The 72,089-nt window shown below is 30.0% G+C and overlaps 6 protein-coding genes across 24 annotated transcripts; 3 read left to right on the top strand and 3 right to left on the bottom strand.

Moving 5' to 3' along the window:
* The first annotated feature begins 18,691 nt into the window (after positions 1-18,691).
* On the top strand, positions 18,692-22,319 carry LOC112697528 (hydroxyproline O-arabinosyltransferase 1). Of its 2 annotated transcripts, none has more exons than XM_025750751.3 (8): positions 18,692-19,233; positions 20,070-20,137; positions 20,251-20,452; positions 20,701-20,798; positions 20,885-20,954; positions 21,240-21,311; positions 21,415-21,528; positions 21,919-22,319. In XM_025750751.3, the coding sequence occupies exons 1-8, from the start codon at positions 18,817-18,819 to the stop codon at positions 21,976-21,978; spliced, it is 1,101 nt and encodes a 366-aa protein (XP_025606536.1). In that variant the 5' UTR covers positions 18,692-18,816; the 3' UTR covers positions 21,979-22,319. The 2 variants fall into 2 exon arrangements, with proteins under 2 accessions (XP_025606536.1, XP_025606537.1); XM_025750752.3 differs by having other exon boundaries at positions 18,696-19,227.
* On the bottom strand, positions 22,286-36,805 carry LOC112697527 (uncharacterized). Of its 6 annotated transcripts, none has more exons than XM_025750750.3 (19): positions 36,502-36,805; positions 34,785-35,405; positions 34,601-34,689; positions 34,363-34,461; positions 32,251-32,910; positions 31,092-32,099; positions 30,867-30,978; positions 27,958-29,510; positions 27,733-27,808; positions 27,497-27,617; positions 27,315-27,401; positions 26,541-26,993; positions 25,605-25,700; positions 24,503-24,664; positions 24,209-24,391; positions 23,644-23,757; positions 23,385-23,567; positions 23,019-23,063; positions 22,286-22,615 (listed from the first exon to the last, which is right to left on the bottom strand). In XM_025750750.3, exons 5-19 carry the CDS (start codon positions 32,801-32,803, stop codon positions 22,481-22,483), a joined length of 4,881 nt encoding a protein of 1,626 aa, XP_025606535.1. In that variant the 5' UTR covers positions 32,804-32,910; positions 34,363-34,461; positions 34,601-34,689; positions 34,785-35,405; positions 36,502-36,805; the 3' UTR covers positions 22,286-22,480. The 6 variants fall into 6 exon arrangements, with proteins under 6 accessions (XP_025606535.1, XP_025606530.1, XP_072077559.1 ...); XM_025750745.3 differs by having other exon boundaries at positions 32,251-32,869; XM_072221458.1 differs by having other exon boundaries at positions 32,251-32,869; positions 36,269-36,801.
* A 6,112-nt stretch (positions 36,806-42,917) lies between these two features.
* Positions 42,918-49,931, bottom strand: LOC112697526 (FAD-linked sulfhydryl oxidase ERV1). The gene is made up of 7 exons (XM_025750744.3): positions 49,411-49,931; positions 46,828-47,057; positions 46,531-46,608; positions 45,644-45,691; positions 44,891-44,955; positions 43,819-43,896; positions 42,918-43,198 (listed from the first exon to the last, which is right to left on the bottom strand). The coding sequence occupies exons 2-7, from the start codon at positions 47,044-47,046 to the stop codon at positions 43,090-43,092; spliced, it is 597 nt and encodes a 198-aa protein (XP_025606529.1). The 5' UTR covers positions 47,047-47,057; positions 49,411-49,931; the 3' UTR covers positions 42,918-43,089.
* Positions 49,932-49,987: 56 nt separating this feature from the next.
* Positions 49,988-54,130, top strand: LOC112697525 (calcium uptake protein, mitochondrial). 2 transcript variants are annotated; one of them, XM_025750741.3, is made up of 7 exons: positions 49,988-50,686; positions 50,890-50,957; positions 51,635-51,858; positions 52,117-52,200; positions 52,530-52,743; positions 52,888-53,184; positions 53,324-54,130. In XM_025750741.3, the coding sequence occupies exons 1-7, from the start codon at positions 50,260-50,262 to the stop codon at positions 53,534-53,536; spliced, it is 1,527 nt and encodes a 508-aa protein (XP_025606526.1). In that variant the 5' UTR covers positions 49,988-50,259; the 3' UTR covers positions 53,537-54,130. The 2 variants fall into 2 exon arrangements, with proteins under 2 accessions (XP_025606526.1, XP_025606527.1); XM_025750742.3 differs by lacking the exon at positions 52,117-52,200.
* Positions 54,131-54,453: 323 nt separating this feature from the next.
* On the top strand, positions 54,454-58,992 carry LOC112697524 (protein PHOX1). 2 transcript variants are annotated; one of them, XM_025750739.3, is made up of 4 exons: positions 54,454-54,979; positions 55,227-57,311; positions 57,394-57,628; positions 58,585-58,992. In XM_025750739.3, exons 2-3 carry the CDS (start codon positions 55,271-55,273, stop codon positions 57,528-57,530), a joined length of 2,178 nt encoding a protein of 725 aa, XP_025606524.1. In that variant the 5' UTR covers positions 54,454-54,979; positions 55,227-55,270; the 3' UTR covers positions 57,531-57,628; positions 58,585-58,992. The 2 variants fall into 2 exon arrangements, with proteins under 2 accessions (XP_025606524.1, XP_072077551.1); XM_072221450.1 differs by having other exon boundaries at positions 54,743-54,973.
* Positions 58,993-60,521: 1,529 nt separating this feature from the next.
* LOC112697522 (subtilisin-like protease SBT4.8) lies at positions 60,522-66,357 on the bottom strand. Of its 11 annotated transcripts, none has more exons than XM_025750735.3 (5): positions 66,007-66,357; positions 65,518-65,736; positions 64,607-64,747; positions 64,454-64,498; positions 60,522-62,456 (listed from the first exon to the last, which is right to left on the bottom strand). In XM_025750735.3, the coding sequence occupies exon 5, from the start codon at positions 62,435-62,437 to the stop codon at positions 60,629-60,631; it is 1,809 nt and encodes a 602-aa protein (XP_025606520.1). In that variant the 5' UTR covers positions 62,438-62,456; positions 64,454-64,498; positions 64,607-64,747; positions 65,518-65,736; positions 66,007-66,357; the 3' UTR covers positions 60,522-60,628. The 11 variants fall into 11 exon arrangements, with proteins under 11 accessions (XP_025606520.1, XP_025606521.1, XP_072077558.1 ...); XM_025750736.3 differs by having other exon boundaries at positions 64,665-64,747; XM_072221457.1 differs by having other exon boundaries at positions 64,665-64,747; positions 65,518-65,642; positions 66,007-66,339.
* Positions 66,358-72,089: the final 5,732 nt, after the last annotated feature.

Below are 72,089 nucleotides of genomic sequence, written 5' to 3'. Positions count from 1 at the left end.
ATAATTAAAAATATAAAATATATGAGTATTTTTTATTTATTAAAATTAATTATTATGCAAAATTTTTTATAATATTAAAAAATTATATTAAAATAATATTTTAAACTATAACATAAAAATATAAAATAATTAAAATTTTATTTTATATTAATTGACATATAATTAGATTATTATATTCAAAATTTATTAACTAACTACTTTTACTAAAGATATTATTATATAATATAATTTTTTATAAAAATATTTTAAAATTATAATTTATTTAAAATATTATATATAATACATAAAAATTTAAATTTTTTTTAATTTTTTTAGAAAAACAAAATAAATAATATAATTTTAAATACATACCTAAATAAAAAAGTTAATATTTTCATGTATTATATATAACCTTTTAAATAAATTTTACTTTTACAAATATTTTGATAAAAAAATTATATTATATAATAATATATTTAATAAAGTAATTAGTTAATAAATTTTAAATATAATAATCTAATTATTTGTCAAGTAATATAAAATAAATTTTAATTATTTTATATTTTTACGTTGTAGTTTAAAATATCATTTTAATATTATAAAAAATTTTTGCATAATAATTAATATTAATGAATAAAAAAATTTATATTTTTTATATTTATTTATTTTATATTTTTTAAAACAAAAAATTTTTACCTTTATATAATAAAATATGTGGTAATCTTCTTAAAATATATATATATTAGGGGTGGCAAAATGGGTCAAAGCCGTTGAGTCGATCCGCCAAACCCATTAAAAAAAGTGGGTCGGGCTAGGATTTGAAACCTGTCAAATTAAAAAAATTTGTCAAACTCGCAAAATTTTTAGGCAAACTTTTTTTTATAATATTAAAAAACTATATTAAAATGATATTTTAAATTATTTTACTGTAACAGATTTAATGTTTTCTGATTTTAATGTTACTATACGATTATAATTATTTAATATATAAAAAAATTAATAGATAGTATATATATTATGGGTGGCAAAGCGAGCCGGTCCGCCCAAACCTCCCCTCCCCGTCCCGCCTAGGCCCGCACCATAAACGGGATAGTCCGGTCCGCTCCGCCAACTAAAATGGGTTTAAAATGCTAGCCCGCTCCACTTTATGGCGGATTGACAGGCCGGCGGGCTAGCCGGTTTGACTTTTTTTTTGAAAAATAAAATTAATTACAATTAACTAAAAAATAATAATTAAAAAATTAAATACAAATAAAAAATAGTCAAATTATAATATAAATTTTTTTACTATCTTTTTTTTAATTTTTAACTTTAATAAAATTGTTCAAAATAATATTTGTCAATAGAACCATCTTTATTTTAAAAACTAAGTCACATAATTTAAACATATATACGAAATTATAAAATAAAATAAATAAAGTCACATAATTGAAATATATCTACATAATTTGGCGAATTTTTTTAATTTGACATGTTTCAAATCCTAATCCGACCCACCTTTTTTAGCGGGTTTGGCGGGTCGTCCCGACGAATTCAACCCATTTTGCCACTTCATATATATATATATATATATATATATATATATATATATATATATATATATATATATTAAAAAGATTACCACATATTTTACTATATAAAGGTAGAAATATTTTGTTCTAAAAAATATAAAATAAATAAATAAAAATATAAATTTTTTTATTCATTAATATTAATTATTATGCAAATTTTTTTTATAATATTAAAATAATATTTTAAACTACAACGTAAAAATATAAAATAATTAAAGTTTATTTTATATTACCTGACAAATAATTAGATTGTTATATTTAAAATTTATTAACTAATTACTTTGTTAAATATATTATTATATAATATAATTTTTTATCAAAATATTTGTAAAAGTAAAATTGATTTAAAAGGTTATATATAATACATGAAAATATTAACTTTTTTATTTAAGTATGTATTTAAAATTATATTATTTATTCTGTTTTTCTAAAAAAATTAAAAAACAATGAAAAAATTAATATTTTAATATATTATATATAATATATTAAATAAATTATATTTTTAAAATATTTTTATGAAAAATTATATTATATAATAATATCTTTAATAAAAATAATTAGTTAATAAATTTTGAATATAATAATCTAATTATTTGAAAATTAATATAAAATAAAATTTTAATTATTTTATATTTTTATGTTACAGTTTAGAACATTATTTTAATATATTTTTTAATATTATAAAAAAATTTGCATAATAGTTAATTTTAATAAATAAAAAATACTCATATATTTTATATTTAATTATTTAAGAATAAAAGATTTTGTTGCCGTTTAAAGTATTGTGTATTAAAATATTGTCATTTAAAGCATTTATTTATGTACTAGGATATTCTATATTTATTCTCTTCTTTTATATTAACCTTTAATTTTCATCTGATAAAATCTAATGATGTATAGAAGTGTGACTCATTCAATAAGCACATAATGATTGAACTCATTTTAGACATACTCTTATTTTTATACTATACTGTCACTAGCAAGCCTTGAGATTTTTCTTTACCTGTTAAATTTAGTATTTTGTCCTCTTAAATTTAGTTGCCATTTTTTCCAGGTTTTGCTATTATGCTTCACTTCAGATCGATTCTTAACTGTTTATAGTTTCATACACTGTCCCAACAAATAAAGTCAGGTCCAATAAAAATAAAAGATTTAATCAGTGGTCGAAACTTGAAACAAAATTTTGGAGCCAGATAAAGGATAATTGTCAAGATGCTTTTGATATGGACCCCATTTGATATTGCCAAATTTAAAGCCATTTTCTAGGGTCTCGTTCCAAAAAATTAAGGTCAAACTCATCAGATGTAACTTTTTGAACTTTTAAAGGTTGTATCTCACTTTCTTCGTAATTCATTAAAGTAGAAGAAATATCTACAAGTGTTGATATTGTAAAAGTTATATGTTCTCCTTCTTAAATATTAGCCTTCCTCTTAAAAAATGCATCAATTCTTTGATTTTTCATTATTATTTTATATGAAAATTTGAATATATATCTTGTAAAATATGTAAAGAAGAAGTTAGAAGGACAAATATTAAAAGTTATAATATTTATTGAATTTTTTTATTAATTTATACAAATACAATAATATTAATACTTATTGAATATTCTATTATTTTTTATCATATAAAAAATTAAATTAAATAAATAGTAAAATATAAAATATAAAATAATATTAAATTAAATAAATAAAAATATCTAATTTTTTATATTTGAACTTAAAAATAGAGGGAGTGTTGTTTATTGAACTTATTGGGTACTTTAAGTCATAATAAAATATTTAAGTCAATTAAACTATTTTTTATCTTTTAAAAAAGTACTACTAATTTTTTTATAAAAAGTTTGGGGACCATGACCCCCCTTATCTCAACTAAGCTCCGCCACTGGGTCCAATCCAAAGAGGCGGCTTCTATCGTGTACCCGACCTCTTTGAAGAGGTCGAACACTACCAAAAAGAGCTCAGTATTCTACTTGTCTAAGCAAGTAACTGCGTCTGTAAATCTCGTCAACTATTTCTATCTTCCTTAAAATTAAAGATAAATCTTAACAAACTTCCAAAATGAAGGTATCAGCTATTTATTAATAAAGATGGAATTACTCCAACAAATGTGGTTAATGACTTTACTATAAATACACTGATATCCCTCAGGTATATTCACGTTCTAATCTACTAAACCCTGCCTAAAATACTTGTTAACTTAAACATTGGAATTTCTTGCAGGTACCACCCCCACCTCTTCACGAGAAACTCGGATAGTGACACCTCGACGCAAGAACAAATTGAACGCTGTTCCAAAAGGGATCTAGACCTCACATTCAACCCCTAATCAACGTTTGAGGTAACACTCGAAACATTGGAAAAGAAATAAAATCAATAATTTGATGCAAACAATAAGTAATTAAATTATGTAATAAATTATTTAAATAATAATAATACTATTTATATTTTAAATAGTCTTAATATTTGTATATATAAAAATTGAATTATTATTAATTAATTATATATTTAAATTATATTTTAATCAACAAAATAAAAAAATACGTGTTATTTATTAAAAAAGTATTAATATCAAAATAATATTTTACTATAAATATAAAAGTGTACATGTAACGAAATTGTTTAAATAATATCTGATGTAACCTAAGCTTTTTTATGAATAAGAAGACTAATATTACTATGTTTTATCTTAATCTTTTGATGGTTATTGCTCCATTAACGTGACTAGCTACTTTTGGTATAGGAGATCAGATAGAACAAAAGGGGAGTTCTTTTGTTCTTAAACTATCCATGTCTGTGCGCTGTAGTTTCAAGACTTACATGAATGAAATTCACGTTTACAAAAGTTGACGTGTCTTTTCTTTGTTCCGAAAAAATTCATGAGTTGCGTTCACAAATACATTTTATTCTTGATCTATATATAATACTATATTATCAGTGTTCTAATTTTTAATTTAGATACAATAACATCTAACAAATTACGCTATAAGGTTAACATGATAATATTTCATAAAATAAACGATTTATCAACAAATATTCTATATATCATGAGTCAAACGTGATTCAGATTCAGACTTTCTTTGGTACAGATGGCTTAGCAAATATTTTTAATAGCTGTTTTTTAATGTATACAATATACATAGTATAATTGTATAATTTTTTAGATAATAAAATAATTATTTGTTACCTAAATTTTTTCATTTCAAAATTGTCTATTTCAATTTTTTTATCATTGTCCTTAGTTTATTCAATAAAATGTGCATTAGACTTTTTGACGTGAATAAAAAAGCATGTATTATTTTCAAAATAAAATTAAACAGTCCTGCTTTACATTTATTTAGAAATTTATTCTAGCATGTTTTATTTTTCTTGATTTAAAGTACAAAAGCAATTATTACTTTTTGTTGTAGCAGTTGCTAACCTTCAGTCTACTGAAAAAAGTACTAATCCTTCTAAACCAACTATTAAGAATGATGAAAAAAACTCTCAACAAGCTAAGTCAACAAGCTACGCGCCACGTGCCACGTGCAAGTTAAAAAAAAATCCAAAGTCCAAACCCTATGAGCAGCTTAGGCACACAAACAAGGCATCATAGAAACCCAAATACTAGAAGAATGATCATTCTAATATTACTATATTATAATAATTATAGTGGTTATAGTATTTTAAAAAATTATTATTAAAATATAAAAAAAATATAATTTTAATTTTAATAATATTTACATAATTATTATAATTACCATAATATAATCATATTACCAACCGCTTTAACAGTGGCAAAAAATTCTTACTATGGAAAAAATCTTCACTATCCCTTAATTAGTTAATTTCCAAGTCAAATCATATTATTATTTTATATTTGTTATTAGTTCAAACACACTTTATAATGAAAAAGCTATAACTTAAATGATATAATTTCTATATATTTATTTAAAAATCGTGACTTCAAATTTTTCTATTTAAAAAAAAAATAAAACACATTGTTGAAGTATTGCTGAGGTTCGAACTAGAATAAAAAAGTCCTTACAACCACCAAACTAAAATGTTCTTTGATAATATATGTGCATCTTTATAAATATATTATAACTTATTAGGCTATCCTAATTAATAATTTCATCTTATTAATTTTTTTTAGTCATATAAAATTTAAAATTTTTTTATTTTTTTTAATTCTAATGATTAGCTTTTATATTTAATTTAATTAAATTTTTTATTTTATATTTACTCACTTATGTTAATTATCTTTTTAATTTTATATTATTATTAAAAAAATATTAAATATTAAATATCTCTAAATTAAAAAATAAACAAAAATATTTTTATTAATCATATCATATTTTATTATTAATAATTATATAATATTTATTAATATTAACTTTTTTTCAATATGTATTTTATTAATATAATTAATTAATAAATTATTGAAATCTTAAAATAAATTAATTTAATATAAAAAATTTATTATAACAAAATTAAATTCTATATAATTATTTAATTATGACCGAATTAATTGGTTCGATCTGTACCCCAACGATTAAACCAATAACTTTGTACCTCATTAATTTGACTGGATTAATTATTGGTTTAGTTTCTGATAACTATTATTACAACTAATCGTCATTGTCATTTTGAGATAAATTCCTAATTCAAGGATCAATGATCTCATGAGTATCATGGAAATCGTGATCTAACATTCAAGAATCTAAACAGTGTAAGTTTGACTACATTTGACCAACCAACCCATGTTCTTACATATGCATACATAATTCTCCAACGAAAAGGCCTCCAACAACGTGCACAATTTTCCATTATGTATACGTATTCTTTCTTGGGGGATCCGGAGGGAATTCATGATGAATTAGGGTTCTTCAAAGTGTTATGTTGTGCATGCATTTATTTGAACCCCCATGATGATGATTTGGAACATCTGATCAATTCAACTTAATTTGCAACACCCCTGCAACAACCATAACACCACCATTTTTGTAATTTAAAACCTTACTTAGAAATATATAAACCTCATTCACTTGATTATATTCCTTTTATTATTATCATCATTATTATTATTATTATTATTATTATTATTATTATTATTATTATTATTATTATTATTATTACTAGAGTAGTTTATTAAATATATATAAGTGTAATTACCCGTGCCATGCACGTGATAAGATTGAAATTATAATTTTAAAAATTAATTTGAATTATAATAATTTGATTAATAAAAAAGTAACATGTTATGCATTATTTTTTTTATCTAGTGTTAATTAGATTAATTTTAAAATGGTTATTAATCGATTTTAATAATCTACTTTTTTCAATAAATCACACATATATATTGAATGTGATCATAAATAATATAGTAATAGTTAAATCCACCAACAAATATATTGACTATTATCACACTATAAAACAAATTAAATATAAAGGCTATTAGCACCTATAAATCTATAATTTGATATTTACTCTAATTAAATTAAATATTTGAAGTTATGACTAATGTAATTTAATGAATCAAATAAAATATTAAATGATGAAATATTTATCCTAATCAATCAAATTACATAATTTATTAGTTATAATTAATACAATTGAATAAAATAAATACATTAAATTAAAAAATAATTTAGTTAATCTATGTCTTAAGGACACATTTTTAAAATATTTATTTTTCAACATCTGTTATAAAATATTTTTTATAATATTTTTAATCTATGGTCTAAAGGCACAGTTATAATAACCTATTAAAAAGTGCTTAATTAGTTAATACAAATAATTAGTATAATTGATTTAGTTTAATAAATCAAAAGAACTAAATGTAAAAGAAAGAGATAAAGGAAAAGTGAAATTATAAAAACGTATAGCGAGCCATTAAAAAGCTAATTTTTTATTTATTATAATTAATTTCACAACATTTATTATACGTTATTCATCTTAATAATTAATAAAATCAATTAATTGATATCAATTATCGATAATTAATTATAATTGATATAACTCATTTCGCTATACTTTCTAAATAAATAATAAAAAATACACATCTCAATTTTTTGTTAAAGTAGAATAAAATAAAATACATAAATTGAGTAGATATAAATCTAAAAATTACAAAATTTTATTAACAACTCAAATAAATTAGTACCGTAAAACTAAATTTAATGTCTATTTTAAGAATAATTACTGACCTTTTATTCTTTTAATTATTAATAATTTAAATAAAGTAATACCCTATAACTTATTTTGTTATCTATTTTAAGTAATTACTAACATTATATTTTTCTAATTTATTTATGCTTGTATTATTTATCATTTATGCTTTCAATCAATTATATTAATAAACAAATAAACTAAATTAACTCTGGTTATACCTGGACTATTCAACAATTCAACATAATCTTTTTAATTTGGGATTAACTACTAACGATAGAAAATAAAATTTTTTTGAATAATTCAATATTATGAACATTAATTATTATTGTAAAATAACCTAAAATTATAATGCAATTTATTTTTAAAGAAATAATCAAGTATTATTGTTAGTTATGAAATAACCTAAAATTATAATACATTTATTTTTAAAGAAACAATCATCCATTAATATCTATAAATAGAAACTATCATCAAAATACTTTGATTAAAAATATGAGAGGTTAATTACTATTCATTATTAATAATATATCGATTATATCAAAAAGTAAAAATATAATTATCCGCATTTACACCATTAGAAGAATTATCATCATGAGTAAAATTTTGTCAAAAAAAAGAAGAATAAAATTAATACATAGTGAATTTAAAAAATAAATATCGTTAAATAATTATGCTTTTTTTTAATAAATAGTAAAAAATTAAATATCATAAACTATATTCTTTAAAAAGTAACCCTTTTAAGTTGTTATGTTTGGTATGATTTATTTATATATCATTTAAATTGACATTATTTTTAATTATAATAATCATTTATCCTTAATAATTATGGTTAGAATTTAATAATTTTTCATACCTTACAATAATTATCTATAAAGAAAAATATATCCTAACAAAATTATTAAATAAATTTATTCTTTTTGCCTTATTTTCACATTAAAAAAATTTTTGTTCTATCTTTTTTAATTTTTATTATGTTGTTAGAATTGTTAAATAATATTTAAAAAATTATTTAAAAATAGAAATAGTGATGGCACCTCGAATAATTAATTCAATAGAATTAAATTTAAACGAATAAGATGATTCAATCAATTATATAAATAATAGCATATTTATAAATATTAATAATAAAAATAGTCTCACTAATTTAAATGATCAATACAATAATTATATGAAAAAATAACTAATTACATAATTACATAATTTTCAAGATCCTATATAGTTGAATCTAATGGACAAATAAGAATATATCTATATGATAATGTATATCCTAATATTTTAGCATACTATAAATTATATTATTAATTTATATATCATATTATAATTTTAAATCAACTCTTTAAACACATTATAACATAAATTATCTAAAAAGATATACCAAATTAACGAATATCACATGAGTCACAACATATAGTCTAAATTGTTATGATATTTCAAATAAAAAGAGCATCAATACAGAAAAATCAATAAATATAATTAAAATAAAGAGCAACAAAGAGACACACAAAAAAATAATAATAAAGAGAATCAATAAAAACATTAACATATAAACCACATACACGAACAATGTATATATTAATTGTGAATCACAAAAAAAAAGACTATATATATATATAATAATAAGTAATTAAGATAAACAAAAAATTCAAAAAATATAAAAAAAATAAAATGTATAAATAAAGATAAAAAAACAAAAAATAAATAAATTACAAAAATTATACCCTAAAATTAATAACCGGTGCCATTATCATATAATTATTATTATTATTATTATTATTATTATTATTATTATTAAAATGATTAAAAATATTTTCGATTGATAATTGATTAGTAGTTTAATAATGCATTAAATATTGATTTTATATAACTATAATAAAAATATTTTCCTAAATTAGTATAATTATGCATTATTACTTAAATGTTAATTATAGTATAATTATAATTATAATAAAGATATTTTTATAAAATAAACTTAGAAGAGAAAATAGTGCATTCATTTTGGCGGGAAAATGGATTCATGAGGAATCGACATCTCACTTCCATTAGTTGGGGGAAAACCCAGTTTTAGTACATTAAGTAGATATATATAGAGAAAGTATAGGTAGTCAATGGAATATTTGTACAATGTGTTCAATGGAGGTTTATGGAGTATTAGAAATATAACCATTAGTGTTACATTTTTCCATCAGCTGAAACTTTTGGGATGAGTGGTATCATGACATGGTATTAGAACTTTAGATCCGAAAGGTCAAAAATTCGATCATTGGTGAATCACAAAATCAGCTTAAACCCTCTCTAAAATAACATATAATTTACCCTTTATGATGTGTCAATTTTTTATTAGTTGATATTTTAATTTAATTACTAATTATATTAGTAATTTAAATTACTTAAATTTAACTAAAATTAATATTTTAACTATAATAAAGACTATTTATGATTAAATTATTATTTAAAATAGATCATGATATAATTTTTAAAATATTAATAAAGAAACTCTTCCTAAAATTTTTTTCGCCGAAGAAAAAAACTGTTGGAATAATATTGATGAAAGAAATTATTGAAAAACTATTACAAATTTATTAACTTAAACATTAGTTTTAATTGACAATTAATTAGGCTCTATAGCTAGAACAAATTAAAGCATAGGGAACCTATCTCAGCATGAAGGTATTTAGGTATAGTTTTAGAGACTTTTCAAGGTTTCGATTTGATAAAAAAAATAGTGGCTACATAAAAAAGAAAGATCATTCTTAAGAAAAGAAATAATTCATCCTTCATATGTATAAAAAATTGTTATTATAATAACATTTGGTACAATATCATATTTAAAAGTATATCTCCTTTCAATTTGATAACTTTATAACAGTAAGTGTAAGCTCTAATTTTTGCAACAATAAGGATTATTACTGCAAAATAATGTTAAAATGGAGTGAAACTCATGAGAGAGATAAATTTTTATTTATTAGTATAATAAATTAAAATATCAACCAATAAAAAATTAGTATATTAGAGAGGATAAATTACATGTTATTCAACCCTCGCTAAAATAATATATATATATATATATATATATATATATATATATATATATATATATATATATATATATATATATATATATATATATATATATATATATATATATATATATATATGTATGTGGAATATAATTGAAATTCGAGATAGAAGATAATCTTTTATTGAAGCACTGATGTTTATTGTTTAGTTATGAGGAAAACATGCCTTTGAGGGGTTGAAACAAGACTATTTAATTATAAATGAGAAATGAAATGAAACCTTAAAATTAATATTAACAAACTTGGATAAAAAATTAAGCATTACCCAGACAAAATAGAAAACTGGGGATATATATATAAAAAACTAAAACAAAACTATTAATTAATGGACATTTTGTTGTGACATATATCATATATCTCAATAACATCAACATTGATAAGAAAAAGAGAGAGTTATGCAATTATCTTATGTTGGTTAATAAAAATTTCATTTGTGTTATTCAATAATAACAATATAATTGTGGTTTAACTATACCCAACAATTTCTTTTGGCGCCGCCGTGGACACAGCCAATTCATCAGGATACTTCAATGGTACGGACGGAGTTCTCGGCGAAACCGGCAACCGGGCACTAAAGTTCCTAAGCGGGAACTCTCCGGAATCCTCATTCTCAAAATTGAGAGCATAGCTGGAAGCATCGTAGCTAAAATCCGCAGATTGCGTTTGGCGATGGCCGTGGTGGTGGTAGTTGTTGTTGTTATTATTATTATGCCTACGTAAACGACTCCTTTGGCTATGTCCACGGACACGTGGCAGCAGCTCGGCCGTAACGTGGTCGCCGGCTGCCGTCCACGATTTTTTGAACCAGGATGCCGAGCTCGATGGGGTGGTGGGTGATGCCGAAGACTTTGGCGTCCTAGACGTGATAATATTCAACTTATCATAATTACATAAATCACCATGGTCTAATGATTCATGTGCCGTGCCCATGAAGCAACAGATTGAAGATTTGAATTTCTCTCTTAGGGTAGATTGATGATGCATCCCACCCTGCATTATTATCACTAATAATGATGATGATGATGATACTTTTATTGGCGAGATGAAGACAAAACAAGAATTCTGTGAGATTTTTGGGTGTGAGAAAGATAGAGAATTATTATTGTTGGTGGGGAGGTGTGAATTGTGTGAATTAATATTAATATATAGTAATATTATTTTAGGAGGTGAATGTGAGTTATTGAGTTGGAAAAGAACTAAATATAATGCGTGTAATAAGCGTGGTTGCGAATTTTGCGTGAAAAAACGTGTTGCTATGTGTAAATTTAAGCATTGACGCTTAAAATATCCAATCTACCACACGATTTAAATTGAATCTTTTGTTGTTGGGAAATAAGTCAATAACTAAAACGTAGTTTAGTTTAGTCCAATTAGTTTCTTAGCCCATGGCTATCTATTTTGTTTCTTTTCGTGGGTTAATCTATGGAGATGGTTCGGGTGGCTATTTTAGTGTCATTAATTCTAAACAAGATATATACGTTTTTTTTTTTTTAAATTTGTTCGTCTTCTTTCTCTCTCCCTCTTTTTCGTTTTTTTTTTATTTAATTTTTTATTTTTTTTCTTTTTTTATCATTATTATCGATATTATTTTTTTAAATTCTTTTATTTGTTTATATATTTTTAAAAATTTTATGAAAGAGAAGAATAAAAAAAATAAAACATAAAAAATGATGATAATGAAGATAATGATAGTTGTAGTAATAATGTCGATGAAAAAGAATGATACCAAAAATTTTTATATAACACAAAAATAAAAGAAAAATGATATCAAAATTTATTATATAAAATATAAAAATTTTATCATGATAAATATAGAATTTGAATTGATCTCCATGCCACATTGCAAGATAGTTTATTGTTTAGGACTTAAGAGTATATAATTCAACTTTAAAATAAATTTATTTAAATAAAATTCTCAAGCTATATGTTTGAAGTAAAACATAAGAAAATATATAAAAAATGTTGTATCAATAAAAATAATAAAAAAGAAGTATAATATGTTGAGAGAAAGAAAAAGAAGATAAAATATAAAGAAAAAGAAGTAGAAGAAAAAGACATGTTAAAAAAATTTGGTGTCAAAGTTGAGAAATTTTAGTGTTATTTTTTTTAATAATTTTTAATTAGTTAATAAATTTTTTATGGTACTGTTAAAAAATATCGATGTCAAAATTTAGAAATTTTATATGTCAAATTTAAAAAATATCGGTGCTATTTTTTTGATAAATTATACACCATTCAAAACTCCATTCTTTCTCCTCTTTACCATAGTCATCATCTTCTTTTTTTCTTTCTTATTTCACATTTTAATAATTTTTTTTGTTTTTATCATTTTAAAAAGAATAAAAATAAAAGAGTAAACTATCATTTGTACCTACGAAAGTTGAAAACGTTGACATGTCTACTCATAAAAAAGGAAATTACCATTTATACCCATAAAATATGGTTTTTACAAGCAAAATTATCCAAACACTAAAAAATTACCTAAAATCCCTACCTAAACTACCCTTATCTCTACCACTACCATTGTCATCTCTCTCTCTCTCTCTCTCTCTCTTTCTCTCTCTCTCTCAATGTTCTCATCTTTTTTCCATCACTGCCACCGCCACCACTAACCTATCCTCTCTCTCCTTCCATTTTCTGAGCTCGTCGCCACCGCCATAATCCGTCAACTTTGTCAACTTCTTCCTCTCTCTCTCTCTCTCTCTCTCTCTCTCTCTCTCTCTCTCTCTCTCTCTCTCTCTCTCTCTCTCTCTCTCTCTCTCGCTTTTCTTCTGTGTTTTGCTTTTCTCTCTCTCTTCTGCTTCTTCGAATTCTCAACCCAAAAAAAGGGTTTCACCATCATCAACAACAACAGAACCATCTTCAGATTCTTTGCCCCCACACTCTCTCTTACCTGCAAAATTCTTTATCTTCACCACCACACCACCTCCTTCACCCAATCACATTTTTAACCCTAACCCTCTTCACCCAGCCACCACCCCTCTTACCCTTTCTAATCTCAAATCCCACCACCACTCCCTTCACCCAGCCACCACTCCCTTTTCCTCCAAAACTCACACACGGAGACATTACACACACCCCCACCCGAGGAAGAAGAAGAGAAGAGGAGGGGGGCGAGACCGCACTGACAACGTGGAGACTCGCTGCCGCTATCGCATCATCGTCGCTGTTGTTGAGGGAGCCCAAAGAAGAGATGCGAGCCAGAACCAAGGAAGGGGGAGCTGTCGCCGCCGTCGCGCCCTGTTGCTACTGGCTCCGTCACATCTATCACTGCCATTGATTGAGTCTGTCGCTATTGTTGTCGCTGGTCTGGAAGGAAGAGAGAGCGCAAGAGATCGGAGAAGGAAGAGAGGGCAAGAGATCAGAGAAGGAGGAGAGGGTGACGGCATGCAAGAACAGTTTTTTCTCTATCTTTTTCTATTGTTGTTGTTGTTGTTGTTGTTGCTGCTGCTGCTTCTTTATGTGAAGAAGATGATGATGGAGGTATGGTGGTGGTGGTGGTGATGGTAGTGATAAAGGAAATAAGATGGTGGTGGGATTTGAAATTAGAAAGGTGATTGGGTGAAGGAGGTGGTGTGGTGGTGAAGATAAGGGTAATTTAGGGATTTTAGGAAATTTTTTAGTATTTTGATAATTTTGCTTGTAAAAATTATATTTCATGGGTACAAATGGTAATTTTCTTTTTTTTATGGGTAGATATGTCAGCGTTTTCAACTTTCGTGGATATAAATAGTAGTTTACTCAAAATAAAATAAATATTGTAATAACACCAAAAGAAGAAAGAAGGGGAGAAAACAGAGAAAAAATAAAAAAGTATAGCAACAATAATAATAAAAGAAGAGAAAAAAACATACTAAAGAAATAAAAGAAAGATATGTGATTTACATCAGTAATTTTTGTTTAATTTAAATCCACTTAATTAAATTTAATTGACAAAAATATTTAAATATATATCAGATTGCAAAATTCTTTTAACATAAGAATTTGTTATAGCAATTAAAAATTGGTACTTAATTGTTAAAAAAATTAAATAATTAGTATTTTATTTAAAATATAAAAGTTAATAAATTTAAAATATTTAAAATTTATTATAAAAAATAAATTAGACCATAAATAGAAAACACCATAACATAACATCGGCCTTTAACAAATTCAATTTTCTCAGTCTTTCCCTAATACAAGTAAGATGTTATTGTTTTGTTTAAATATAGAAAAAATATATTTTAATTATACTCTTAATATTTGTATTTAGTTTTAGTTTTACACTTAAATTTTATTTTATTACACCTAGACGTTTCAAAAATTACCCTTTATTTTATTTTTTAAAATTTTTTCTTTTTATTTTTACTCTATTTTTTTAATACAGTTATACTATTTTTCTTTCTCTCTCCATTTAGAGGAAAAAAAATACAATTAATTTTAGAATAAACTATTGTTTGTACCCACGAAAAATTTTAAACGCTAAGAAATCTATCTATAAAAAAAAACTATCATTTTTATCTATAAAAGATGATTTCGTACGATAAAATTAACCAAACACAGAAAAATAACCTAAAAACTTTAAATCATCCTTTTCCTAATCCAAATCTCAACACCTCTTTTTTAAATCTCAATCTTTTTTTTCATAGATTTTACCATCTCCTTCACCAATACCACCATCTCCACCAACTGTGAGTCCCACCTTCCTCTTTCTACTTCAAGCTATGGTAGATAGCTCAAAAGATGGGAGACAAAGGAAGAAACATTCCATTGAAAATTTAATACCTTCTCGTTGAGACCAAGGACGATTTTTCCTTCGAATTTGACGACAGTAACGAGAATAACCAGATTGTCTTATACCGTATTTCTCCATCTCATTGAAGGAAGCTTCACAGCATGCCTTCAAAACAATGACCGCGACGAACTCAAACTTTGCATCGAGAGCAGCGATTTCCGACACAAATGTGTCGTCGTTTAGCCATGCGCTCTTCATCAGGCTGGCACCGACCCCTTCGCCACCATTCACGACGCATTCAAGGTCGTGAAGAATTGTGGATTTCTTCGGGTGATGCACGTGAAATGCTTGCTTTCTACCAGGAGGTGACGTAGAAAAGCATGGAAGACGGGATCTAGTTCTTGGCAGCAGACAGTGTACTGCCAAAATTTCCTTTGTCGTCGAAGGTGGAACTTATGCTTGGTGGCAGTGGTGGCGTTGGTGAAGGAGGTGGTGAAATCTATAAAAAAAAAATAAATAAATAAAGGGAGGGTTGAGATTCGGAAAAAGGAATGTTAAGATTAGAGTTAGGAAAAGAATAATTTGAGATTTTTAAGTAATTTTTTAATGTTAAAATAATTTTGTTGTATGGAATCATATTTTATAAATATAAATGATAATTTTTTTATGGATAAATTTATCAGCGTTTAAAACTTTATAGATAGAAATTAAATAATAATTCACTCTTAAATTTATCATATAATTATACAAAATAGAAAGTAGTTTATCTCCTAATATTTACAAAAACAAAGCAATTACCATATTTTAATATCATATTAGGTGTACATAAAAAATTAAGGGTAATTCACATAAATAAATCAACATTAATCTAATATTACATATATCACCCAAAATAAAAAATATAATGTAAATCACCCCAATCACATTTTTATGCAAATCAAAACACATAGATTAGATTTAATTCTCTATATAAATCGAAACAGCCTGGTTCGATTTATACATATTTGCATGTTGTAATAATAAATCTAATCAAGCTGTTTTGATTTATACATGCATGCATGCTGTCCTAGTAAATCTAATCAGTCTGTTTAGATTTACTAAGATAGTATGCATGCATGCATAAATCAAAACAGTCTGATTAGATTTATGTTTTGATTTTCAATTTGTAATTTGAGAAAAATAATTAACATATTATATCAACAAAATTATCATAATTTATGAAATTAAGTATAAAAATTATTTTCTTAAAATATTGATACAGTCTATCTCTACTTTTATTTGAAATCATCTATTTTAAATAATTCAGTACAAATAAATATGAAAAGTCATTAATTTAAAATTTAAAATATAGATGAGATATACTTTAATAAAAGTTGATCTAACTAGTAATAAAATATATCAATTTTTATTTTTTAAATTGGTCTAAATTAAATTATTAATATTATTTTATTATGTTCAAAAATTATATTTTTATATTTATAACTTCATATATCTCATTTATAATATAAACGAGATAACTATATATGAATTTATCTTGTTATGTGTATTTTTTTTAAATTCTATTATCTTGTTTCCAGACGAGATAATACCAAATAAAATCGTATCTTATCTCGTCTATCGTATAAACAAGATATAAGCAATCTTAATTTGTTTACACGATAAATAGAATATGTAAAAAAATAAAAATTGATAAATATGCTACAAATTATCTATATTCATAAATAAAATATTTATTTAAAAAATCCTAATGTATGTGTATATATATAGTGTATCAATATTTAAAAAAAATTATTTTTATACTTAATTTCATAAATTATGATAATTTTATTGATATAATATGTTAATTATTTTTCTCAAATTACAAATTGAAAATCAAAATGTAAATCTAATCAGACTGTTTCGATTTATGAATGCAAGCATACTATCATAGTAAATCTAAACAGACTGATTAGATTTACTAGGGCAGCATGCATGTATGTATAAATCGAAACAGCCTGATTAGATTTACTATGACAACATGCAAATATGTATAAATTAAACCAGACTGTTTCGATTTATATAGAGAGCTAAATTTAGTCTATCTATTTTGATTTGCATAGAGATGTGATTGAGGTGATTTATGTTACGTTTTTAATTTTGGATGATATACGTAATATTGAATGAACATTGGTTTATTTATGTGAATTACCAAAAATTAATTAATAAAAAAGTTATTTGTATAATATATATATATATATATATATATATATATATATATATATATATATATATATATAATACCTGATTTGATTATTAATTTTTTGAAATACATAGTATTTTTATTTAAATACTTATAGATATTTTATCTACTGTTATATTTATTTTTTTATTTTTGTGTTAGGTTTATGCTAAAATTGAGTTTAATAATATAATTAACATCTAATATAAGAATAAAATAAAACATGGAGACAAGTTGAAATAAAATAAATTGACGAATTGAGGTAGTTTCATCTTTCAAGTTTCTACAACTGGAGACAATACGATCTGAGCCGCCACATTGTCCAAACTCCAACCACTCTCTCTAATCTGTCTCATCGAATCTATACAATACTTAAAAAAAAAAAGGATAAACTATCATTGTTGTTTTTAAAATTTATTAAAAAATTCTAAAAATATTTTTAAATTTTATTATTTTAATTTTATTTCAAAAATTTTTGTTTGTATTAAATATATTTATAACGACTAATTTTTTTAAAAATTTAACACTAATTTAATAATAATTTTATAAAAATAATTTTTAATATAAACAAATCAAACATAATTGACATATATTATTATTAAATTAGTCATAAACTCAAATATATTCGATACAAATAAAAAATTTTAAAAATAAAATAAAATTTAAAAATATTTTTAATTTTTAATAAAATTTTAAAATAAAAATATACTTTACTTTTCAAAAAATATAAAAAAATCTTATGTAAATCATCCATACCAAATGGCCAATCCTAATTATTTTTTAAATAATTTGTTGGAGAACAAATGAATAAAATAATTTTATAAACTTGATTTCTATGTAAATTTTAAAAATAATTTGTTTCTTTTTGGCTAAAATTCAATTGAATATTAATATGTAAAATAAAATAAAAGATTAAGGACGGTTTTGGTGATTAAAATTTGTTTCTTTGGAGCTTATAAATTATAATAGTTGTTCGGTGTTTCACCCTGTTGTATACTATTTTTCTTCACTCAGTGACCCCATCATTATTCTTGTTCTGCACATGGAGTGAAATAAAAAACCTCATTAGACTCAGAACAGAAAGAAGAAGAACGAAGAAGAAAAAAAAATGGGGTGTGGGAACATGTTCTTCACAATTCTAGTGACATTCTCAGTGGCACTGATCACATACAACATCCTAATCTCAGCAAATGCGCCATTGAAGCAAGACTTTCCAGGACCTTCTACAAGACTCCCTTCAATCTCCGTTGACCCGCTGATTAAGATGCCACTTCACAGATCAACACATTCCAATTCCAACAAGCGGCTCTTCCACACTGCAGTAACTGCTTCCGATTCTGTGTATAACACGTGGCAGTGCAGAGTGATGTATTACTGGTTCAAGAAGATGAGGGATCAGGGAGGACCTGAATCCGCCATGGGAGGCTTCACCAGGATTCTTCATTCTGGAAAGCCTGATCAGTTCATGGATGAGATCCCTACCTTCGTGGCTCAGCCTTTGCCAGCTGGCGTGGATCAGGTTCAGGTTTTTCCCTTTTTTTTGGGGTTTTGAATTGTGTTTCTCTTATGGTTACTTTTTTTTATTATTATTATCAAAAGGAAATTGGTGATTGGATGCTTTGACTTTCTGGGAAAAACTGATGCTTTACATTTAGAATTCCTGACATTATTGTGAGTGAGGATTTGAATTTTGAAGATTTTAAGTTGGTTATTAGGAGGAAAGAGTGTACTGTGTACACAAATGTTAATGCTATGATTTGGTTTTCATTCCTTCCTCCTATGAAGTGTGTGTGTTTGTTCTGTTACAAGTTACAATTAGGTTCTGTCCATTATGTTGTGTTATTATAGAATTAGATAACTAGGAAATGTGTGCTTCAAATTGTGAATAATTTATATAAATGTTATGCCTTGCGCTTGTTCTTGAAGTATGGTATTTTAAGTGCTGTGCCTTGCACTTTTTCTTTGGGTAAAATGCTTTGGATTTCATTCGTCCTGGTTACTATCTGATTTCAAAAAGAAAGTAAAGAAAATTGTAAATGCATATACTATTTTTCTTTTAAGGTATTTAAAAGTTATTGTAAAAAAATTAAGAATAAGTGATTGTAAATGTTCCTAAAGCATTTTTCAAATGTTCTCCGAGAGCAAATACATCCTCCAAGAAGCAAGAGCATGCAAGTATTTCTCATAGTAAATGGAGGTTTGTTCTTGGAAATGTATCCAATTTAGTTCCTGAATATGATTATGAACTTCTAGTACTTGCTTAACAATGTGCGATAATTCGAGGACTAAATTATAAGCAATGTTAATTTTCAGTGATCAAAGTTGTTTTATGTAATCTTACTTGACTCTTTTCTATGGCAGGGTTACATTGTCCTTAACAGGCCAGGGGCATTTGTGCAATGGCTACAGCAAGCAGATATCAAAGAAGAGTATGGGGTTATTTCAACTTCAAATTTCTAAGTGCTATACTTTGATCATTATTTTGTTAAAGGAATTTTGGGTTTTGACTTTTGTTAGTGTCATTTGTATTGCATATTTTCAGTTACATATTGATGTCAGAGCCAGATCATATAATTGTCAAGCCTATACCAAACTTAGCTAGAGATGGTCTTGGAGCTGCATTCCCTTTCTTTTATATTGAGCCAAAGAAGTATGAGAAGGTGCTAAGGAAGTACTTCCCTGAGGAGAAAGGACCAATAACCAATATAGACCCGATTGGCAATTCACCTGTTATTGTTGCCAAGGTATCTTTCAATTTGTTTCCGTCCAAAACTAAGTGTCTTCTAGGTTATGTTTGATAAGTGTACAGAGATAGACTACAGAGATAAGACAGAAATGTCTTGATAAGAGAGAAAAGTTGTGTTGAATACAATTTTTATTTTCTTTTTAAGTTTTGGTAAAAAGACACATATTCTTGGATGAAAGTAGTAGTATTTATGGATAGTCTCTTGATTTTGGGCCACCCTTTAACTATATATGTAATGTATGTTAGGAATCCCTGAAGAAGATTGCTCCCACTTGGATGAATGTTTCCCTGGCAATGAAGAAGGATCCTGAAACAGATAAAGCTTTTGGATGGGTGCTTGAAATGTAATAGTTGTCCTTCTCTAGATTCATTAGGCTTTCCAAATCTTTCTCCAACTAGGCTTGTAATGTTTTTTACATCACTGATACAGGTATGCTTATGCCGTTTCATCTGCACTTCATGGTGTTGGTAACATTCTACACAAAGAATTCATGATTCAGGTTCAACTTTTTTTTTTTAATGGATTTTCCCCTGTCATGAATTAATAAGGTTCCTCTGGTAATAATACCTAATATAATTATGATTTATGTGTGTATATATATATATATATATATATGAAAAGTGCTTTTTGTTAAAAGAGCTGATTTTTTTGTCAAAAATAGATTGAAATAAATGCATGCAAAAATGCCCATCGAAAAACACAAGTTCCATGCCATAACTCATAAGAAGATAGTACATTAAGTGGTTTTCCTGCTTTATACTTATTCATCGTTTATGTTTGGCAGCCTCCATGGGACAAAAAAATTGGGAATACATACATAATTCACTACACTTATGGATGTGACTATAATATGAAGGTACTGTGCTGAAAATTGAGCTCGAACACACCTTTCTTATCTTTATTGAAGTTAGAAAGGTAGATCTTTTGAGTTTCACTCAGAATAACATGTATATATTCAGGGTGAGCTGACGTATGGAAAGATTGGAGAGTGGAGATTTGACAAAAGATCTTATGATCATGTTGCTCCCCCCAAAAACTTGACATTGCCACCACCTGGTGTTCCCGAAAGTGTGGTACGTTTCCTCTCCCTTTGTAATTTTGATCATAAATTATTTAGAATAGAAAATACGTTATTTTGGGGGAATTTACGCACACTATAAGATGGTCCAACGTATTAAAATTAGAAGAAACTGGAATTAAAATCACGTAATCAATGAACTAGTTATCTTTAGACAATTATTTAATTGCACTTATGGTTTCAGTTAATAAGCTTAGGGTTTAGTGTTTTAACTTTTAAGAGCATTAGAGCTGAGGGCCTCCATTTTTTATGTTATATGCTTTGGTGTTTAATTGGACTTTAAACCTCCTAAACTACACCCCAAGAAATTTTCTTCATGAATAAATATGTTTAAGAACAAACCATTTGGAGGACCATGAGCAATTCAGTTATCATTACTGTACAGGTGACCCTTGTCAAAATGGTAAACGAAGCCACAGCAAATATTCCGAACTGGTGGTCATAGAAGCCTCTCTGAAGGTGGTTCACAACTTGCCTATGCCAAATATGGGCAACGTACACATCACTCATAACTGTTTTGTGTAGTTTATACATAGCTGCTGTGTAATTTACATGTTTCGAAATACTAATTTAAGCCCTCTGTACCTTGAGATGTCATTAATCCTTGTGGACTTCTGGGGGAAAAGGATATGTTAGTAGAAAAGAAAAATCTGTAACAAGGACCACGGATATCTGATTCTCTAATGCCATGGGAACCTTGCATGGGTGCAAAGCTTGGGCACATACATGTGACTGCTAATGACATGCAATGGTTGTCATCATAAAATGGTTTCTTTAATTTCTTAACATTGTGATTGAAACTACTCTATCCTTTCAACCTTGAAAAAGAGAATATTTCTCCCCCAACCTTTCTCCCAGTACTAACAATCCACAAACAAGTGACAATTTCAAGAGTCTTAATTACATACATTCTCACGAATCATACATGTTATCAACAATCGCTATAATCAGTTAAGATAGCGCCTGCAATTTTTGGAATTGCAATAACATGGAATCTTCTTTCCTTCATCTTCGTTGTTAAAGTGGTAATCGTATGTTATTTCTTCACCAGGATATATGTCCCTCTCCGCAAAAAAGACAACCTTCAAAAACCAAAAGCCACATGGTTAAAACTCTACACTGTGTAACAAAATTAAACTCTTATAATATAAAAACCTTTTAAACATTGTAAATTAAAAATGACCAGCTGCAAATATTATTAATTTCTTATACATTAAATGTATGTATTATATACATTCAAGTATTTATCTACTGTCAACCCAGCCAACGAAGGTCCAATATTATATCTTAAAAACATTTCTAAATAATACATTTTAACAAACATATGCCGTATGCGGTATGCCTAAAGATACAACATAGTAACCTTGTCATAATCATGTCCATCAACAATTAGTTTGTGCCGCCTCTATGTATGGTGGTGTGAATATACTATCTTGGAGTGTTTTATTTTAACGCTAAATTTAACTGGAGTGAGTGGAAGATTACCTTCTTCTCATGCCTTATAGTAACCACTTTCGCCACGCAATTCGGCTGACCATGTAAAGAAAAACATTAGTTACAATGCACAATTGTTGCAAGTAAAAAAAAAAGACGGATAAGATTTGTTATAACAATCACATTGATAATGGTCACAGTTCTTAGTTATCTCAAGCAAAAAGATAAATGAAATAAGTGTTCATAGAGAAGGGTAAGAAGGCCCGGATCTCCAGCTTGTTCATTCACATGAATTTTTGGGTATAACACCCAAGACATCAAACTTGAGTCTGACCCAAAACTACTTTATAACTAATATCTAATTAACAAAACAGAACCTAAAAAAAAGAAGTCAAGTCAGTTTTTCAAAAGTAATACCAAGCATGAGTGATTAACATAACGGGCTATGCCCCCTTTCTTTGTGGCATCAATAATATGTTCTTTGTCAATCCTGAAGAAGTAGCAAGCACCCTTGTACTGAAGTTTTCTTTCAGATTGATATTCAATCTCTCTTTTATCAGCTACCCGTGACCCCACAATTTCGCCAACATACTCAACAACCTATCCAAGCATCAGAAACATCATATATGCAACCACAGTAAAGAGCAAATATGAATACTAAAGGCTAGCATCAAACCATTTCACCACGGGAAATGAATCGAGAAGTGTAAAGACCAAGGGCATGAATTCCAGATTTGTAAACAACAAGGTGTTTCCAGCCCTTTGCTAGCTTGTACCGAGCATATTCCTTCTGCATATACGAGTTAGATATTCAGGACAATAGGCTGAATTTTACCCAAAAAATAAGTATGGCAACTAGGTATGTAAATATATCTTCCCACTTAAAATTGCTTGTTTCTGAAAAGCTGAAGTCCATGTCTAGGTCAAGTAAAAAGTCCATAATTAGCACAAGGTTGAGAAAACTATATAAAACTGATCTTCTAGCCATAAACAAGGTGTCTTATACAAGCCACATAGATCAAAGGAAGGATAATCCAAAACATCAATCAACAAACAACTGACTGGTAAATACAATTTTAGTTCAGTTATTTCAAAACCTATTAGTAAACATAATACAACAACAACAACAACAAAGCCTTGTCCCACTAAGTGAGGTTGGCTACATGAATCAAACGATGCCATTGTGCTCTGTAGATATAACCACACAAAAATTGCGGCCTATAGATATAACTTGAACATACCCGACAATCATGCTCAATATCTGATGCGGGCTTAGGGAGTCTTTGTGGACACAATTTCTGCCCATTAATGTGAATCCAAGCATTTAACTGTTCTTCAGGAACAAGGCATCCACTTCCTCCCTTTCCCTTTAAGGCACTGTAACAATATCTATGGAAACCATCCCGTTTACAGCCCTTGTAACCCTAAAATGCTCCAAAGACATCAAATCACAGGAAACATATCAAACAACACTCAGATAACCATTCAGATAAACTAATTGTTAATCCAAAAATGTCAGGAAAGGAAGAAAATACCTCTGTCCTGGCACAGGTAAATTCCCTTTCTTCTAAGCTATCTATATCATCAACAGGATCATACTTGGACTGATATCTAGGGTCAACAGCATGAAGCATACATCTTCCATAAAATCCAACGTTCTCATCATCATCGCCTTCAGTCTCACATTGCAACAGGTTCTGCAAAAAAAAAAAAAAATGAAAACAATGCTAGAGGACATCTGATTGATCCACAACAGAAGTTGAAATTTAGCAAGATCAACAGAATGGAAACCAGAACCACCAGCCAGCCTAAGTTAAAAGCAAAGGAAAGGAAGAGGACATAATTTGGCTTTGGTAAGTGTTTTTGCTAACAAGTTTCCTATTTTCTAATTATATGATAATTTAGTGAATAACTTTCCTTAACTTCTCTCTTACTCATTTTGATTTTTTGCAGTTTCTCGTAAATTCTCCATTTATTTAAGTAAAGGTATGTTGGAAATAAAAAATGTGACCAACGTGGTAGTTACAATTATATATGAGTAAAGATATAAAATACAAATATAATAACCTTTTCATATTGGTATTGACGATTTCCTAATGGACTATTTTACGCAAATGTCTATTTTTTATTAGAATAAATTATTGCAACAAATACTAAAAGAAGAAATCTTTTAACCACAAAAAAATTAGTAATACGATGAAAATATATTTTATTGAAATTAGTAACTTTTTATGTCAATATTTGTAAGCAATCAGACCTTTTAGAATTTCACGGAGACAAGAAGCATAACAAAGCAAAATTCAATTGTTCAATTGGGATTTGAAGCAGCGTCACTTAGCAAGCGTCTATGCTACTAGTTTTATAGTCTTTGGTTTTTAGGGTTTTTTTTGGGGGGTGGGGAGCTCTGCCAGTGTCAGAAAGGACAGATCTTTCAGGCGGATGGTACTCGTTTTGTACTAGGCCAATATGACTAAAGATCACAAATGCTTCAATTATTAGGATAGTAATAATTGCCACATAAGATAGAACTTTCTTAAAAGATAAAATCGATACATAGAAGCATTTTTCAATTGAAGGTACCATATTAAAGCCAGAAAATTGTATGATGCAAACACCAACATATCTTACAAAAAATACCTTTTGATGAGCACACCAAGGATGAAACTTGACCAAACAATTGACAATCCTGCACTCTATACAAGAACCACCCCAGCGGTTGCAGATGGAACAAACCTGGAAAAGGTGACAATAGTCAACATTTGGGGAGTGTCACCTTGAATTTACATGTATCTTTTAACCAGAATTTATAACTGATAAAACAATTTCCTTTATACAGACCATAACATCACACTGAAAGGATTCGATGTCCAGTGTTAACCCCTTAAAGGATTAGGATTTTCTAGCAGATACTAAGTCCATTCATTAGACCAAACACTCAACCAAGGCTTACTATATGCTTCTGAGTCCTGAATATAAAAATCAAAGAAACTTGGTCCAAATATGATTAGAACAAACAAATGCGACACGATTTGACTTCATGAAAGTATAGAAGAGAGATGCTTAACTTTATTCAACACCGGCTGAACTCAATCAAATGCAACAAAGAAAAATAATATAGAACTCCAATGTAATTAACCATTTTAAGAAAAAAGGACGCAAGTCCGTATTTTATTTCATCAAGTAATCATTGTAGGACCCAGATATAAATATAGAACTTAAAACAGTAGCAATAATCCAATAGAAGCTATGCATAGTACCATATACAGACACTGCTATCATAGGAATACCAATGTCAGTATATCTAATATGCTAGACAGATTTGAGAATGTATTCAACATATAGAATGCCCAATAGACAATAGCATCTAGATGACAGTATATGTAAAGAACAATAATGTCAAGTTCTTCTGGTTGTTTTTGGCTCCTGTATAGTGCAACTCTTATCTCTATATTGTATTATTCTTCTCTCTATGTTAACAAAATTATTTTGTCAAAAAATATATATTCTAGTGGTTGATTGATTGACATAAAAATTGATATAAAATGCAACCAAGAATTTCTGTTAGGAACTCACCACATCTTCTCTGGGAAGTGTAACACCAGATACATCAAAAGCACTCATTGTATTAACATTCGGGCATCTTGTTCCAGGAGTCCAAAGCCCACAAACCATATGAATCCACTGCTTTACAGATGTATCATGAACTCCTGCTGTAATGCTGTTATGAACCTTTAAAATATTGTAAGGGACATTTTGCATTTGATTTGTTGACATCTCAACTTTCAACTGGTCTGATCTTGAGATCTCAACATTCCCAGACTTCAAACCACATGTTTGGTCAAATTTTAGTTCAGATTTTGTGGAATCAAATACATCTGTTTCCTTCTCAAAAAGTTCAGGTGTAGTACTATGCTTAGACATGCCACCTTTTTCAATACTCCACGCTTTTAAGAGGCTTTTCACCATTGTGCGATTCTGTGTTGCTCGAGTCATGGCTCCACCTCCATAACCACACAGGACACAAGCCTTGATGTTTGACCCGCAACATGCCAAAAGAAGAAAAGTAGTTTAAATTAAGTTCAAGTTGGGTAAGTCATATTGGAAAGTTTGTATCTGAAACTACAAAATTGATAATAGCTAAGTAGAAGCAGTAGTTAATTCCCAAAGGCAATAAATGATCAATAGATGATTGAAACTATGGCATTTGGAGTGAGCCTATCAATGAGTCAAAATGACATTATGCGAAATTTCAAAGCAAAGATCATGAGCAACAGTACCAAAGATCAACACAGAAAAAAAAAAGGAAAAATGAAAAAGCTTATTCAACCAAAATATGAATAAATATACAATGTCTTTTGAGTTTGTTCGGCATGGTCTACAACACCAACGGCCTTTTTTAGGTAATGTGGAGATTCCATAGCAAGCCTGATGAACCTGAAATAAAACAAAACGGAGACAGCATTAGACTTGTCTCATACAATATATATGAACAATTAAATTGATAAACCTTATTTGAAACATTTACATACTCTAATTAGACAGCGACTACACTCCAACAAACAGTTAATGTCATCATTGCTCGAGTTTTGGCACACAGAGCAGAATGCGTCTGAATTTTGGATGGAGATTCCCATGCATTCTTGAACAAAGCTGCAAATGCATATGTACCATAAGAAAAATATGCACCCTCTAGAGAAACCGTGAGCACTTAAATGGACCTAGTAGGTTAGTACTAAATAAGTAACAGAACTTCAAATCTGCTCACTTTCTGCTTTTGGTGTTACACCAACCATGCTCCTTATCTTCACCATACTCCACCACAATATCCTTCACTTTGGTTTCTGCCATTCATTTCAAAACCATAGTAAGACGGAACTACTTAGAAAAATAATCCATCACACATAGATAGTAACTATAACAGAACAGACAAAGGCATCAAAAGCGTTAAACCATCAAAAGCATTCTTTAATAAAAAGAAAATCAGATTCACCTTTAGCAGTCAGTTCATTAATACTGCGTACTTTCCTAGTTTCCTTGTTCTTCAGCTTCAATGGAGCTATGTTTACAATACTATTACCATGTATAGCTTTGGATTCTCTCTTTGCTTTGAAAATAACAAGTGACGTGTTGCCCCTCTCCAAACCGGGTTGACCACAGCAGTGTTCATTACTTCCAAAGCTCAATCTCTTCAATTTCTTTTTCGAAGTTAATCTAGGTACCTTACATCTTTTGGCACTTTTAAGAACCTTACTGAGAGAAACAAATTTTGGAATTTTTGGCAATTCTCCAGCCAATTCTTCACTGCATATTTCACCATATTCTCCACATACTATTGGCCTTGTGATTCTATTGGCATTTGTCCCCCTGGTAAACATTGACTCAACCTTGCCAATTTCAGTTTCCTCCAAATCTGGATCTTGCATTTGAAAATGCCCAACACAATCAGAAGGGAAATATGCTCTTTGTTTCTTTCTTCTAGGAACGTCATGTAAGCTACGAAACTCGTCATCTGAACTTGATTCCGACACATGACTATCTTCTTTGTCACTATGACGTGCACTCAGAAAATGGTTACCAGGAAATTTGGGTGACAAAGCAGTGTGTTTATGCTTGGCATTAGACTGGAGAAAAGCGGCATTAGCAGATGATTTTCGCTGAGTTGATGGAAAGTACATTTGCCTTTCATCGTTCTTGTTATGCAATAAGAAAGGTGAAGGCAATGAGGCATCTAAATTCTTCAGCCTATTTCTCCTTTTCTTTTTTCCTTTTAAGTCCTTGACATTTTGAGATTGATTGGCTTTATAATGACCAGAAAGTATATGACTTTGGTCCTGGCTTTTTTGCCTTGTCATAGAATCTAACAGCTTAAGCTCATCAAGGAGACTACGACATGGTTTATCTTGATCATTTATGACTCTCAAATGACCTTTGTTCAAGTAACTCTCACATGTGGAGCCTAAAAACTCAGAACTTCTTTCACTTTCAACTGCATCAGGTGACCAACCTTTATTGATTACTGAGCCCTCATCAAGTACAAGATTGTTGGAATCAGTAGCATCCCCACCATCAATAATGCAAGAATCAATCTTATTGAATTCCATGGAAGCTTGAGTGACCATAGGTGCACAAGACCCAGTCGAGACATTAGACTTTTCTTGCACTTTCAACATGTCTTCCATATTAAAATTCCTTTTGAAGCGTTTAGCAGAAGCATTTACACTTTGAACATCATCTTGTCCTTCCGCTGCTATTGGATCTAAAGATTTTGCATCACAATCTGCTTTCCATAGCTTACTTGGTACACCTCTCCATTGATGAGTACTTTCATCCTTTGAAATTATCTTCAAAGGAGTTTCACCACTAGATTTTGCAAATTGTTTAAAATTATAAGTTGATCCATTTCCCAAAAAAAAATTGGTACTAGAACGGTTTTGCCCTGCAGCAAAAGTGTATCTTCCCAAATTCGTATCCACTGGTTTCTCAGTGAAATTGTTGGATGCACTTGATCTCTGAAACAGTGTATTGTCATTGTTTATTCCAAGGCTGAAATATAAAATCGAGGAAGAGAAAAAGTAATTAGTTATGGAACTAAGAATTTTGATCATAAAATATAGAATAAATAATAACTTCTGCATCAGAAAATCAAGTGACAAGCATCATTGCAGAAACTGTAGCATCCAATTTCTTAGGTAAGAGAAAACTTGAAGCCTCATTACTCATTATTTCTTGAAATATAATTAAATGTTCAAACACATTCACTCATCCAACCTCTACCAGATGATTTCACCTGTAAAACTCTACATGTTTGGAAACATAATTTTTCATTCACTTTCTGTGCCACACTTAAAATAAACTTTTTCTAGAGACGTTGGAAACCAACATATACATGCTTTGGGATTGAGACAACTAATAAATATGCTTGAAAAAAGGAATTACAAGTAAAACAAGACTGTAGTAGTTTCATCTAAAGTGTCAAGTAATAGGTAAAAAAGCAACACTACAATTAAGACAACAAACCATAAAAAGGTATCCAAAGTAAAGAATACAAAGTACACATGTCCTCTGGAAATAGAGATATCAGACAGTATCAATATCAAAGTATTTTCCCACAATGTGAAGTTGGCAACATGAATCAAACATCATTGCATCCTATTATAAATAATTTGACACTCTACTAAAGGCCATATAGCGTGTTGCTTAGGGAGAGAATCCAGCGCAGCCAATATAAACACAATCAATATACACACCCATAAACTTTCAACAAAGTTTACATCAGTTCTCAACTATCAAATACAACCCATTTTCTTTTATCTTGACTAACACAGGTTAAGTTTTTGGATACAGAACAAATGAGTGGATAAAAAATAACACCAGCCATCATGAACAGGTCCTCCCAAGACAGATGATACCACAATAACTAAAACTCCCATGGTTTTTTAACTTTGTCCCACTCTATTTTTGACAAAAAAAAATACATGTACATTAACTTTGAACTCAAAAACTAGGTCTCTGTTCAGTTCTATGAGGCCACAAACATGCAACTACCATTTTAATAATTACACCTTGATTATGTCAATGGCTGATGTTCCTTCCTAACAGTCATGTACTCCTTTTCTTTTGTCCCTCCCAAAATTCTCACATGTTTGATTCACTAGGTTTAAAAATATTTGCAACTAGGTAACAGTTTTAGGGGGTATAATAGCCACCAATAACCCTGATCCTGAAGGCCTAAACTTAAAAAAAACTTAATAAAGGAAAACCAATACCTACAGATGCCTTAGAAATAAGCTAACTGAATATGCTGCATGATTCTAATGGCAACAAGTCACAAAAGTTATCCCAAAGCAAAATGCAAGTAATATTATCCTTATAACGTAAGCTGATAATGGTCGCAATCACCTCAACGATTGCCCTTCATTTTGAAGATTGTAGGCCTGTTTACATTGTGATTTCTTTTCTTTAGAATGTAAAGGTAATGCTGTCAAGCCAGAGAAACAGTATCTATTCAAACCTGTATGAAAGATAACCACTATTGAGCATGCACATAGTACAAAGAATAAAGTTCCAGAATCCTTGCAAAATCAAAACAGTTAAAAGGGGAGATCAGATAGCCATTGTGCATGCCTGTGAGTGAAGCCAGCTTCTCTAAATCATCAGTGGTATCAGGACTCCCACAAGGACCTCTTTTTTGTGGCAATTTAAATGTAGCGCCAAAAGAGAACTGTTCAGACGTCAAAGCCTCATATACGTCGGGATGAGCTTCTGAAGTGTTGCTGGATCTCTTGTGCTTTTGATTCATTTTATGAAAATGCAATGCATGTCGTTGCTTAGATAACTCCAGTATCTGCGTCACTGCAAGCAACCTCATATTTTCATCAAGCAAAGGTCTGTCCAAGTTAATGCTCTGTTGCTGTGGTGTAGTAGTCTGATTTGATGTAGAATTTGGTACAAGCAAGGGAAAGCCCTTCAGAATTCCTTCTAATGGAATTGTCGTCCCTGAGGTGAAATGATTCTTTTGTCCAACAGAAGACACATTTTTAGAATCACAGAGAAAATTTACACCAGCAGATGTATCGAACGGCAACCTTGATTCATTATATGACTCGTATATCTTTCCTTTAACAGTTGAAATACAACTACCATTGCCACCAACAGCTCCTCTGATGGAACTTGGATATTTCACTAGATTACTAATTCCAAATCCAGAGTTTAATTTAGCACAAGGATCTTTAGCAAAGTTAACACCTTCATCATTGCCCAAACCTTTAATAGATCCCACTGCTGAACAATCCAATTGCCTTCCCGTGTGACCATTATTTTTCCAGGGAACATTAATAGGAGCAAACTGCATGCCATTAAATTCATAATGTTTCTTGGATATGTCAGGTCCACTATCATTCTTCAAAATTTCACTAGCTTTTGTCTTTCCCTCTGGCTGAAGATTTAACTGTGGAAGTGGTGAAAACAACAAACTGTTGGCTGCACTGTCAGGTTTTGATCTAGCTGCACCACCAAAAGCATTGCTAACACCAGGCATATAGTTCTTGATTTTAGGCTGAGGTTGATCAACCATTTTGAAGGAACCATAACCATGGCAAAAATTATTCTGCAATTTCCCCTCACTGCTATGCACTGCATCCAATTAACCAAATCCATTCTTATGAGTTTTTATTCAAAATGACAAGCAACATAAGTAAAAACTGAATAACATCAATAAACAATTGAATAAATAGCACTATAGCATTATCAATAATCAGCTAAGGTAAACATTAATTTAACGTACTATTAATCATTGGCTTTGCAAGATGCAAATTTGGAGGGCTGACAAGGGCATTAAATAATGGATGTCCTATAAATGATGGAACTGGATTTCCTGTCTGAGGGGGTTGTCCAAGCCTCAGCTCAATATTAGACGATGCTGCATCTTTGCCTATAAGCACATCTTTTTCATTATTGTTTTTTATGCATTCATGATCTATTGGAAGGCTTGTTGGAATTTGTGAAGGAGAGTGGGCAACTGAAAAATTGCCATTTCGTTTAAGGGAATCAAAGAAAGGTGGTACAGGTTGACAACCATCATCCCCTTGAATTCCAACAATGTTTGTTGTTGTACATGTTCCAACAAAACCTTTGAGCGGAATTTTGCCACTTTCCTGGATTGTATTTGGTTCTTCTCTGGGAAATACACCACTAAGTAAACTGGGTTCTGTGCTGGTGGCCTTTGGAAATGGAACATAATCACAAGGCTTTGCAGACCTTAATCTGACTGCGGACGAACTCAATATTTGAGATAAATCACTCTTTGACATACTGGATGAAGATGAATTGGATCTCATCAGACTTCCTGTTGTTGATAATACTTCTGGCCAGTCCCATTCACTCTCATTGCCCAGAGACCTAATCTAAAGCACCATAAAAGTATCACCATCCAAAGTTCTTGTTGCTTCGAAGTTCAAATACATGCAAATAAGAAATACAACTCTCAAGGCCAATAGTAAAGGTAGGATGCCAAAGAAGATTATACAATATATCATAAGAGCAAATACACAAGTCAATAACATTTTTCTCTCCCTATAAGCTGGCTAGACCTCATAAATAAATGTCACTGTCAAAGGTAACATGTATGGCAATGGCCTGTTGAATGAACTAATAATATTAACTTCATAGTTAATAGGCTTGTAAGATGAGAATATTTGGAATGTCCGAAGTTAGGTTGGTTGTTTGTGGTTGCTACCCTCCAAGACAATGTACATGGCAGATATTGTCAGTAAGAGTAACCAAAGTCAAAAACTGCAGTGCAGGGACAAATAATTTTAAGCTGAATTGTCAGAATATCCCCCAAAAACAGAAAAAAAAAAATCAGATTCTTCATCTTTAGAAGCTGATAAAGAGTATCTCTGGAGAAAAGTCAGCTTTTAGCTATTTCATTTATATAAAAAATAGAACTCATAAAAATAACTTTTTTTTTCTTCAGAATTTAAAGCAAACACGCTCTTAGAACATTATATTTGCAGCTTCACATTATTCATTGATAATCTTGCTCTTTTACAACTTGTATTATGATGCTTTCGTCAAATTGTAACTAAATGCATGCAAGGAATCGTCAGCTGACGAGCTGCCACAGCAAAGCACAGAGAGCAGCAACCTGAGCCACGTCGATCTGTTTCAACACTGATTTCTATCAAAACCATGTAGTTTATCCCCAATTCCAGTCAGTTTTCAGTAGTCAGGTTTTCAAGCCACAAACAAACCAAGCAGGCGATCAGCTCAACTGTCTTCTAGCCAAACAGAACAATATAGAATGGTTCTCAAAAGCATGGCCAAGACCACAGTTTACCATACCATCAGAGGAAGGCAAAAGTAAGATAGATGTTAATGCTCACCAAGTTTATTCTACATGATATTAAGTTCCGGATGTAAGGTAAGAAAGATATATGCTTCAAGCTAGTGAATAAAATTTTATGGAACAAAACATACAGCATTCACTTTTGTCAAAAAAAATAAAGCAAAATGACAGAGAGAAGAGAGAGACGCAAAGTGAAAGGAAATAGCAGTAAAAAAGATGCATCAAATCAGAAGGCTACTGAAGCGACTGTTGTAAATAAGGGATATACAATTAGTTCTTTTGCATCATAGTAAAACGAAATTCAAGAAAGGAAGGAAGGGGGAACGACGAAAAAAGCGGGAAATAAATACGTAAAACTATTATTTACTCATTTTCAGTCAATAATATGTGCAAAATATTCAAAACTGAAAAATCAAAACCAGCAAAGAAAGGACTGTTTTACTGAGAACCGAAAACTTATCCAACATTAATAAGCAAAAGATAGAACAGGCCATATAAAAACTCTGCATAATGCCTCATCAACCATTAAATTGTATAACATCACCTTACCCCAAACTTTAATAGGTATAAATTCTTCCATTGTGCAATGGTCTCACCATTTTCCATATGAACAGCATCCCCTGGGTTGATGCCATATAACCCTGCATGCTGCAAAATTGGATCAAATGAACAAATTAAGTATAAAATTTGTGTGATAGGAAACTAAGTTAACTCTTCAAGGAGGCCGATTGGCGAGGCTAATTTTCAACAAAATAGTGTAGCATATGCTGTGAAAGTATTTACCTACCTCACAAAACTTAAGAACTGACATGTGGCAAGAGTGGCATAAGCAAACAATACCAAGAAGCCCTGTATTGCTGAGAAGAAGATATCCACCTTTTAAGATAATATAAATACAAATGTGAGTTGTCAATATATGTATAATGGATATCCCTTAACCAATATGGAAAATATGTAACTCTAGCGCTCACTTTTTTCCATGCAGAACACACGAGGGCATCCACTCGTTAAAAGAGAATTAAGGTTGGAAGAGCAATGTTCTGGAACCATATTTGGCGTAGTTTGATTATCTGTAGCACAAACATTTAGACTGGATGCAGAGTTTGTACCACACCATTGGCTCCTAGAAGAAAAAGGTTCCCTTGCCTTTTTGCCACCAGGGACTGTGGACTGTGCAGCAGCATTATTACTCTGAATATCATGAAATACAGAATGAACACTATCCCTCAGACCAACCATTCCCCTGGAAGAACTATCAAGAACAGTATCTTGCCTGCTTTGCAGGTTATGACTATTTAAATTTTCAATAAAGATTCCACCACTAGATGTTGGGAAGGTTCCACTATCACTACAATCAACAACAAAGTTCCCACTTGCAGCAGTACAACTACCAGACGGGGTACAAAGTTTCTGATCAGACAAGTCTTTGAAATCATACTGCAACAGGGATGGAGGGCCATAAAGGAGAGCCACAAATGAGTTTCCAGCATCACCATGGTTAGCTGAATAACTGCAGCTGGGGTAAACAGAGTCTTGCATCTCTCCCACAAATTATCTTAAACAATGAGTAACTCCTCAGTAGGTACGTTGGCCTGCATTCAACTCCATCTATATTAACAAGCAGGGGGGAACGAATACTAATATAAAACATCGACTTTTGCATTCACTCTAAAACCCTTGTTTGGAGACACAGCAACACAAGGTTCTAGAATATGAAATGATATATCAAAAAAGCAGAAATCATAAGTGCGAAGTCACAGTTAATTGATAATCCCCAACATTTACCCCTATAATTTTATAATGATCAATTTGAACCCAAGACTTTTGTGAATTTAGACATTGACCCATGTATTAAGTTTCCATTCATTTTTAATGGAAATTTAATACATTTCACCCCAAACTAAGATTGTGAACCCTCTAGTCCTTGAAACCCCCCCCCCCTCCCAAAAAAAAAAAAAAATCACCACCACCAAAAAACAAGTGCAACCCAGACAACAAACAATTTTTCATGTTAACTATTTTGTTAAGGTAAAACTTAACAAAATAATCAAAGCGCAAATTTAAAAAGGATTAAGCGTTTGATTGTCATGCTTCAGTAAAATCTGAAGCTAAAGTACAGATGACCTATAATTCAGTGGTAAAATGGATATTTCTCTAAAATAATTGTCATCATGCTAATAAGAGTCTTTGAAGCTACTATTTCCTTATTACTAGCTGAATACTACTATACTAAACCACAGTCTCCACACAAGAAGCATATTAATATCATTATGCCACGGATGCGTATTCAAAGCACTCAAAACTCCGATAGATAACATGCACGAATGCATTTCCGCTGTATATCACACTCCTTAAGTCTTTTTAATAGCATTAATAATAAGAATAACAGTAATAAGTAATAATCATAAATGATTGATTCAAAGAAAACAAAACGTCGGAAAAAAGTTCCAATTACTTGCATTAAACTTCCTTTGCATTGAACCATGCAGCCATGCATTGCATGAACAACAACGCAGACTGAAAAAACCACCGACAAAATGCATTCCACATAAAGAAGATCCATGAAACAAACATTCGCACCGGAACACACAGATAGCAAAAGGCAAACCAAAAAGGGAAAAAAAGATGGAAGCAAAACTAAAAATCTGAAAAGAAAGAAAGCATGATCGAGTAATAGATCGTTGTTACCGTCAAAGATGTGGATGGCTGAAACGGAGCTCAAAACCCTAACATTAATCCAAGAGAGGAAGGAAAAAGAAAAGATAACAAGAAAGGGGGGATGTCACCGAAAGCGAAAAATGGCAGCGATGAGAGTTGGAAACGAAACCAGTGGGTGAAACAGTGAAGAGAGAGAAATGGAAGAAACGGAGGAGTGTGAAGAGTGCAAAAACTTTTTAAAAGGAGGGAAGAGAGAGTTGCAGAGCAGAGAGAGGAGTGAGGAGCAGCACAGCACCTGAGAGTACAGTTGCATGCTTACTCACTTTATCCACCACCTTCGTGATATTGTACCGCTAATATAATAAGTTTTCAATTCCGCTATATTTATTATTGAAAAAGTATAAGTAATTAATAATATTTTTGAACAATATATGAATAATGTAAATTAATAGAATTAAAAACAATAAATTTAATAAATAACATTAAAAAATTAAAAAAGTAAATTAATGAATAGCATAATTATTTTTTATTTTGTTAATTAAAAAATTATTTATGTATAAATTTAATAATAATAATTTTGTATGAATATTAGAAATATTTAGAATATGAATAATATTATTAAATATTTTTTATTTTTAAGATTTTATAATTTTTGCAATCCAATTATTGAACTATTTTAGTATAAAGTATTTTTGAATCGTAAAATTTTTTTATATCCAGTTTGTATTAGTTTTATTTTTAATATTTAATTTGCATTAATTTAAAAATATGATTAAAATATCTAAATATTATATATATGTTATACTCAAAAAGATTTTTAAAATTAATTTGATGTAAGTTTTTGTGAATATGATTATTTTTGTTTTATTCATAAATTCTTTTAAGATTACATTTGTAGTATCAATGATATTCTTTGTCAGTATTTAAATTTTTAAATATCGTTTTGATAGTTTAATCAACTTTAAAATTAAAAAGCATAAAAATTAATAATAATAATAATAATAATAATAATAATAAAATATAGTTTTGTAAATCAAAAGACTTTTACATTTACCTATTTTTACATTTTATCTGTTTTATAAAAATATTTAAATAAATACTTTAAAGATACACAAAATTTGAACTCTAAATTTATTTTGTCATTTTCTAAAATCATTTTTTTATCTCTAGAAAAGTAAAATCGTAAAAAAAAATTCACAATCACTAAATTAAAAATAAAAAGTTTCATTTCTTAATTAAACCCATCAAGCAGATAGTTAAAATCTAATCTTCTAAAACTTTTTGATGATAATTATCCAACATTTTTTATGATCTTTAAATTTTTAAAAATGATTATTTTTTATTTTTAAATTACTTTAATTAATAATACTACTAACTTTTGAATATAAGTAGGAAACATATATGAAATTTTTATTTGTATTATTTGAGCTCTCCTTAGATCTGACATAACGGTGAGGGGTGGAAAGGACTCTGGAGTAATCCAAAGCCAAAAACTGACAGCAAACTGACACATAAAGTTGACGTCAGAGAGCTTTGAACCGTTGGATGTGGGATGAGATTGTCGTGAACCGTGGATTGTGAGTACAGCTGGTTGGCTCATTTTGGAAAAGCGAATGATACACAGGGTGTGTTTGGGAAATCCGTTGGAAGGGAAGAAGCACGTTTAAATTTTTTGAAAGTTTCAACTTTTGGTTTGGCAAATTTTTTTCTCATGAACGCAGAAGTGATTCTGCTGCCAAAACCAGCGTTTACAAGAAGCAACTATTTTTAGCTTCTGCGTTTTCTTAACGGGCTTTTAGCCATAGATACTAACCTTTTATTTACTTTTTACCAACTTTATCCTTTGTATATGTTATTGTATTATTTATAAAATTCTTGTTATTTCTATTTATATGAGCTCTAATTTTCTATTATTTATTATTTTTATTTTTTAACTATTTATTTGACATTATACACTTTTATAATCGTGATTTTTATGTATTATGTTTGTTATTATCTTTTTATAATATGATTATTAATTCTATTAGGTAAAGTAAATTAAATAAAAAATTAACTGTAAATAATAATAATAGTAAAAAATTATAACATACTAAAAAAAGAGTACTAAAAATACTAAAAACATATTATATAAAAAGATCATTAAGAACTTTTAGATTTGTTTCCATCACTTAATTTTTTTTATTATTTTCAGTACTATCTTTTATAATTGTAATTCTCCTATACTATATTTTAGTGTAATTTTTTATAATATAGATTATGATTCCATTAAAAAAGATAAATTAAATAAAAAATTAATCATATATAATAATAAAATCATAAACGTTGGATTTCAAATTAATATTAAGAATAAGATTATTGGGAGTACTAGAATAAGAGTACGATGTAAAAAATACTAAAGTAACATTTAATACTTAAAAAATGTAACATATTTGATTAAATATTCTTTTATATATATATATATATATATATATATATATATATCTAAAATATATAATTTTATTTTTATTTAAAAAATATTTTGTCTATTTTTATATGTTATTTTTATTTTAGTAAGTAAATATTAATTTTATTATAAAATTAACTAATAAAATCTATTTAAATATCTAAATTAAAACAATAGGATAATATAAAAAAAATCGAAGTTGATGTCTATTTTAGTAATTTTTTATCTAAAAGTGATTTTGAATGGTATAAGCCAAACAACATTTATTTTACTATAATCCATTTTGATACAAAAATTACCAAACATAAATCACTTTAACACAAACTTACTTTTGACCAAAATCAAGTTTGCAAAATTAATTTTATGCAAATTACCGTTTACAAACTGTAATCCAAACACACACAGTATTGTGTAGTCAATTAGTGTGACATGTTCATGTCAGAAATACACAGGGTAATCAGTGTGAGGCGCAGAACAATTTTTTCCTTTTTAAGTTGCGAGAGTTTTATATATCTAATTGTTTTCTTTTTTCGGGTTGCGAAAGGATTTTTTATTTATTTTTTACTCTTGCAAGTTGTAAAAAAAAGATTTTGTTTTCATTTTACGAAAAGCATATTATCTTCCGTAATAATAACATCTGTGTGACAGTGCACCTTTTTCTTTTTTAGGTTGCAATAATTATTAGATTTTTATAGGTACGAAAAGCTAAAGCAATCCACACATAATGTATGAAAAATAAACAAAATCTATGTCCGAAATTTCATATATGGGCTTTGCTACTGTGTAGATGAAAAATGCTTTATATATGTATAGAGATTACGTGTCTTCTATGAAAATGAGACAGTTGTATAACATAGAAGTATGTGTCGGAGTAGCAGCTTTATGAGAATTTCAAAAAGTTGTGGCTTCAGAAATGGTGAGTCCCATATATGTTTTTAATCAAGCTAAAATGAAATACGTAAAAACTGCTAATGACTAAAATTAAAAAATGTTTTCTTTATGCAAAATTATTTATTAAATTTAAATGTTTTATTTGTTGGAAAAGTGTAAAATTTGGCCGTAAAAACAAAGATAAAAATTGAACTTAAAATAAGCTTAATAGCAGGTCCCTAAGTCAAAACCATCAGCAATCCTAGCCGTAGCACCCCATTCACTCACCCTTTAATCTATTTTGATGTAATTAAATATTTATTTTTATGTTTTTATATTTTTGAATTTATTCAATTATTTTGTATTTTATTTTTGTAGTAATATTATTGTATATATTTTTATTACATTCTTAATATTTATTGAAAAAAAATATTTTAGTAATGAATATTATAAAGAATCGAATTCGTAATGTTATAAGACTAAAATTTTTAAATGATTATTTAGTGACATATATAAACAAATAGATATTTAATTATATTAACAACAAAAAAAATTATTTATTTTTCTTAAAATATAAAATATAAAATTTAGAACAATAAAATTCTAAGTTATATATTATTATTTAAATTATTATACAAATATTTTAGTTTATTAATTAAATAACTAGAAGACTAACTATATTTTATAATAAAAAATATAATTATAAAATTATTATCATAATATATGTACATGTGTACACAAAGATTGTAAATAGAGATGCAAATGTGACCACTGTATACTTCGAAGAAAAAACCACAGTCGATCCTATGTCTATGATAAGGTACAACTTGACTGAAGATGGAATGTTCGTGAATTTTTTTTTGAGTTAGAGAAAGAAAATTCAAGTTACGTCCTAACAATTAACTTCACGTAAAAAAAAATAAATACAAAAAATTTTTGTAATATTTTTTGATATCAACAATTATAAATAGACGATGATTTACTTATTTTAACATTTACTTATATTTAATTATTTTAAAAATTTTAATAAATTTTTATATATCAAATAATAATAATATATTCTACACCTCTAACTTAACCCTAGACCTTATCCTAAAACATAAGGTTAAGTGTTATAGAGTTTTGAGATTTATGTTTTAGAATAAGGTTTAAGATTTAAATTAAGGTTGTAGAATATATATATATATATATATTATTTGATGTATAAAAATTTATTAAAATATTTAAAATAATCAAATATAAGTAAATGTTAAAATAAATAAATCGTCGCTACTTGATTGTTGGTACCAAAAAATATTACCAGAATCTTTTGTATTTGTTCTTTTTGTACGTAAATTTGGTCGTTAGAAAATCTCTAAAATACTAATAATCGAATTTTCTCTCTCCATCGGCTCAAAACAAGTTGACTAAAATTCCATCTTCAGTCAAGTAGTTGTACCTTGTCATAAACATATAATCGGCCATAACTTTTCCTTCGAAGTACATAATGGTCGCATTTGCATCTTCATTTACAATCTTTGTGCATACATGTATATATATTATGATAATAATAAAATTATTATATTTTATTATAAAATATAGTTAGTCTTCTAATTATTTAACTAATAAATTAAAATATTTATATAATAATTTAAATAATAATATATAACTTAAAACTTTATTGTTTTAAGTTTTATATTTTAAAAAAATTAAATAATTTTTTGTTGTCAATACAATTAAATATCTATTTTTTATATATGTCATTAAATAATTATTTAAAAATTTTAGTCTTGTAGAATTACAAATTTGAATCTTTATAATATTTATAATTAAATTTTTTTCAGTTGATATCATTATTACCAATAAAACTAGCGTTAACTTCAAAAGAAAAAACACCAATACATATTCATGTATTTAGATCTACTTTTCATTTCAACAATTATTTATTGTTAGTTAATATTACTATATTTTAAAATTCAAATTATCGATGAATCTTATTATTCAATAACTATTAAGTATGTAATAAAAAATATACACAATAATATGACTACAAAATAAAATGCAAAATAATTAAATGAATTCAAAAATATAAAAACATAAAAATAAATATTTAATTACACCATTAAACTTATTTTAAGTTTAATTTTTATCTTTGTTTTTACGGGCCAGATTTTACACTCTTCCAACAAATAAATATTTAAATTTAATAAATAATTTTGCATAAAAAATATTTTTTAATTTTAGCCATTAGCAGTTATTATAGCTTGATTAAAAACATATATAGGCCTACCATTCCTGAAATTACAGCTTTTTGAAATTCTCATAAGGCTGCTACTCCTGTGTTGTACAACTGTCTCATTTTTATAGAAGACACGTAGTCTCTAGTCTCTATACATGTAGAAAGCATCTCTCATCTATATAGTAGCAAAGCCCTCATATAAATCATCAAGATAAGTATAACAGGGGAGAATCTTACTATTGCATATACAATTTTTTTTTAGTGTACACCCAATTCATTTTCGATCCCGGTATATTTTTTCAAAGGACAATGTATCTCTGTAAGATTAAAAATGAACAAACTTAACATTGACCACGTTAGATTGAATAGGAATCGAATTGCCATGTTCACTTAAAATAAAACAACGTCGTTTCATGTTGAATCATCTCTTAAAATCTAATTTGAGACAATTGAACTCTAATCATTTCCAACATGGATAGCTAGATCCTTATTTTCAATATACTAATATCTTACAGAAATAAATATTTATCACAAAAAATAATAATAAAAATTAACTAGTTAACATGGCTAGCATTTTTTAAAATAATTAGAGACCCTTTTGTCTAAAAAATAAATAGACAAAAAACGATCTAATATTTGATTATAACGTTTTAATTTGGACGAATAGAGACCATTGGATCCTTAACTATTCCAACATGGCTAGCGTGACACTTAAGAGCCAACTCAACAATCTATTGTGCCACATCACTAACTTTTGTCACAAATGATATGACAGAGGAGAATATCATATCATATCATCTCATAACGACAAAAGTTATAGACTGATTTGTCCCTCTTTTTCTTTAGACACAAATCGCAAGTAAACTAAGTTGGAATGTTTATAAATCTTTTTTATCAGAAGGTCTAAATTTGATATAACATGTAAAAAAAAAATTGGTAATATAATCAATTGAGTAATTAATCATCGTTGAATTTATCCATCATTTATGAGTTCCATTACTTTCTTACTTTATGAACCTCTTCGGATGCATCATTAGTGTAAAATGTAGCTATCATTTCTAAATAAATAAATAATTCTGCGCCATATCTATCCAAAAATTGATGTACTTCCAATAACTTCACATGCTTTCTGCTCACAGTCCAGTTTACCCCACCTTGCATCAACTCGTTCACATGGAAAAACTGGTTTACCCAGGCTGTAGAATTATAAAAATAAAAAAATAAAAATCTAAAAGATGTTAATTCTATGAAAACTAAATGATGGCATCTACAAAATGATTTTTAGAAGTGAAAGACTTTTACTTTCTATCATTATCACTTTTAGAAATGTCTTTCTGGCTACGGCCTATTCTTGAATCCCAATCTAACAGTTTAAGCTTGCAGGATGGTTGATATTTATTTATCACAATGTTCGTGCTTCATTTACTCTAAATTCTAATTAACTCTAGCAGAATCAGATACAACCTTAGTTTGCTAAGTCTAAAACAGCAGCTACTTCTACGTAAACTGTGTCTTAACTCTTAAGTTGTTATGTGAAAGCTAAGTGTAAAACACTTGCTCATAAAAGCGCTAATCCAGCGCTAAAGACCAACTCTGATAAACTTAAGCAGATAGGTAGGGATTCAAGAATAGCTTCAAATCTAGCTTAGAAGTTTTATTTTTTAACAACAGAAACCTATTAATACACAAAAAGTGGTTCTCCGATCTAAGAAAAGAAGAACATGTCTGAAGTGAAATGTGATTTAGGATATTTGTTAACTAAAATTTTGATTCGAGTCTAAATCGAACATTAAAAAGCATAGCAGATAGAACTCACCTTCTATTAACAACATTATGCACATGACATAACCACTGTGAAAACTCCGCGTGTGACCCGGCCTGTACCGGATTTGCTCTGCTCATGTAAATGAATGCTAAAGTAGTGAGAAAAATGTTCTTCTGAAACATATGCATATCAAATGGTTCATTTACCAAAGTGCGTTTTGGAATTTGGCCCATGAGAACAACTATTTGGAGAATTAGAGATGATAAAGGAAATATACACTAATCAAACAGTCTGATCATGAGCCAGATCAAATAACTTCGAGTATACTCCCAATTTCATCCCTGACCAAAACAACTTAAGACAAAGTTGCCCTTCGAGATTTAAAAATGACAAATCCATCCCTCAATATTTGTAAAAGATGACAGGTTAGTCTTTTTGTAGAAAATCTATACTATAGAAGGGACAACTAGTAAGAAACTAGTTCGATAAGAAAATGGCGAGGGACAAATATGTCACTTTCAAATCTTTAAAGCTACTTTATCCGTCATATTTTTTATCAGGGATGAAATTGGATGTTTACTCCAATTTTTATGGAAGATGGTATGGTAAGCTACTTTACATGAATAGAATCAGTATGCAACTTAGGATTCAGGAGATATTTCACATGAATCTAGATATGCACCTATCCTCATGCACTTGGATTTGCAAAGTATCCTACTACATTTTTTAAATGTTCCAAAGAAAACTTGTAGGAAAGCAAGGATAAAGTAAAATCAACTTTGCAGGTCAATCTAATACACTTGCTAGATTTTTTTTTTAGTTTACTCGAGGCAATAAACTATTTTGAAAGGTGAAGAGAAGACAAGAAGTCTATCTTCAATGTTGACAAACAAAAATTGCACTCTAACGGTAAACCAAAATATTGAACTTTCATTAGATTTATTGACATCCATCATGAATTAATAATTTCAATCCAATTTGGTACTTTGCTCGTATTCATAATAACATATAATTTGTCAAAGTAAAAGTCAAAGAAAGAGAAGGAAAGGAAATAAAAACTAAGCCTCGCACACAATTGTAATCACTGAGGAGCAAGTGCTTGATAATGAGAAAGATAATATACCTGATAACTTCTTTAAAATGATCTGCACATTCCTTGCAAGGGTATAATCGAGTTAAGATCTGTACCTGTGATCCAATCACATATGGTTACAACTTCGTCATACTCTGAAATCAACACAAAGCCCTACTAGCATATGAATGGAAATGTTGACACAGTATATTAGATCCTCCATTTTTAATTAACTGTCAACTTCTAAAATTTTATTTTTGTACAAAAATTGTCCGCTTAGCAAATCAATATAACATCAATTTTTTTTCCAGTCATAACCCTAATTAATGAATGAGAGAGAACAAATTAGTGAAGTAATTAAAGAGAATAATTATTGATATCAAGGATAATTTTGTAAACACCGTAAAATTTTTGAAATTCCTATCATTTTCTTAATCCAAGTGAAAATTTAAAAGCACAAAGTTAATTAAGAACGGAGGGAGTATATGCTTTAGGACATAAAACAGAGTTTATATGAATTCGGACTATTTTCATATAGATCGCTTTTTATTTGACTATATAATCAAAAGTCTTAGTTTAAGGACAGAAAAACAAATAGAAACTTGAACATTTATACCACACGATGTTTGTCAGCATCATTTAGCCTTATCAACATTATAATCAGATCATGATGTTATTTTTTCTACAAGACTTCGTCCTATCATTTACAGCGAAGGCTAAAATACAACTATAGAATGCTCTGACTTCTAATTTAGATGAATTCTACCAGTTATTTCAAGGAATAAAGGAGGGAAATAAAATTACCAGGTCTTTTACATCCTTCTTTTGCTGTCTTGTAGGATTATCTGGATACTGAAAAGAGAATTAGATCATTCAGAACAATATATTTCAGATTATCTTTCATTTTGCTTTAATGGTTTGATAAGATGACAAGCCTTTATCTACCATATAAATCAGATAAAGATTAACCACCTTATTCTTTGTGAAACAATCTTCATGTACAAAATGCATACTATGGAAAAACTAATATTTTGCAATGCATTTGGTTTGTAGAAATATTAGGAGTATGACATGGTTAAACGCAAACAAAAACAACAACAAAGACATAGCCTTATCTCACTAGCCTTATCCTGAATCATATATGTATTAAACCCATTTATACTTGAATCTCTTTTGATAATTTCTTTCAGTTTTTTTAACACAATTAAAAAGAAAATGCAGAATAAAAATAAAAATCTAGATAAAAGTAACAGCAGGCAAAGAATCAAGAAACAGAAAGGCAGCAACACAAAAACTACCAATCTGTTGTCCTAGTTGTGGCAATTCAAAAAGCAAAATATTTAAAGATAGGCATTTCAATATGGATAGGAGAAGACCAGGAGAAGCAAACAAGAGAAAAAGCCCACAAAACTGTTTCTTTATGGTGGATAATATTGCCTACACCATAACCATCTATTAATTACTCCCTAGGCTCTGCGATATCTATCACTATGGAAATTCAACACACTTGTAGTCACATTGTCGAATGGAGATAGTACGAAACGTGCCAAATCTTCCAACACAAGAAACAATTTGACACTTAAGTGATAGGCAAGTAGAATTTGGTGCACACCAAAACCAAAAACCTAAAAACTCTGATAGCTGAAACAAATTGGGGATCAATGTTATCAGTACAATTACAGTGACAAAACCTGGGCAGCAAGAGTGTGAAGAAAAGTCCAAGTGGCCCTTCCAAGATCTTCTTTAGACACTGGGGAAGCAGGCTTTGCCTTACAGAAAGAAAAAAAAAAACAGATTAACAAGTAAATCACAGCTCTAAAATATACATATGAATAAAACGCATTTTTTCCCTCTTTCTTTGGGTCAGGAAAAAGGAAAATTACTTAAATTCCAGTAGAACAAAAAATTACATATTCTAATTTTCCAACCTAGAAGCCGAAAGAAACAACATTGAAAATTTAACATTGCTAGGCGTTGAAGACCGATACCTCGAGAGCCGAATCACGTAGTTGTACAGGATTACTAGTTTTTGCCAGTGGATTTTTGGAGGAGGAAGAGATGGAGAAAAGGGGAGGTCTAACAAAGGGTGAGGGTCCTGATGATTGAGGATGAGGATGAAGGCCTATGAGATTAGAGAGATGGCGTTGAACGAAATTGGAGACATGCTCAAAGTTATGAAAGAGAGCCTGCAGTGGATTCTCAGACATGTTACCTGAGACTAAAGTTGAATACAGAATCAAGAAAAGCAGTCAGAAAAGCAAACAACTTTACCAAACATTTAAAATTAACGATAATCACTAATCAGAATAAATGGTACTACCTGAAATAATTAACGGTATCGTTTTACAGAAGACAACCTACACATAGATACGATTTATAGAAGCTACAGCAACATAGACATATTCTAGCCTTGAGAAATGAGGCAGAGCAGTAAGAAGCTACAACCACATATGGGAGCGGCAAGACTGACGGATTGAGTGGAGGATGGTGAGTGGTGACTGACTTTGTCTGAGGCGGCTGGCGACGGTTGAAAGGCGAGGGTTGCGAGAGAGGAAGTGAGGGTTTCTACTTGCTAGATAGACAATGCGGAGAGGCGAGTGTGAGGGAGAGAGGAAGACTGTTAAAGGGATGCCTTTGTATTTGAATATCAGATACAAAGCCACTGGAAACTAGGTGTGGAAGTGCGCCGAGCTACCGTCAGAGTTCGTGGCTCGGCTCATTTTATTAAAAAGGTTAGATATAAATTTTTTGTAAAATTTATTAATTAAAAAATTAAATTATAGATAAAAAAGGCTATTAAATTTATTGGACCAATTTATTAAAGTATTTTTTATAAAAATAAATTACTCTTGGTTTATATTTTTAACTATTTATTTATATTAAACACAAAACAAAACTAAAAAAAATTCATTTAAGCAAGTGCTGAGAATCCTGTTTTGTATATATAATAAATCTAGGCCACCGATAAATTTTTAAATGGAGCTCAGATCCGCAACGAATTAGTCCTTAGTTTGTCGGATTAAAAAATTCTGTGAATAACCTAAAAAAATTAAGGTTAGTTAATAAAAAATGAAAATAAAAAAATATTTAAAACTCTAAATATAAGTTCACCAAAGAATTTTAAGGACTTTTTAAAAATAAATTAAAATAAAAAAGTAATAAAAAAATAAATTAAAAATTCAATTATTATATTAAATAAATGTCAAATTAAGAATTAAATTGACAAAATTAAAACCAAGGTTCTGAAAATCGAATCGATTATTGAACCGCTCTAATTACTGATTTACTGGTTTACTAGTCCAACCAATTCAACCGTGGTCTAACCGAAAAAATCGTTTTATAATAAATAATAAATAAATTATTAATAAACATCCTAAAACATAATTGTAACGTAATATAAACTTTAAAATATCTTCCAAATTTAAAACAAACCAAATTCTAATATAACCTTTGATCTTATCAATTAATAACAATTTATCACTCATTCATCATTATATCCCCGTTACAAGAAATAAAAAAAATTCATTGAATTAATCAAACCAATAATAAATATTCAATCATCTACTTATCTAATTAATTGAGTTAATTTAATTCATCTATTCTTTTATTGAATTAAAAACAAATTCAATTATGATAATTTTCATCAATACTAAGAATCAAATACTAAACTTACAGCAACAAATTCAACTTACTAATAATTTTTAACACCAAATTCAACTATCCTAATTTTCATCAACAAAAAATTTAGCTCTAAAGATAATTTACAATAATAAAAAATTTAGCTAAGTGATTATTTCAGTGAGACAACAACAAATTCAAGGTCCACTAATGATAATTAGCAACAAATTCAACTCTATTGATAATTTCCATCAACCAACAAATTAGCTCAATGATATTTTCAACAATAAATTCAACTTACAGCAAGGTTGATTATCATTGAACTCATCAAAATAGTCATCATTGAATTAACCAATTACATCAAAATAGTCATCATTGAATTAACCAATTTATTCTTTCCCTGATAAAAGAGACCGATTACATTGAACAAATCAGCATCATTTAACAAAAGATAGTAATATTTTCAGTACACAGTATACCAATCACAATTTTAACAAAAATTAACAAACGTTTTCAAAGATTAACAAGGATTGTCACTCAAGTAAATCCTCTTTTAGAAAACTTGAAAGTTGAAACCAAAAAATGATAGTCTAGCATACTGCTACTCAATGTAGTTAGACTGTTACAGAAGACACACAGTTTAGCAAATCATTATATCAGAAGGCACATCTTTAGACATGTACAACTCTCAGCAACAAAGTTCCAAGAAGTGAACAAAAAGAAACCCAAAATGCCCTATCCTTCTCTAATTTACTCTCTTTTTTTCTGGAATACCAAAAATGCTCCCGGCGTAATCCTCACCGCCTCTCTCTCACCCTCTCCTCTTCACAGATTAATTAACAATTATTCAACCCATAACAAGTTCATAGATTATTCAACAATTATTGTTTAAAAAAATAAAACCTAGAAGCTAGAAGCATAAAACAGAGGGGGAATTGGTGAACAGAACTGACCTGTGGAACTGAGCTGACGCCGGCGACGGTGGAACAGAGGTGCGCGACGGAGGCAGGAGGCGAGCCCGGCGATGGTGCTTCCAGAGCTAAAACGACGACGATGGTGGAGAGCTGCACGACCGCGACTGTAATCTTCGAAGCTCCAACTTGCGACGGCGACGGGAGCGGTCCAGTGGCTGGACGGAGGTGACGGAGACAGCTCGCCGGCGTTGACAGGAAGGACGAGCTCGAGGGTGTAGGGAGGGAGACAGCTGCACCGTTGCTGAGTTAGGGTTCCAGGTTTGGGTGGTTGCCTGGTTGGGTAATGGCGTAATGCACTAATGCTTGGGGATGTCTAGCACCACCATCTTTTCTTTTCTAAATAATAAGAGTAATTTTTTTAATTTAAATAATTTACGCTTTACTCATTAGAAAATAACAATCTGTATTTTATTTTTTTAATGCATAACCCTTTTATAAGAATCTTCGACAAAAAATAATAGAAAATAACAATCTGTATTTTATTTATTTACATGCTTGATAATTATTTAATTGGAACAGTTTATTACTTATACAATTATCAAAATAACGTTAGAAAGGGATAATAACTATTTAATTGAAATATCGTGTTGATGATTACACATCTGTTTTTGTCATCTTTTACCAAAAATTCAGACTCATACCCTACCGTCATACGTCTAATAAAAATAAAGGAGAAAGAAGGAATGGTCATTTTATACTTCGTAAAAGAAAAAGAAAAAGAAAAAGGAAAATTTTCCATTGCTGGCTTTCGCTACTCTCAGGTCTCAGCTGGTTTGGTCATTTCTTGTGTCATTTTTCTCTCCGTCACTCAGCACACCATAACTTTCCATGTCGTCCTTCTTCACTCTGAGAAAATCCTCACCGTTAATCTACCGTTTCCCAATCCAACGGTCCTTCAAGATCCGCAACTCTTCAACAACCTCACCATCTTCCTCCTCCTCCTCCCCTTCGGCACCGTCTCTCCTGAATCGTAGTAGCAGTAGCACCAACCCGCACTACACTCCTCCGCGGGGCTCCGGTCTCGGTCCTAATTGGGCTTGGGCCCTTGCCGCGGGCTCAGGCCTTGGGGTTCTCCTGCATTACCTCGCTAAGCCCAATTCCCAATTCGACTCTCCGTTCTTATCGAAATTACTGCCTTTTGTTGACTCGTGGTCAACTCCTCCTGGCAACGAAGTTGAGTCTGACCGTCGTTCCACACCGTCGTTGTTTAGAAAACTGTCCCTTCCAGAAAGTTCTAGTTTCTTCCTTTTTGGAGGTAATTTTTTTAATAAATTTCTGTCCATAATTTTGTTTTATTTTTCTTTATTGATGTGGTAGGGTGGGTTGATTTCTGTTTTTGCTAATGTTAGGGGATCAGATTATATTGATTGTTAGATGAGAAATGTTCTCTGAATATCTATCATTTCTTACACTGTGCTAACACTTACTTGATCACTATTCGATTTTGATTTGATTTAGATGCGTACAGAAGAAAGGTGTTTTTCAACTATGAGAAGCGGATACGGTTGCGAAGCCCACCCGAAAAGGTACATTACTATTTTTTGTTTTTTGGAAAGGCATATGAACTTGTTCATATTCAGTAACTAATCTGTAAAATAATAGTATCTCTATTCGCATTTATGATAAATTCAATGAATGGTTTTAATCCTTTGACTAAATCTACAATATTAAGCTTCCTTTTTAGTATCAGGATAGTAGCAATGAACACCGATAAAATTCAATCAAACTTTGATTGTTTTCTTCCTTTATTTATTTACCTATCTGGTTGAGTTTTGAGTGAAAGATTAAGTATACTGATTACTGAACAGTGAACACTGAACACTGACATTACATATATTGCACATTCATGCATTGCATAAGTTGTTAATGTTTGGGAGCCATAGTTTGGGAACCATAGGAAGCCATAACTTTTTTTTTTTGGGGGCTTTTTTTAATGCATTCGTTTTCTTATTTTTTATTCCTTAATTATTGCTGAAATAAATGGATAATATTAGATGTAATAAACATGTAATTATAGATGTTAAGTTAAATAAAATAATTGTGTTATTGTCTCCCTAGCATTACTTTTGTTAACATGTCTTACTGGTACTTAAAATGTTAAATATCTCCCTGTTGTTAACCGTAGAGTAAATTTGGTTAAGGGTCTAAGTCCCTCCATTGGAGAGTGATCACTGCATTGACAATCTCTTCTCTCGTTTTAAAGGTTTTTGAATACTTTGCATCTTATCGTACCCCAGAAGGAGAACTACTTATGAAACCAGCAGATCTAATGCGAGCAGTGGTTCCTGTTTTCCCTCCATCTGAATCCCATCTTGTAAGAGATGGGTACCTGAAAGGAGAAAGAAGTCCCGGTCATTTACGGTGTGCTCCTTCGGAATTTTTTATGCTTTTTGATGTAAATGGTGATGGGCTTATATCTTTCAAAGAGTGAGTCATCTGTATTCCTTATAACTATTATGTCATCTTTGAAGATTATTTTGATAGAGTAGGATGTATTAACTATTAGCTTCTCTTCTCTTTACTTTTCTTTTCTTTTTCTATTTGTTTATGACATTGTTTGCTCTTTACGGTGACTATGCGCCTAGTGGGAGAAGACATGTTATACTAACCTTCTATTCTTCTACTTCTAGAAGACTTGTCTGCTTTTATTTGTGTATAGTGACTATTTATTGACTTCTGGAGCAGGTATATCTTTTTTGTAACACTACTCAGCATTCCAGAGTCAAGCTTTTCTATAGCATTTAAAATGTTTGATGTGGACAATAATGGGTGAGTGCTCATGCTACTTCTGTGATGTGTTCTTATCTCTTGGTAGGTCCAATGTATTATGCTAGTGGAAGCTTGAGTCGCTACATTGTAAATGTGGATTTCTATCTTTCCCTAAAATCAATATGATTCATTATTTATTCTACCATATATTCTACTTTTACTTAATTTTAACCAATACAATAACTAGTCATCTTTGACCATGAAGACATCGCGAATAGTTTATTGCTAATAAAATTTGATGATACATTTTGAATTGGATTTGCCAACCTATAGGTGCTTGCTCTAAGTATTTTTCTCTCTAGGTCATACTAATTATTCCCCGTCTACAGGGAGATAAACAAGGAAGAATTCAAAAAAGTGATGGCATTGATGCGATCTCATCATCGACAAGGTGTTCAGCACAGAGATGGATTGCGAATTGGCCTAAAGGTGATTGATTCTGTGGAAAATGGAGGGATGTTGGAGTATTTCTTTGGTAAAGATGGAAATGAATGTCTCCAGCATGACAAATTCGTACAGTTTTTGAGAGATTTACATGAGGAAGTAAGTTTCCAGTTGCTTCATTTTCTGCATAAGCCATTTTGAGTTTTGATCGAGTCTGTGGGAAGATTCCTCATTCTCCAAATGAACTGTATGCTCTTCTTTGTATTGGTGAGTTCTTTCTTAATTCCCCTTTTGTATATGCAGATTGTGAGGCTGGAGTTTTCTCATTATGACTACAAATCTCAAAAAACCATATCAGCCAAGGATTTTGGACTCTCCATGGTTGCTTCTGCCGACATAAGTCATCTAGACAAGTTGCTTGACCGGGTTGATCAGTTGGACAATGATCAACGTCTCAAGAATGTACGCATCACATTTGAAGAGTTTAAAAACTTTGCAGAGCTACGCAAAAAATTGTTGCCATTTTCATTGGCGCTTTTCAGTTGTGGAAAAGTAAATGGTCTATTAACCAGAGATGATTTTCAGCGAGCTGCATCACAAGTACGGCATTTTTCTTTGATATTTTTCTTTGCTCAAGTAAATATTGATGGTTAAGGGGAACAACTAAGAATTTATTTTGACATATATTGTAAACCTTGGACTATGAAATCTAAATTTTGTTCCTCTGTTTTGATTTCAGGTATGTGGCATATCTCTCTCTGACAACGTAGTTGACATTGTTTTCCATTTGTTTGATGCAAATTGGGACAGAAACCTAAGCGCAGATGAGTTTGTGAGAGTGTTACACAAGCGAGAAAGGGACATTGTACAGCCTGTGGAGGCAGGAATCTTTGGTTTCTTGTCATGTTGCTGGAACTGTACGGATAATCTATCACGCTTTCGGTTGTTTTAGATAATCTGAGTTTGCGGTACCCTTATACAAGACAGATTGGGTACTAAACTAAACTTTAACTCCCTCTGTTTCTCTTTATTTGTCACCATGAAAATATATGGTACACATTTTGATCAATGTTTTTGTTATGGTGTACCACATTTTCACAATAACAAATAAAAGAAGCAGAGAGAATATTTTGATACCTGGAAAATATCAAAACTAATATGTTGTAGAATCAATGTGTGGAATTGGCACTGAAATGGTCAGTGGCACTAAAAAAGAGTTCTGATTTTGGTGGAAAAATGAGGGAGGGAAGGGAAGGACACAAGTTTAAAGTTTGGTTCATTTTTTTCCTTTTTTACCAAACCCTCCTCTTCTCTGCTTTTCCATATGAAATCATAACTCACACATCTTTATAGAGAGGTTTTTGGTTGTGGAAACCCCTGATATGTGGAACACCAACCCTGTAAATACTAAATAGTAACTGACCTGGCCTCAGCTTTGTAGTTGGTAACCATGCCAATTCTCTGTTTCTTGTTCCATAATATTTGTATTTGGAGAATTTTAATGTTAACAAATTTCACTATATTGGGAAAGAATACCTGCGAAAAATATGAGAATTTGTACTATTTAGAAACGAAAGTAGGATTCATGGGATTCTATTTTACTGGAACTCGTATGCACAAGAATATATGAGAATTGTGCATCATTTTCATTAGGTGTGTTGAGAGTGGTGTATTAGACAATATTTAGTCAATAATTGGTATAAAGTTGTATAATAATAATAATTCTAATTAAGGACAGTATGAAATATTTTATTTTTAGAAGAATCATTAAAAAAGTTTTTGTCAAAATGATCAGAAATGGTTTAATTATTAATTAGTTTAAATATAATACTGTAAAAGGTTTTATATGATTACCCTCACATCCTGTGTAGATTGTTTGTACTTTGTACCCTGACACAAATATAGAAAGAAGCACCACGTGTTTGAGTGTTTCAAATGAAGAGCAATGGAAGGATAGAGAAGTAAAAGGAACCTTTTCTCCCCGAATATGCTTCCCACCAGATGTTGGGGCCAGATTACACAGTAAATCCTAAATCCCCCTATTTTTTAGCCTCCATATTTGAACCTTGTCTTTGTCGACCCCACACACAACACTCCAACCTTTTTTTGCTCTTTTTTTTTACTTCCTCTTTTAACTTCTCTGTTTTCTTTTTCAATCACTCTCAATTAGAACAAATAATCCACTTTAATTTTAGGTCACCCCATAAAAAATTATTCTTCTTCTCCTTCATCCTCCTCCTTTCAACGTTGACCTGAGGGAAACACAACACAATCCCTTGGCCATAGGGGGAAAGAAGAAAACAAGAAAGACAGAAAGAGCCACAAAAATCAATATCACCGCCAATCATCATCTTGTTGGAATCCAATCCAATTCAATTCAATATCACACGTAATTGTATATTCCTATCCCTAATCCTTTCTTAATTTTTACCCTTTTTTCTGAATCAATTGTCATACGATTAAGCATCAGGAAATAAGAATTTCTATCCAAGTTCTCGTATTGCTTTAAAGTTATATATATATATATATATATATATATATATATATATATATATAGTTTGTTTCACTTATGTTGCTTTGTTGTGTTCTTTGATTGCAATAACAATTCACAACTTTTATTGGAAATTTGGATTGATTTGTAGGGACCAATATTGGAAATTTTTTACTGGTTTTTGAGTGACCAATTATGGGGAAGCCAACAGGGAAAAAGAAAGATCATGAAAGTCCCAAGGCAAAAGATGCTAAGGTTCCTGCTACTACTAAGACTATGGACCGTAGCGCCTCAAAGGCCCTTGATGATGACACTGCCATGTTCATCAACATGGCACAAGAGCTCAAGGAAGAAGGCAACAGGCTATATCAGAAGAAGGATCATGAAGCTGCCATGTTGAAGTTTGAGAAGGCTTTGAAGCTCCTACCGAAGAATCACATTGATGCTGCACACCTTCACACAAGTATGGCCGTCTGTTACATGCAAATGGGACTAGGGGAGTACCCTCATGCCATCAACGAATGCAATATGGCGTTAGAAGTCTCGCCTAGATATAGCAGGGCTCTGTTGAAGAGGGCAAAGTGCTATGCGGCCTTGAATCGGTTGGATTTGGCGATGAGGGATGTTAGGATTGTTTTGAATTGGGAGCCTAATAACCTTACAGCATTGGAGATCCAGGATAGTCTGAGAATTACAATGGAAGAAAAGGGTATCACTATAGATGAGACTGAGATTGCTTTGGCTACAATTGCAGAGCCTCCAGGTGCCCGGTTGCGAAAAGTGGTGAGGGAGAAGCTAAAGAAGAAGAAAGGTCATCACCAGAAAAGTGACGAGAAGATGGACGAGGATAAGGAGGTTGTGCACAAGGAGGTGGTGCAAAAGGATCATGTGCAGGAGAATGTGAAGAGTCATGTTAAGGATAAGGATAAGGAAGTGGTCAAGAACACAATCGAGAAAGACAATTTGGAAGCAAGACCTGTTAAGCGGCGAGAAAAGCCGGTTACAAGGACAGTAAAGTTCATATTTGGAGAGGATATAAGATGGGCGCAGCTGCCGGTGAATTGTAGTTTGAGGATGATAAGGGATACAATAAAGGATCGGTTTCCACAATTGAAGGGTGTTCTTGTGAAGTATAAGGATCGAGAAGGTGATTTTGTTACAATAACCAATGTTGCTGATTTAAGGCTAGCTGAAAGTTCCGGTAATGTGCTGGGATCAATTCGACTTTATATTACAGAAGTGGATCCTTCACAGGAACCATCTTATGATGATAAAACCATGGTGAGTGGGGTGCCAACTTATGTTAGCAAATCAGGTGAGGATATAGAGAATGTAGCTAGGCAAAGAGCCGAACCGGTAGCAAACCGGGTGATTACTGTGGAGGACTGGCTTGTCCAGTTTGCAAGGCTGTTCAAGAACCATGTTGGGTTTGACTCTGATGCATATCTAGATATTCACGAGGTTGGAATGAAGCTATATTCCGAAGCAATGGAGGATACTGCATCGGATGATGATGCTCAAGAACTGTTTGAAATTGCAGCAGATAAATTTCAAGAAATGGCAGCTTTGGCATTGTTTAATTGGGGGAATGTTCACATGTCTAGGGCAAGGAAGCGTGTATCCTCTGCAGAGGATGGATCAAGAGAGTCTTTGGAGAGTATCAAGTCTGCATATGACTGGGCTCAAAATGAGTACACAAAAGCAGAAACGAGATACGAAGAGGCCGTGAGAATCAAACCCGACTTCTATGAAGGACTTCTTGCACTCGGGTATCAGCAGTTTGAGCAAGCAAAGCTTCATTGGTGTTATTCGGTGGCAACCAATAAGGACCTGGACATTGGTGCTTCTGAAGAGGTTTTGCAGTACTATAACAAGGCAGAGGATAGCATGGAGAAAGGCATGTTGATGTGGGAAGAGATTGAGGAGCAGCGTTTGAATGGATTATCCAAATTCGACAAATATAAAGAACAGTTAGAGAAAATGGATTTGCATAATCTTTTCCGGGATGTTTCTCCGGAGGAAGCCGAAGAGCAGGCTTCAAAGATGAGGTTACAGGTATATCTTTTATGGGGAACGTTGTTGTATGAGCGCTCTGTTGTGGAATATAAGCTAGGCCTACCCACATGGGAGGAATGCTTGGAGGTTGCTGTTGAAAAGTTTGAACTAGCTGGAGCTTCTTCGACCGACATTGGTGTCATGATAAAGAATCACAGTTCTAATACAACAGCACTTGGAGGTATGTTTGCATCTCACATCCATTTTGAGTCTCAATTATTTCAGGGCACTAAGAACACATTTTTAAATTTTAATAATCACAGGATTCAAAATTGACGAGATAGTGCAAGCATGGAATGAGATGTATGATGGGTGGCAATTTGATGTTCCATCATTTCGACTTGAACCGTTGTTTCGTCGGCGTGTTCCAAAACTACATGACATCTTGGAGCAATTTTGAGTGTTCTTACTTAGAGTTTGTTGTTCTTTAGAAGCATATATAATGCTTCTGTTTTGTCTATTACATATTTTTGAAGGCTTCCTCCTCCTCTAAGACGGGTAAGTAACACTGTGCTTATACTCCAGTTTCTTTGCATGATGCTTCTGCTTTCATTAGTAATTAAATGCTAGATTTGTATTTTACTTTTGCTAGGAAAATTAAGTGTTTTTTGTCTCGACTCTTCCGACATGAATGATCCTTTATTCCTTTCTGTTGTTTGTCTTGCAAAGTTGAAATGATAATTTTCCCATTCCTAACTTGAGAGATGTTTTTACAAGTATTCTTGTGGTGGAAATGATAGTAAAAAAGCTTTGGAGACGCATGTATGGAAACATGGGGTGCATGTGATTGACCTTAGAATAACTATTACTGACTGGATAATTGTGATTAGTTGACAAATGCTTAGGTTCATGTTTCCTTGTATTATAATTTGATGCTGCTGTCTTTAGTACTACCTGAGATTTCTTTGAAGAAGCAATATGAGTTATTGATAAGACTCCAGTTAGGTTAGGTCAGCTAAGACATGCTTAGTATTATTTATGGGAGAAGGATCATCATATTTCAAATTTGAATTGTTTTTATGTGGAGATTGTGTGAGAAATGGGCTTTGGTAAGATGTTAGGAAGTATTCCGCAACTAACTGAAAAGCTTCTTATGGGGAAGAATAGTATTATTCCTCCAACTGAAAACATTTGAGGGATTTCATGGCCTTGTAATTGTTGTCTACATATTGAAAATTATAAGAGAATATCAATCACAAACAGAAAGAGTAAAGCAGAAACCAGGGATTGCAAAATAGGATTGGCTTCTGAAATGACATAATTCATGATGATTTGTTTTTTGGTCATTGTCGGATTACATGATATAACCGACCTGCCTAGTAGAATAAGGCTTTGTTACTCCTGTTGGATTGCATGATAGTGCATATAATTCAATATTTTATTTTCTTATAATCCTTTCAGTTAAGTTGTATCTATATAATGTCAATGATGACATTGTATCTCTTTGATTGCAGGGATTTTTTTTCTTTTTTTTTTATATTTTCTCCCCCTCCATACTGCTTTGATTAGCTCATTGATGGTTGCTGAGATTGAATTATTTTTTCATTTCCATGTCAATTTTGAATGAAGTTGGGATGTCATTCTAGAAAGCATTGTTATATGTATATTTTTTAAATCTTTTATTAGGGGATTATGGTGTAAGGTTGTCATTCTTTTCGGTTGTAATACCAGTATATGATTTCATTTATTGGCAAGGGAGTGAGGTGACTTGAATTTTTCAGTTGGAAAAAGGAAAAAACCAATAAAATGATTGTTCAGTGTGTTTTGGTCAGCTGAGGTTTGCTGATTATTTTGGTTGTCAAATTGCCATTTTGTAACATTATATGATTGTCATATAGCAAAAAGTATGTATTTTCATCCTATATTCCTTTGTTACTAACTTATTATATACTCTCCTTTTTCCACTTTTTAATTTACATATTGAGGAAACGTTGGTGTTATACGTTGTTATTGGCTCATTGTGTGTTATCTTGAGGTGTGAAATTTGAAAAACGGCTAGAAACAAATGGGACCATTTGATTTAGGGAGGCCACATATTGGAGGGTCGGTATTGAGCTTCTTAATTTTTTTATTTTTTAAAATCTCAAAACTAACCCTCCAATTTCCCAACCTTAAAAATAAAGAAAAAAGAAAAACCTCAAATGGGAGGCTCCGACTTGCAACCCTTTAAATTTGAATTTTTGTGTGTTTGGATTGTGGTTTGTCAAACTGGAATTTGAATAAAAATGATTTTATAGAATTGATTTTGGATAGAAGTAAGTTTGTGTTTGGCAATTCTATACTAAAATTGATTTTGATAAAATAAATATTATTTGGATAATATTAGTTAAAATTACTTTTAGATAAATAATTACTTAAAAGGACATGATATTAAATTATAATGTTATCTTTTTATACGTATTTAATTTTTTTTTATACTTTTTTTTATATGTTTTTTATATAGTATATTTTTAGTACTCTTAGTACTCTTTTTTAGTACACTATAATTTTTAACTATTATTATTATTTATGATTAATTTTTTGTTTAATTTATTTTACCTAATATGATCAATAAATTCTATTATAAAAAGATAATAAATATAATACACAAAAATTACAACTATAAAAATATATAATGTCAAATAAAAAACTAATACAAAATATAAATAATAAATAATAAATAAAGGCTCATATAGAGAGAAATAATAAGAATTTTATAAATAATGCAATAACATGTATGAAGAATAAAGTAGGTAAAAGAAAAATAAATGTTAAATGTAATGACTAAAAGCCTATTAGTGCAACGGAGATTCTTATAAACGTGGTTTTATGAACAAAATTACTTCTATATTTGTAGAGAAGAAAATTAGCCAAACAAAAAATTGAACATTTCAATACTTTTTTTTTCAAACATGGTTGACAAACACAATAGTCGGAACTTATTTTGGATTGAATTTTTTTTCTCTTTCAAAATTATACTTATTTGAGACTTGATACAGTAATCAACAATGCTATAGCATATAAAATTATAAAAAATGTTAAGTGAACAAGTATTTTTGTAATTACGTTTTAAATTTTAAAAGTTATTTTTTAAAATAATAGAAATTTTTTAAAATTAACATGGTCATTCTGAACATGAATATCTTTTTTAAAGAGAAATAGAATTATAGAAATAAAAAATGCAGAAAAGGCAAGGGGGAAAGACACGGTAGTAACTGGTAAGTGGGCGAGGGCGACAGAGGGAAATAAAGAAAATTAAAAAAAAAAAGGGTATATGCAGAACATAAGGCAAAAGTGAGAAAAAAAAACGGAAAGGGAAATTTGGTTGGAAAGAAATTTGTTCATCACTGACTACCAATTAGCAATTACTTGGCTAGTATTGACTATTATTTTTGTACATGGAACAAGACCATTTTTAATGAAATTGTGTTACTAACATGAACACCAAAAATCATTAATAAAATAGAAGAAAACTGTGTTACAGAGTAAAATAAAAAAAAAACAATAACTGACCAAAGACTAAATTTTGTTGTAAAAGTAGCATTTTCCTTTTATAACACGTAAAATAATTGGACACCTTACAGTATGTGTTCCATCGCTCCACAACAGTGACGATGAAACTACACTGTAGTCACTAAATTTCCCTCCAACAACATGAACAACAAAAGATTGTTTCTCCTTGACAGATTTAAACTCGAGTATGTTAGGCACAACAGTGATGTTGATGCCAGAAGGTTGTTGGATGTAAGCCTTATAGGTAGAGTTAGCGAATCCAACATTTGTAACTGTTCTTGTGAAATTAATCCTAAATGGTTTATTTGGTTCAATCTCAGCCGCAATTGCAGGATAATTAAAATCTTTTGTCATTGGTAGATGATGATGAGACGATGATGAAGGGCAAACACTTTTGTCTCCTGAGATTTTTCGAACTTCCATTGTATCATACCCAATTCTGCAAAGCAAATTCACATAGTCCTTTTTGGAAGCATCAAAAACTAGACCAGGATTTATGGCTCTAACTGGGTCCAAAAACCCTGATCCATAGGAGAATTCTGCGAGTTGACTTCCATTCATTGGTTTTGCAGTGGTCATAAGAGAAGACTTTATAACTGCCGGAGACCAATCAGGATGAAAAGTCTTAACATATGCAGCTGCACCAGCAACATGGGGGCATGCCATTGAGGTTCCAGAGCGTATGTTGTATTTCACAGATCTTTTATCTCTTTTATCAGGAGAAGGTGGTGCAAGAGGTGAGTAAGCAGCCAAAATGTCTACACCAGGAGCACTAATATCTGGCTTCATGATTTCTCTGATTTGCATATTAGGTCCTACAGAAGAGAATTCAGCAACAATTGGAGCACTATTGTTTATGAAGCCTGCACTACTCAGTATTTCAGCACTATTTGATGCAAACCCATTTATTGACTTCCCCAAAGGCATTAATCCATTGCCAAGCAAAACGCGGTCCATAGTGGTAGCTGCAACAGTGAATAACCAAGGTGATACACTAAATGTTGCAGTGTTAGGACCATCGTTACCTGCAGAGTTTATAGTGAGGATCCCTTTTTTCATTGCATGAAACGATCCAATTGCTATGGTGTCTTTATCAAAGGTCACTTGCTCAGTTTGCCCAATTGAAATTGTGATAAGATCCACACCATCGGCAATGGCATCATCAAAAGCAGCCAATATGGCATCAGGTCTGCACCCTTGTTCTTCATTATTACACACACTATAAGCAGCAATTCTTGCTGATGGGACACCTCCTCTTGCAACTCCTTCGGCGATTCCATTGAAGCTTGCTCCCACAACTTTATTCCCTGCTGCAATTGATGCTGTGTGAGTTCCATGCCCAACAAAGTCTCTTGCTGAAGTTTGATCTTTTAGATAGTATCTTGCACCGATTATTTTATTGTTGCATCTGAAGTTTTCACCACCTTTGCATGCGCCTTTCCACTTTTTGGGAATTGGACCGAAACCATGATCATTGAAGCTCTCTGACTCCGGCCAGATTCCGGTGTCTATAACTCCGATTATAACATCACTCTCAGCGGTTTTGTTTCTCTGTATCGATTCTTTGAACCCCATGAAGTCCCAAGACCTTGTAGTTTGTGGTTTGAGTGATTTGCTTGGAAAAACAGAAACCACTCCTTCCATCTTTTTCAGCTTCTCTCTTTCTTGGTTAGTGATCATTGCAGCAAAACCATTAAAGCTCTTATAATAACTTCTAACCATGTGATTTGTTGCATCGTTATCATTAGTAATTTGTTGCAGCATACTAAGATGGTGAGATGTTGGAGAATAATTATGCTTTGGGAGTGATCCCATGTATACAATGTGAAGATTCCTATCAGCATCATCAGCACTACTTACTAAGGATTTCATGATAAAATAGGCGTATAAGAAAAGAAGAAAATTATACTTGCCCATATTGCTTGATTAATATAATCGATGTCTTAAGAGAGAATGTAAGTTGATTGATAAGATCAAAATAATTAAAATGAGATTTTGAACCTTTTTCTCCTTCTGTCGTAAATAAATTTTGATAAAATTGTGAAAGAATAGAAAAAGAAAAGAAAAGAGAAGAGGAAGAAATTTTTATTTATTGTTGATTGATTGAATTGTGAAGGTAAAACTAAATATATATAGAACATTGTTTACTAAAGATAAAAGTAAAGATAAGATAAGAAGATAATATAAAGATAAGATAAAATAATAAATATTAAAATTAGAACTAAATTCATGTATTTTATTGGGCTTAATTATGAGTCACGAGACTTTTTTATTGTTGTCATGGGCTAAAGCCTAAGATAAAAGAGTAATTTAATAAATTTTCTTATATATAATTTCTTTTAATTATTATGCAACATTAAAATTGAAGAAAAATATTAGCCATTCATCAAACACTCTTAATCCTCGTAAAAAAAATACGGTTTTTATTAATTATTTATATATTTTAATGGTGTTTACTTTGGTACGAGGATAAATTTTTATGTATCGATAAAAATATGGACAAATTAAAACACGATACATGGATTATATTTTTCACGTTAGTAATTAATTTTTCTTTTTTTAAATACATATCAATCAATACTTTTACTAAATCACCCTTATAATTTAGTAAAAATAAAAAACAATTTTTATTTAATATTACAGAAAGACCTAAATATTGTAAGACCCAGAAATTATTTTATTAAAAATAATTATTAAGAACTAATTTCGATTTATTCATTCATTAAGTACTTTAAACTCAAAAATTATTTTATTAAAAATAATTATAGCAAATTTCAATTAATTGAGTTTAAAATAATTTAAGATTTTATCTGGTTTTATAATTATCAAATTATTTTTTATATTTAAATTATAAAAGTTTAGCAAATGTAAAATAATAAAAAATTTATATGATTTGGTTTAAATAATTGAGATTTTAAAATTTAATACTTCAATTTTTATAAACAAAAAAATTTATTATATTATCTCTAATTTTAAATTAAAATACTTTATTAAAAATTAATTAATAAATTAATAATCAAATAATATTTTTAAAATAATTTTAAAGAATTAAATTAGAACACTAATTAATACTTTATATCCTAATTTAATTAAAATGACTAAATTTTAATTTATCCAAAAATACTTAATTTCATATTTTTCTCAAAACTAAATCCTAATTTTCAAATGGAAAACCCTAACCCTTTTTAGCCTAACCGCCATTCCCTTGAAAAAAAAAACAACACAACACACGGACACGGGAAAGAAAGGGAGAACGGAGCGGGGGAATCAAGGAAGAAGGAAGGGAATAAAAGGGAAGCAGAGAGCAGGAAAAAGAAAGGGAGACTGAATCTGTTGCTGGCTTGCTGCTGTTGGATAGCAGAACCGTCGTTGGTATTATTAACTAATAAATTATTATATATACGAAATTAAAATAGATACAAATATTCATTAATGTATAATGTTATAAATTCATTAAGATATAAGATTAGGTTAGATTTTTTAACTTTCAAAAACACACGCTAGTTTGGGAAAGTATTTTTATAGTTAATTTCAAAAGCACCAACAGCCTTTCAAGGCTAAAATTACAATCTCATATCCTTTTTACTATCAAACACAAGGTGAAGTACTCAAAAGATTTACCAAACTGGATTTTATTGACTGTCAGTCTTAATCTCTTTATTTTTGCTTTTTCTTTTTGTTCACAAAATTCTTTTTGTTTATTTTTAATTGTGCATATAAAAATAATATTTATAATTTATAAGAGTAATATAGTAGAATAAATTGCTACATATAGTTTTAAAACATGGTTGGAAAAGGCGGCCTTTGTTAAAATAAGATAGCTTCACATACCTGTAACCTGAACACAAATAATAGATTTCTTTGTTTGATACATTCCTGCAATAAATGTTTAACCACTTACATAAACATCCAACTAAAAGCTAAAAGTTGTTCTAAAACTAAAACTAATGTAAGTATTGCATAGCACAATTTCATTCAACTCACTCATGGAAGGGGTTCACTCAATGGACCATAATTGAAGCCAAAAACACTGAAACCTAACCTCCAATATTCCAGGGAAGCAAAAAGAGAGAAGATCCATGCATTTAAGAGGCCACTTTTTTATGGAGGATAAAAAAATAAGACCTGAAAAAATTTGAATATGAGTGTTAAAAGGTACTCAGAATCTTAGATAGTTGAAGAAAAAAATTGGAGTTCAAAGACAGCAACCAAACTAAAAGTGTTGAAAAGATTTCAACATTGAGGGGCAAATTAGTGAGAAATTGAGAGCACTTGCATGAAACAACCATGATATTTAGCACTACCCATTAAATGCATCTATATGCATACAAGTTTCAAAATCTCGAAGAAAAATATAAAAAATAAAATAAAATAGCCAGTGACCTGGAATCCAAGAGTGAATCATACATGACAGTGAATTGAACTGGTTCCAGGGAAAAATACTCTGTGGCTGGAAATTACTAAGTTTTATGTTGCTACTCTTTTGTTATTTTGTTCATTAAGAAGAAAATCCAGAGAAAAAAAAAGGGGAAAGATAGCAGTTAACAAGTGGTAAAATAGATATACTCTTATATCCCCAAAACCATGATCAATATCTATGTCAAAAATTAGAGTGCTGAATAATAAAATTGATGAAGCCCTGTAGACAAAAATTTTACAAAAACAATCTAGGTGATACAAAATGATGAACAATAATATATTTTTTATTTTTTTAATTAAAAAAAAAGGCATATTCCTTACACTTGAAATCACTAAAAGTCTATAAAAGAAAAAACCACAATGACATAAATTCCTAAACATATGTTACAATTAGATCGAGATAAAACGCCAATGAACATAAGCTATTGTGATTTCCATTTCTTACTAAACACTACATAACATGCAAGAAGTGTTACCTTAAACAATTTGACAAAGGAATTGCAGCAGCACTGAATGGCATGAAAGGGAAAACATTTAATAAAAGCCCCACCACCTCACGGTTAAACCAGATGTACTCGCTATCCCAGCACTTCCATTTGTTCTGAATTCAAGTGACTTCTAATTGGATTACCCATTGATATTGGAAAAGCCCGAAAATGCCCAAAAACAATAAAGAGGAGGAGGAGGAGCAAACTCTATTATTTCAGCAAAATCAAACAAAACACAAAACCAAACATTATTACTGAACTAGAAAATCAGAAACCCTAAATCAGAAAAATAGAGAACAACTGCCTGACATAAAAGCACAACACAAGAAAAAGAAGAAGAAAACATAAACATGATAAAAGAATTCAAATATCTCACCTATATTATCATCAGATTCTTAATTGTGACAAGAACTACTATTATTAATAATAGACACAGTTTATCATGTAATGAACCTTACAATAACAGGGACTAATTACCTGGTGTTATTATATTTGAGGGACACACCTCTCTTTTCAATAGGCATAATTCTTGTAAGAGAAGAAGGAGGAAGAGAAGAAGAAGAGAAAGTGGTGAAGGTTGAAGAAGAATCAGCTTGTTACTCTGAGAGAGAGTAAATGAGTAAGCAAACAGTTAAACAATCCTTAATCCATGTGAAACCTTAGCGTTTTTTGGTGTTACTTAGTGCTGCTAGGCCAATGCTATGATGTTGAAAGATATTTTTTTCAGCAGAAGCTGAAATGTGTTGTTCATATGTAGAGAGAGATACGTGTTTGTGTTGCTAGTACACACATAAACAAGAATTGAATGGTAGTAGGAAGTGATCAGAATGAAGTGATAGTTTGTAGAAAATGGTTGACCAATTTTTATGATAATTATAGTGCTAAGATAGTAATAATTATGTATTTAGGTTAAATGTGTTTTTTTGGATATAAACTTTTTGGTGTAGTGGTCAATTTTGATTACTAAAATACCAATCTTTATATAAAAAAAAATACCGTACAAAAGATAAATAATATTTATATACTTTTTATATTAATAATAAATAATAATAAATTTATTATGCTATTGTATAAATTATTTTTCATACTTTTTATATTTAATTCTTCATGTTTAATATTAAATTATTTTATGCTGGTAATAAAAAATAATAAAATTATTGTGATAAAGTAGAAATAATAAATAAAATATGATATTTTTTATTTTTATTATTATATTTTCTATGTTAATAATAAATTAAGTATTATATTTTTTAGATTTGGTATTATATTTTTTTGTCTTTTTTTTACCAAAGATAGGAGGCTCGAACTCGCAACCTCTTAAAATACTTCAAATTTGTTTTAATCACTAACAAATTGAATCTTTTAATTTTTTTATTATTTTTAGTACTCATTTTCATATTTTAATTTTGTGTTTTTTATTGTATTTTTTATTTATATTTTTTATTTATATGATAAATATTTTTATATTATTTGTGTAGTATTCTGATTTCTCATGTTATGTTTTTATAATTTTTTTTATTATTTACTATACTATTTTTTATATGTATATTTTTAATAAAATCTTTTTTTATTTTTGTTTGGTTTTGTTCATATGATTTTTTATTTATTTTATTGTATTTTTTTATTCATATGATAAATGTTGTTGACTTTTTTTTATGATATTTTTATTATTTTTGTTCATATAAATTTTTCTTTTTTTCTATTCTTTATTGCATTGTATTTATGTTGTGTATGAAAATTTTTTATTTTTTATTTGATTTTATTCATACGAATTTTATTTATTTTTTATTGTATTTTTTATTCATATGATATATGTTGTTGATTTTATGGAATTTTTATTATTTCTTAGATGTACTTTATTTTTGTTTCATATTAATTTTTTTATTTTTTATTCTGACTTTGTAAAGTTTGTAATCGTAATTATTATAAACTAAGTTTATTATTTAAATTTTGTATAATATAAATTATGATCCTATAAAAAATTAATTATAAGTAACAATAAAGCCATAAATAATAAAAATTTATAATCCAAAATAATACTAAATTAAAGAGTACTAACAGTACTAAAAAAATGATAGAATATTTTTTTATTTGATATTATAAAATTTAGATTACTCTCTTTCATATTTTTATTTTTTATTGTACTTATTTTATTTATATGATAAATATTTTTTATATTATTTTTGTTAGTGTTCTAATTTTGCATATATATAAAAAATATTAAAATTGATGTCTCTTTTAGTAATTTTTTATCTAAAATTAATTTTAAGTAGTATAATTCAAACAACATTTATTTTACTACAATCAATTTTGATATAAAAATTAGCAAACATAAATCCAAACTTACTTTTAATCAAAATCAATTTTACAAAATTAATTTTATGCAAACTGCGATTTGCAAACTGTAATCCAAACACATACATAATTGTCTTTCACTTCATTATCTCTTACTTTAGTCTGATAACTTCTTACTTGCACCTAGTTTTTGTTTGTACATGTTCCAATAATATAAACACATATCTTTCTCTTCATATTACTAACACATTTCAGTACCTACTAAAAAAATGTCTTTTAAGTACCATAGCATAACCCAAAAAAAAAAAGTCACCAACTTGAAGTAGCTTTCTCCATCCTCTTATTTTTTTATATATCTCAACACAAAAATAGTGCATGTTTACTCAAGATTAATTCTAAGTGCCTGGTTGATTAGCAGTTTCATTCATCAAAACTCAAAAATACTTTTGAGTTTTGAATTTTTAAATGACTTAAAATAAGTGTTATGTTTTTTAATCTAATTTTTTCTAAAGATATATTTTTTATTGCATAAAAAACTTTATATCTGGAGTACATTATGTTCTCCTAAAATACATTATATCAAGACAAAGAATTTTTTTTCTATAATGTTTACTCAAGGCTAAAAGCAAAATTTTATTGCCTTAGTATTCATGATGCATACAACTTACGTTTATTATTAAATAAACTAGACAAAATTAAAATTGTCTTTATCTTAACTTACTTTTATTATTAAAATACTTCTTAATAACATGACAATGGCTTTTCAACTGTTAGTTTGAAATTTAAAATATAGTAAAATTTGAACACTTTATATATATAAGTTTTGACTTTTGAAATAATATTAATCTTATTTTAAATAAATTGACAAAATAATATAATTTTATTTAAAATAAATCTTAATGTTAATTTGATATCTTTTAAAAATTTCATACTGTAAATTTTTATTTTTAAATTATAAAATAATATTTGGGATTGTTAAATATATTTTATTATTATAAAAAATAAATTATAAAGTAATATTTTAGTAATTTTGTACTCTAAAGTAATTTTGGCTAATATTATTTAAATAATATTCATTTTTTTAAAATTACATTTGACAAAAAAATATCCAAACACAAATCACATTGACATTAATCTAATTTTAATTAAAATTAATTCTACAAAATAAATGTTAGTATGAACGTATTTTTGTAAAATTTTTTTATTAAAATTAGAATGTTAATATAGCTTGTATTTTGATATTTTTTGAATGTGTGATATTATTTATGTTTTATCGAATCCAAAAAGCAATTTTAGTTTTTAATGAAGAGAACAAAATAATAATATTTTTTGATAGATAATCTTGTGTTATTAGTTAAAATCTTTTTTATATTTTATACCTTTATTTTTATTTTTTTAGATATTAACCAAACTTTGTTATAAGCATAACACTTACTTATTGAATTGTAGGGTGTTTTTCAAAATTAGGCTTCCTGGATTGAAAAATACGGCCCGTGTACAAGAAGTTTCAGGCCAAAGACACATGCAGAATGCAGTAGCACTGGGGAGTGTTACGTACTGCTTAACTGTTAAGGGATGCTTCCATGTTGTTGCCATCAGAATCTCGAATCCCTAATTACAGGTAAAAACTCAAGTGCATTCGATTTCACACTGAAAATTATTAGATAATTTGACTGAATTTGACGTGAAATTCACTCCATCTGATTTTAAAGAACATCGAATCACTTCCCCAGCGCCACCCTCTTCGACGGCTGCATCAAAATTGAGCTTATAGCCAATAATGCCCCTTTGGTTGCCTTCGTTACCGAGGGATGTATCGGTATCTGCTATCCTGTCCAGCGTGGCGGCGGCGGCGGCGGCCACTGCCGCATCCTTCTTAATCTACAAGTCTCACCTCCGCCTCCACAAAGAGAATCTCATAACACTCCATCAAGAGCAACCCAAACGCAATCCTCGTGGCAAGATCCTGTTCGTTTCGCGAATCCGATATTCAACTGCAGAAGCCCTAGCGAAGCGCCTCTGCGATTTGTTAGAGTCGAAAGGCCTCGTTTTGGAGGTCGTAGATGCTCGGACTTACGATCCCGAAGACCTACCCAAGGAGAACCTCATCCTCTTCCTTCATTCAACTTCGCATATTTGGAACCAACCTCCCTTTCCGTACTCCCTTAAACGCAAAGGAGCAAAGGTCTTCGCCAGTTGGCTCGTGCATAACGCGGAGAGCTCTGGGATCGGAGCGGTTGTTGTGAAGGCTTGCAGTTTCACTGCATTTGTCGTGGGCAAAAGGGATGGGAAGAATTTGATGGCTAAGGCCGTCAATCATATTAGGGATTTGGATCATGTTCAATACGATTCTGATTTTGAAAAGTGGTGGGGAAGTGTTGTTGCGGCGGTTTTGGGAGATACAGTTGCTAATGGCAGGGAAACTGAACCTGAGGTCAGTTTATAACTATGCCGTTTTAATTTCTTATATAATTTTATTCTAAACACTATGATTGTTGTTCTAAACTTCTAATTCTAGGTTGATGTTGGTTGTTCTGATCCAAAAAGCATATATATGTTGGTGGAAAATGTGGATGTAGTAGATAGAAAAAGAACCTTCAGGCGCAGAATGTTAATTATCTCTGAGGCCAATGGAAGTGTTGATCTTGAAGATGGAGGTCCTGTAACTGCCCAATGGCCTCTTGCAGATGATCTAATAATCAATTCCAAATTACCAACTTTTCAAGGATTTTGTTCCCTTGGTGGCAACTTGTTCACTGCTGGTGGTATCATGTGTAATAATGGACCAAAATTTGAATTTGAGCTGGAATCGGAACATTTTTTCCCTGAAAAAATGTGGTGCCTCAAGTACGATGGTTCTACTTGGATTTGGAGTTTATGCGGAAGCATGTTCTACTACCGGATGAATCCCATAGTGGTCCCATACCATGGCAAAGTGTGCATCTTTGGGGGTGACACTGAAGGTGGATATTGGGTTGAAATTTACTATCCAAAATTAGATTTATGGGAAAAAAGGGAAGTGTCCAAAGATACGTATTTGTTTCAGAATGCTAAATCTTACTTTTTGTGGGAGGACAGAACGAAGCCTCATAAGAAGACCTTCGTTGTGTTTTATTGTTCTTTTGGTAAGAAACAGCGGTTCATCTCATATGATTTCGAGGCCAACCTTTGGGAAGTCCTTTGCTGGTGGGAGTTTCCGCCAATTCGTGATTCTTATCCAAGGAAACTCATTCGTTTGGCATGCAGTGATTATTTACTCATTGTTGACTCTGCAGCTATGTGGTACATTTATGACTTTTCTAGGAAAAAACTCGTGGCAGATGTGCACGTGAATGGTTTGGAAGATCTGACTGGACGGGTGTCATATGTTTTTTGTTGCCACTACAGCAGCGAGGAAAGTCTGATTTATCTCTTCATGGAACTAAATGAAAAGGTTGTTGAGGAACGTGGTGGTGATCTTGACTCTGTTCCTTATGCTAGAGTCAAGCTCCAAATTGATGGTAAATTTTCTGCCAAGGTTGAATCCAAGGGTAATCTTAAAGTTGGTTCCTATAGCAAACTCTATATGTAAGCATGAACCTTTCTCTGCTTTCTCTGTTTGGAATTATTATACTGTTTCAAACTTGCTCACTCTATCCATTGAGTTTCTTTGTACAGGTTTGCTGTTGGTGATCAAGACACTGAATTAAAGAGAAGATTGTAGCTTAGCTTAGTTTTGTGCATCATACTGGTGTGGTGGCCATTATATTAATAAGAATATATTTTGTTGAAGATATAAGATCATATAGGAATTTTCTTCAATGTTGAATTAAATATGTACAAATTACAAAAGTTGGCTCTGCTAAGATTTTAGTGGGACAGAGCAATGTGTCCAATTATGCAGGGGAGAAAAAAAGTTGATGATCGTTTTTGTTGATGCATTTAGACAAATTTAAAAAACTCATTCTCACAAAGGAAAGGAGGGATGAATGAAGGACATTGAGTCATCTTGTAAGATGTCTAAGAATAGAAGTTGCCTAAGGCCATACCTGTTGTAATTTCAACTCTGACGGTGAGTTGTAAGATTAAGATGTTTCGCATGGCTAAACGTATAACTATTCATATGAACATGTTTTTATGTAAAATTATCTAACATATCTTAGTTATCGTCTTTATATAATAATAATAATAATAATATCTGTATGTGATAGATATTATGGTTAAATAATTCGAATAAATTAAGAGGATAATGGTCCAATGCATTCTATCTTTTCATAAAGAATAAA

This window comes from Arachis hypogaea, chromosome 16 (genome assembly GCF_003086295.3).
Source record: "Arachis hypogaea cultivar Tifrunner chromosome 16, arahy.Tifrunner.gnm2.J5K5, whole genome shotgun sequence".
NCBI classification, from domain to species: Eukaryota; Viridiplantae; Streptophyta; class Magnoliopsida; order Fabales; family Fabaceae; genus Arachis; species Arachis hypogaea.
This window is presented reverse-complemented; position numbering and strand designations above follow the sequence as displayed.

Excerpts from the sequence above, each read along its gene's own strand:
- LOC112697528 (XM_025750751.3), top strand. The coding sequence starts at position 18,817 with ATGGGGTGTGGGAACATGTTCTTCACAATTCTAGTGACATTCTCAGTG. Across the intron at positions 20,799-20,884 it reads TTTGGATGGGTGCTTGAAAT|GTATGCTTATGCCGTTTCAT; the intron begins GTAATAGTTGTC and ends TCACTGATACAG. Across the intron at positions 20,955-21,239 it reads ACAAAGAATTCATGATTCAG|CCTCCATGGGACAAAAAAAT; the intron begins GTTCAACTTTTT and ends TATGTTTGGCAG.
- LOC112697527 (XM_025750745.3), bottom strand. The coding sequence starts at position 35,352 with ATGCAAGACTCTGTTTACCCCAGCTGCAGTTATTCAGCTAACCATGGT. Across the intron at positions 32,100-32,250 it reads TGCAAAGCCAATGATTAATA|TGCATAGCAGTGAGGGGAAA; the intron begins GTACGTTAAATT and ends AATTGGATGCAG. Across the intron at positions 29,511-30,866 it reads AATGAAGGGCAATCGTTGAG|CCTTGGAATAAACAATGACA; the intron begins GTGATTGCGACC and ends TTTATATTTCAG.
- LOC112697526 (XM_025750744.3), bottom strand. The coding sequence starts at position 47,046 with ATGTCTGAGAATCCACTGCAGGCTCTCTTTCATAACTTTGAGCATGTC. Across the intron at positions 46,609-46,827 it reads TACGTGATTCGGCTCTCGAG|GCAAAGCCTGCTTCCCCAGT; the intron begins GTATCGGTCTTC and ends TCTTTCTGTAAG. Across the intron at positions 43,897-44,890 it reads CATTTTAAAGAAGTTATCAG|AGCAAATCCGGTACAGGCCG; the intron begins GTATATTATCTT and ends TTACATGAGCAG.
- LOC112697525 (XM_025750741.3), top strand. The coding sequence starts at position 50,260 with ATGTCGTCCTTCTTCACTCTGAGAAAATCCTCACCGTTAATCTACCGT. Across the intron at positions 51,859-52,116 it reads GGGCTTATATCTTTCAAAGA|GTATATCTTTTTTGTAACAC; the intron begins GTGAGTCATCTG and ends CTTCTGGAGCAG. Across the intron at positions 52,744-52,887 it reads TGAGAGATTTACATGAGGAA|ATTGTGAGGCTGGAGTTTTC; the intron begins GTAAGTTTCCAG and ends TTGTATATGCAG.
- LOC112697524 (XM_025750739.3), top strand. The coding sequence starts at position 55,271 with ATGGGGAAGCCAACAGGGAAAAAGAAAGATCATGAAAGTCCCAAGGCA. Across the intron at positions 57,312-57,393 it reads TAATACAACAGCACTTGGAG|GATTCAAAATTGACGAGATA; the intron begins GTATGTTTGCAT and ends TAATAATCACAG.
- LOC112697522 (XM_072221451.1), bottom strand. The coding sequence starts at position 62,539 with ATGGGCAAGTATAATTTTCTTCTTTTCTTATACGCCTATTTTATCATG.